Source organism: Abrus precatorius, unplaced genomic scaffold (assembly GCF_003935025.1).
Source record: "Abrus precatorius isolate BTA unplaced genomic scaffold, Abrus_2018 Scaffold7, whole genome shotgun sequence".
Lineage (NCBI taxonomy): Eukaryota > Viridiplantae > Streptophyta > Magnoliopsida > Fabales > Fabaceae > Abrus > Abrus precatorius.
In genome coordinates this window covers 23,053,152-23,125,240 of record NW_020874417.1, presented here as the reverse complement: position 1 = coordinate 23,125,240, position 72,089 = coordinate 23,053,152, and the positions used below count along the sequence as shown (strand labels likewise).

The 72,089-nt window shown below is 33.5% G+C and overlaps 3 protein-coding genes, 1 non-coding gene and 2 pseudogenes across 7 annotated transcripts; 5 read left to right on the top strand and 1 right to left on the bottom strand.

Moving 5' to 3' along the window:
* Positions 1–18,753: 18,753 nt before the first annotated feature.
* Positions 18,754–19,787, bottom strand: LOC113870856 (annotated as a pseudogene).
* A 1,870-nt stretch (positions 19,788–21,657) lies between these two features.
* Positions 21,658–21,730, top strand: TRNAV-CAC. The gene has a single exon. It is a non-coding gene; the product is annotated as a tRNA-Val (tRNA).
* Positions 21,731–26,216: 4,486 nt separating this feature from the next.
* LOC113871642 lies at positions 26,217–29,335 on the top strand (annotated as a pseudogene).
* Positions 29,336–34,212: 4,877 nt separating this feature from the next.
* Positions 34,213–36,029, top strand: LOC113872921 (F-box protein At1g55000). Of its 2 annotated transcripts, XM_027510811.1 has the most exons (3): positions 34,217–34,687; positions 35,196–35,569; positions 35,600–35,891. In XM_027510811.1, coding segments are annotated over exons 1-3 (810 nt in total). In that variant the 5' UTR covers positions 34,217–34,252; the 3' UTR covers positions 35,601–35,891. The 2 variants fall into 2 exon arrangements, with proteins under 2 accessions (XP_027366611.1, XP_027366612.1); XM_027510810.1 differs by having other exon boundaries at positions 34,213–34,687; positions 35,196–36,029.
* Positions 36,030–40,522: 4,493 nt separating this feature from the next.
* On the top strand, positions 40,523–49,485 carry LOC113873685 (probable linoleate 9S-lipoxygenase 5). Of its 3 annotated transcripts, none has more exons than XM_027511935.1 (9): positions 40,523–40,875; positions 45,169–45,458; positions 46,011–46,251; positions 46,707–47,045; positions 47,161–47,246; positions 47,416–47,523; positions 47,653–47,957; positions 48,043–48,306; positions 48,505–49,485. In XM_027511935.1, the coding sequence occupies exons 1-9, from the start codon at positions 40,683–40,685 to the stop codon at positions 49,256–49,258; spliced, it is 2,580 nt and encodes an 859-aa protein (XP_027367736.1). In that variant the 5' UTR covers positions 40,523–40,682; the 3' UTR covers positions 49,259–49,485. The 3 variants fall into 3 exon arrangements, with proteins under 3 accessions (XP_027367736.1, XP_027367738.1, XP_027367735.1); XM_027511937.1 differs by having other exon boundaries at positions 40,597–40,875; positions 47,701–47,957; positions 48,505–49,455; XM_027511934.1 differs by having other exon boundaries at positions 40,675–40,875; positions 47,158–47,246; positions 48,505–49,455.
* A 1,801-nt stretch (positions 49,486–51,286) lies between these two features.
* LOC113873686 (pentatricopeptide repeat-containing protein At2g35030, mitochondrial) lies at positions 51,287–62,267 on the top strand. The gene is made up of 3 exons (XM_027511938.1): positions 51,287–54,549; positions 55,550–55,718; positions 62,102–62,267. Exon 1 carries the CDS (start codon positions 51,508–51,510, stop codon positions 53,356–53,358), a length of 1,851 nt encoding a protein of 616 aa, XP_027367739.1. The 5' UTR covers positions 51,287–51,507; the 3' UTR covers positions 53,359–54,549; positions 55,550–55,718; positions 62,102–62,267.
* Positions 62,268–72,089: the final 9,822 nt, after the last annotated feature.

Genomic DNA, 72,089 nt, shown 5'->3' with positions numbered 1-72,089 from the left:
GAAGACTTGTTGGTTAAGGTTGACAAATTTATTTTTCTTGCAGATTTTGTCATTTTAGATATGGAAGTGGATGCAAACATACCATTAATCCTGAGCAGACCATTTCTTACAACTAAAAGAGCTCTTATTGATGTGCAAAAGGGAAAGCTCATGCTTAGAGTGCAGGATGAAAAGGTGATATGTAATGTTTTTGAAGCACTCAAGTATCCAGGTGATGATAACATGTGTATGAGAGTTGATGTATTGGATTCTCTTGTTACTTCTTATCATTTTGATAAATCTGATGAAATTTCTATGTTGAGAGAAACCATAGTTGAGGGTAGTTTTCAATCTATTATGAATAAAAAAGAACATCTCATGGAGTATATACAGCAATTGGAAGCTCTACCAGTTTTGGCCCCTATAGAAAAACCAATCAAAGAAGAGTTGAAAGAGGAAGTGGAAGAACATATTCAAAAGTTGGAACTCAAACAGCTACCTTCCCACCTGAGATATGCATTTCTGGACCAAAATCATGAAAATTGGTCATTATTAGCAATGAACTTAGGGAGGAAGAGGAGGAAAAGTTATTGAGGATTTTGAAAGCACACAAGTCAGCAACAGGATGGAGTATATCAGATTTGAAAGGCATAAACCCAGCTTTTTACAAACAAAATTTTATTTGAGGAGAATTTTAAACCTATTGTGTAGCCTCAAAGAAGACTGAACCCTTCCATGAAAGAGGAAATAAGAAAAAAGGTTGTGAAATTGTTGTATTCTAGAATTATATATCCCATTTCAGACAGCAGTTGGGTTAGTCCTGTACAAGTGGTACCTAAAAAAAGGGAATGACTGTGATACCAAATGAGAAGAATGAATTAATCTCTGCTGTCACACTTCAGAAGAGAAGTTTATTTGACTAGCAAGTGTACTAGTATTGATGTAGCAAGTTATAAAAATGATAGAACTGTGTTAGAGTCCCAAGTATCAATCTCAGGGAATAAAAGTATTCAATTACAACTTCACAAGGCCACAATTAGTTGAGCTTAACGAATTTCAAAGAGTGTTTGGAATCAAAATTGACAAATATTGAAATCAGAAGAAAAACAGAAGAATGAACAAGCAAATGTGAGAAAACAAAGGTTGAAACCATAACTAGGGAGTTGCTTCACCAAAACTTCAATGTTGAATTAATAAAGTTCTGAACTTACAAGTAATTAGAAAGAATGACAATTAGTTTCACGTTGTATTATTCAGAGGTTAATTCCTTAACTCAGTGAACCTAACATTCAATTAAATCACTCTAATTCCTTATATCTGGTTCAATTCAATGTTGCTTTAAGTGTGAGAAACCAGAGGATTACAAGATCAAGTTCTCTTATCCCTAAGAAAGCTATAATCTTGGTGATTGGTTCATATCTGAAGAACAAATTCAATTTTCATTGACAAGAGTTCCTCTGAAATTAGTTAATCAAATTTCCATTCAATTACTACGTAAGGTGCATAATCAACCACTCAATCCATTCCAAAACTTGAAATCCAGATCCAGAATCAATTCAACATGTTCGTTTTGGATCTACAATCCCTAACTATAAAGAAATTACACAGCCATTGTAGCAGAGAAAGAAAATGAAAGAGAAGAAGATGAAGAACACAGAAGTTCCATCTTCAGTCAATCCCCAACCTGATTCCTCTAGGTTGGAGCTCGAAGTTCGTCCCCAATCTCTCTCTGACTCTCTCCACACCCAAGAACTAAGTGGAAATGAAAAATGAACAAACGATCCTAAAATATGAGCGTTTCTACAATTTATAAATTTTTCCTCCTCTACGCGTTATCACTTTCATTCACAAGAGTAGCCACGCAGAGGCTTCTATGGTGTTTTGGAAGACTGGAACGATCAATTTCATTCATAAGAGTGGCAATGCTGGAGGTCGAGTTGTGAGCGTGTTCACTTTCATGAGTAAAAGTGGCCACGCGCATGTTGCCTTGGTACCTTCTCTCTGGAACATCCACTCTCTCCAGCAAGAGTAACCACGCGCTACTCACTATGTGTGAAGCTCTTCTGGAACACTCACTTTCGCCAGCGAGAATGGTTACTGATCAATTGGATTTTTATAATATTATTTCCTCTAATTCCTAGCTCATTAATCCTCTTCTGTGCCTAATTGGTTGAATTGGATCATTTTATGATGTTTGAATTTTATTTGGGCTTTATTTAATTTTTCCAGCATTTGGCAAATTCTGATACTATTTTGGTTTATGGACCATATCTTGAGTTGTAGAACTCTTTTCATTGTCATTCTTAATTTGTAGGAAAGCTAAGAGAAAGGTACAAAATTCCTATGAAGAGTCAGAAACCAATTATGATGATAAGAAGCTGAAAATGGGCCTGGAAAAAGTCAGAACGCTGCAGTCGTGGATCATGACCAAGGTGCAGTATTTGGGCCATATCTCAGTCCACAGACATCTGATTAAGCCCATTCCAGTGGCATTTTGAAGCTGACATCCAAGGCTACAATTTTCCTTCAGGCTACAAACCAAAAAGAGGCCATTTTCATAGCCGAAAAAATGGAACAAAGTGACGAATGGAATTTTGAATTTTGAATTTTGAATTTAATTTTTTGGCTCTTCTCTTCTCTTCTCTTCTCTGTCTCAGCCCCTCTCACCTTTACGACTTGTTGTTTTCCTCCATTAATGGAGCCTTAGATTTCCATCTAATTCAAGAATTAAAAGGGATTTGACACTCTTGAGGATTGGTTTCGCAATTTATTCAACAACAAATTCAGTTTCATCTCTTCCTTCCTTCTCCTCTTGCTAATTATGATTTTGAATTGAAGTTCTTCGTTTGGATTGATAGTTGTGCAGTTGTTTGATTACATATTATTCGGTTGATGTATATAATTAATTCTTGAAGGAGTGTAAATTAGATTTTCAGGTTTGAGATCTACGATTAATGGCATTGGTGAATTAAATTAACACAAATCGATTAGGTTCTAGAGGTTTCTGAACTTTGAGCGAATTGTGTGTTAATCGAATGCATGAGGGTTCTCATGTGAATGCTTAATTTTAATTGAGGTTTCATTCGAATTTAATATTAATCACTAATTTGTTGGTTGATGCATCTCCTTGGAATTCGGTGATAGAGTAGTCGTAGTTCTTCTAAATTCTTGGATTAGAGTTTTTAATTCTTGTTAACTTTTGATTCTAATTAGTGTTATTCTATAAATCAAACCTCCTCTAAATTTATAATCATATAACGTTATCATCATTGGGAGACGACTCGGATTGCACCTCTTATTATATAATTTTTATGCAATTCAATTTTTATTAATTTGTCCGAGCGTGACACTCGTGATCAATTACACACAACTTTGCAAAATTTGAAATCCTCTGGAACGCTCACTTTCGCCAGCGAAAGTGATAACGCACAACGTGTTCTTCTGAGAAACTCTCTGGAACACTCACTTTCACTGTCAATAGTGATCACGCCCAGACTTTACTTCTCATTTAAACTCTGGATCACTCACTTTCACCAAAAATAGTGATCACGCCCAGCTCAAAACTCCATAAACTTTGTTCTTTAAGTCCAGACTTGCTACTTTTCTTCTATCTTTCCATTGATCTACCATCTTCATGAACTTTGCTCAGAATTTTCTACAAAAATATGCTTGAATTATTAATTTCTACTCAGAAAATTCACAAATGCTAAAATAACTATGTTATTTGAGGAAATCCTTCAATCATTCTATTTTTATGAGTTTTTCTGCTTTTTCTAACATATTTCCCTTATCAAATGGATTAAAACTATAGTAAAATACTAGTAAAAATATGCATTCATCACCTACAAGAACAATTAGAGGCTGGAGGATGTGTATAGATTATAAGAGCTTGAATGAAGTGACCAGAAAAGATCATTTTCCACTACCTTTTGCAAATTAAATGTTAGAAAGGTTAGCTGGTCATGCATTTTATTGCTTTCTAGATGAATATTCTACTTATAACCAAATTGTTGTGAATACAATTGACCAAGAAAAAACTGCATTCACTTGTTCATTTGGGATATTTGCATATAGAAGGATGCCCTTTGGGCTTTGCAATGCTCCAACCATATTTCAAAGGTGTATGCTTGCTATTTTTTTGATTTAGTTGAGAAAGTCATTGAAGTATTCATGAATGATTTTTCTGTATTGGGAGATTCATTTGATGATTGTTTATCTAATTTGTCTATTATTTTGCAGAGGTGTCAAGACACTAATTTGATGTTGAATTGAGAAAAATGTCACTTTATGATTCAAGAAGGCATAGTGCTTGGCCATAAGATTTCTATAAAAGGGATGGAGGTTGATTAAGCTAAAATAGATGTGATTAGTAAACTACCTCCACCAGTGAATATAAAAGGAATTAGAAGTTTCTAAGGCCATGCAGGGTTCTATAGGAGGTTCATTAAGGATTTTTCTAAAATTGTTAAACCTTTTAGTGACTTGCTTGTGAAAGATGCAGAATTTATATTTGATGAATCATGTTTGCATGTTTTTTCTACTTTAAAAGAAAAATTGATTTATGCTCCCATACTTGTGAAGCCTGCTTGGACTTTACCCTTTGAGTTAATGTGTGATGCAAGAGACAACACAGTATATGCTGTATTAGGACAAAAAGATATTTAAGGTTGCATATGATTTACTATGCTAGTAGGGTTTTGAATTCTGCACAAATTAACTACACAATTACTGAAAAAGAACTACTAGCTATAGTCTTTGCTTTTGATAAGTTCAAATCTTATTTAGTAGGTTCTAAGGTTGTAGTATATACTGACCATGCTGCCTTAAAATACTTGCTTTCTAAATAGGATGCTAAACCAAGACTGTTAAGAAGGATTCTTCTGCTCCAAGAATTTGAATTGGAAATCAAGGACAAGAAAGGGAAGGATAATGGTGTTGCAGACCATCTGTCCAGAATACCTTTAGAAACCTTAAAGTCAGATTGCCTTAACATTAATAAGGAGTTTACTGAAGAAAAATTACTAGCTATGGAGGAATTACCTTGATGATAGCAAACTTTAAAGCCACTCAGCATATTCCAAAGAGAATGAGTTGGCAGCAAAGAAAGAAACTCCTTTATGATAGCAAGTTCTACTTTTGAGAAGATCCTCATCTGTTCAAAATTAGAGTAGATGATCTATTGAAAAGATGTATTCTACAAAAAGAGCAAGCTGATATCTTGTGGGATTGTCATAATTCAGATTATGGAGGTCATCATGGAAGTTCTAGGATTGTTGCTAAGGTCTTACAAGCATGTTTCTTTTGGCCTACATTGTTCAAAGATGCAAAGACTTATGTAGAGAGCTGTAACAAATGTCAAAGAGTAGGCAACATCTCTAAAAGACATGAAATACCTATGAACAACATTCTAGAGGTGGAACTATTTGATGTCTAGGGAATAGACTTTATGGGACCTTTTCCAACCACTTTTGCTTATGAATGCATATTAGTGGAAGTGAACTATGTGTTTAAGTGGGTGAAAGTTATACCAACCAGAACAAATGAAGCTAAAGTGGTGATTTTATTTATAAAGAAGAACATATTTGCAAGATTTAGAGTACTAAGAATTCTTGTAAGTGATGAAGGATCCCACTTCTGCAGCAAATATCTTGAACCTGTTCAAGAAAAGTATGGAGTTAAACACAGAATAGCAAATCCTTACCATCCTCAAACCAGTGGACAGGTTAAAATTTTCAACAGAGAAATTAAGAAAATTCTAGAGAAAGTGGTTAACAGCTCAAGGAAGGACTGGTCAAGGAAACTGGATGACATATTGTGGGCATATAGGACTGCATTCAAAACACCAATTGATATGTCACCATATCAACTAGTGTTTGGAAAGGCATGTCATATTCTTGTGGAACTTGAGCACAAGGCATATTGGGCCACTAAATGGTTAAATTTTGATTTGGCCAATGCTGGTGAAAAAAGGATACTCCAATTACATGAGATCGAGGAATTTAGACAAGCTGCATATGAGAATGCAAAACTGTATAAAGAAAGGACTAAAAGAATTCATGATAGATTCATTATGCAGAGAGAGTTCAAACCAGAACAGTTGGTTCTGCTATTCATCTCAAGACTAAAGCTATTTTCTGGAAAGCTCAAGTCAAGATGGTTAAGACCTTTCATGGTAAAAGAAGTTTCTTCCTTTGGTGCAGTGTTAATTAAAGACCAGAAGGAGGGGAGAGAATTTAAAGTCAATGGCCAAAGGTTAAAAATCTATCATGGAAGAGAAGTCAATAGAAATAATTCTTGCATTAACTTGGTTTCTCAGCAGTGAGGAACATTTAACGTTAAGCTAGTGACGTTAAAAAAGTGCTTTGTGAGAGGCAACTCACATTTCTGAACCTTTTTCATTACTCTTGATTGGAATGAAATTCTGAAATTGATTCCATATCACTTTGAAATTTTATCTCTTTTAATTCTGTATTTTGATGTAAATATATTTGAATAATCTAAGTTTTGTGTTGTAGGTGTTATGTTGAGGGGATTAGGACTGAATAAGTGAGCTATGTGAGCTTTAAAGAGTTTTGATTCATGACTACTAGGTTTCAGTAAAGGAGTCGCGCAAAGATCAGAAGAGAAGTTGTTGTCTGGAGCAATCACTCTTTTAAAAAAAAGTGATCACGTAGAGGCTCAAGAATGAAGATCCTCTTTGGAACGATCACTTTTCTTTAAAAAAGTGATCACGCAAAAGTCTAAGGGAACTTCTCTCTGCAATAACCACTTTCCTTGAATAGAGTGGTCACGCGCAGGTAAAATTAAGGTAAGAGCATGTGTCTTACTCCTTTGGTTAGAAAAAGTAGTCACGCGCATGAGTAATAGAACATTAGAGTTTGCGCGTTATTATTTTTCTTAAAAATAGTAGTCACGCAAAGAGGATGAGTTTGTGCATTATCACTTTTCTCAGAAATAGTGATAATGCGCATTTCATTTAAAACCAAAAAGGGGTATTGCTCTCTGGAATGTTCACTTTGCTTAAAAATAGTAAACACACTCATCACATTACCCCTGAAAACGCTCACTTTTCATTTTAAAAGTAGTCATGTGCATCCGCGTGGCTATATAATTAGAAAAAAGTGACCACGCCTACACGTTTACAACCCTAAACTCAAATTTCTCTCATAATTCTTGATTCTTACTCTCTGCGCATTGATCAAGCAATCCTCTATCTCTGGAAAGTGTGAATTTATCCTCTTTACACTTCTACTCTAGGTAATTTCTTTTCCATTGCTTCAATCTGTGATTAGAGTTCTTCATGGGTAGATTTTTGGAAAAATTTGAATATGGAACTTGAAGAAAATTTTTTTGAGATTGATTAATTCGAATATGCAATTAAAGGATAATGTGATTAGATTCTTACTTAATTTGACAATTTCATTTGAAGATTCGTAGCTACATTGTGAATACATGCATAAACAATTCTTTTGCAATAAGTGAGTTTGAATGAGGAATTTAATTGCAATTTCTGACTATAATTCATCTACATTATAATGATATTCTATGCTGAAACTAAAAGCTGAGCATTTCTCAACTTATTTTTGAGTTTGTTGTGCATGATAAGAGGATGCCATGTATTTGATGAAATTACAAGTTAAATTATTTGTTGCCATGATTAATAGTATCATGCATCTGTATTGTGCATCTTCAAAGTATGGTATTAATTCTATCTTAAGGAAATTATTTTAATTGAATACCATAAAAATTTAGTTTGCAGTAGCCTTTCATAATAAGTTTGATACATTTACCCTTTGCTTCTCTGCAAATGTTATATATATGTGTTTTACTTGCTTGTACATATTTTACTTTGGTATTATAACTGAAAGTTTCTGAAAAGTACTTAAGAAATGGCAAGAACTTCTACCAACACTCCAATTGGAGCCACTTCAAGAGGAACTCCAAGGACTAAGAGGGGCAGATTAGCAGGAGCAGCCTCTTTATCAAGACCAGCAACTTAGCATGATCCCAGATTTAGGATTATAGCTCATGAAAATTATTTCAGAGTTAATATCTTAAGGAGGAAAGTGGTCCAAGACAGAGCTTTTGAGATTACTAAAGATAATTATCCAGAGTTTAAAGAAAAAATTTAGAAAAGAGGTTAGGAATATTTTAGCTCATTGGCTGGAATAGGATGAAGGGAAATTACTCAGGAGTTATATGCAAATGCCATGCATTTTAAGGGAGAGCAGCTACCCAAGTTTCATACCATGGTTAGGGGTGTGATGATTGATTTTTCTGCTGCCAATATCAATAGGGTCCTTAACATCAATGTCCAAAAACAACCTGGACAGTAAGATTTCAATACCTTCAAAGCTCTTCAGGACAAGGATTAGTATGAGATTTAACATAGAATTGGCAGACCAGGGACCACATGGGCGCTGAACATAGGAGAAAAACCAAAACGCATCGATAAAAAGAATCTCCTACCATTTGCCAAAGTTTGGAGTGCTTTCATTCTCAGCTCCTTCATACCAGTAAAACATAGTTCCATATTAGCAGTAAAGAGAGCTGAACTCTTATTTGTTATAGTGAATGAGATATATATATTAATGTAGGAGAAGTAATTAATGGATGCATCTTAGTTATTCTGAAACAAAAAAGGGACTCTTTAGCTTTTCCTTCATTAATAATCCTGTTATGCGAGGATGCAGGAGTAGATTTTGGTGATTATTAAGAAAGGATCAGAGCAACCCCTTCAATCTCAATAGCAGTAGTCAAAGAAATTTATACTACTACATCTTGTACATCAGTAGCTTCAATACCATCACAATTCAAGCAGATCCAATGAAAATGAAGGCAAAATGAACTGGATGGAAGTTTAAAAGTTAGAATAATGCTGTTGGAATGTGTTTTGATGAATATTGGACAAAAGTTGGGAATGACCAAGGATGAACTATATCATACACTAGAAGTGGAAGAAAATGCTCAATGCCTTAGATCAACAATATTTAAAGATCTTCCTCTCTATAAAACCAACTTCCCACAACCAGCAGAGGCAGAAGAAGAAGGTGAAGATGAGGATGAGGATGAATCAGAGGAGGAAATTTTAGAAGATGAGGATGAAGAAGAGTAGTTTAGGAATTTAAATTTTTGTTATGTAGTTCATCTTTTGTAAATAAGTTGTACTTAGGCTCAAGACTTTTGCAATTTGCAGTTGTTAATTACATTTTGGGTTAATTTCTGGTTGTAAGCAATTATGCTTTAAATATTTACTAGTTCCGAGTTTAATTGAGTTTTACTTGATAATTGATAAATAATTTTGATATTTTGTTCAGACTATGCTCTCAAAACTTCTAAACAGGAGCGCATGGAATTCTGACATATGCAAAGTTGCCATGAAAGGAAGGTTGAATTCTGTATCTCTAATTTCATGAGTTCAGCTTTATTTCTACATAAAATTTTTAGAAAACACAAAAATATTAGATTAGATCCTAATTTCTTTTGAATTAATTTTGAATTCTATTTTATTGAATTCTAATTTTTGAATTACATAAGTTGTTTTTCCCATTCTTCACATGATTACCATACTTGTATTTTAGAAAATAAGAAAGTCTTGTCATTTTATTCATGCAAATTTTTGAATTAAATTATGAATTGAATTGATTAATATTACCACTTTACTTCTTGTGTAAGACTTGAACCTTTTACATTTGTTAATGTGTGATTGATCTCAATTCTCATACACTCTCTAAAACTTGCTTTGTTTTTTAGTCAAATATGCAGTTTTACAGTAATCACACAAAGGATGGAGGCCATTGTTCAGTTGTACCTAGTTAGCCAAATAAACCTCCTTTCTTTCTTGTATACCTTAGTTTAACCCCTTTGAGCTATTAGCCTTTCTTTTGATTAACTTCAATACAAGTCTTCCTCTAAAAACCATGTTACTTATCCAAATGAAAAGAGACAAATTGAGTTCAGTCAAGGATGAGTTTTAAAACTAAGTATGAGGTGGTATCAAGTTTCTAATACATTACTTGAGAACAAGCAATGTTCTAAATTTGGGGTGGAGAGAATAATAAAGCTATCCAAAGAAAATAAATAAGAAAGCAAAGTTATGATGAAAAGGGAGTAAAAATAAGGAAGTAAAAATGCTGCAGAAAAGAAAAGTTAATGAAAAAGAATGAAAAGAAAGTAGTGAATGGAAGCAAAAAAAAGGAAAGAAAAGTTATGAATTATTCTGCATAATTGAATTTGTAATTTGAAATAATGGTGTTTGATACATAATGAAAACAAATGATGCAACCCTACTCTAAGTCTTGAGCTCATCTGCTTAATTTGCATCTTTTCTGCTTGGAACTAACCACATTGCTTCCTTAATTCATTGAACACCTACCTATCCTTTAGCCTCATCATTACTTGGAAAAGTCCTCTTAATCTGTGATTAACTGTACATATGCAAAGGAGATTGAGAATATAGGCAAGCCTATGGTAGAGTGTGATGAATTTGATGATTTTGAGAGTAAGCACAAGACTAAACACTGATTGAGTAAGAGAGAAACACTTTCTGAGAGCTATGATGATATTTCTTAATTCTGTTGTGCATATAGCTTTGCTGATTTGCTTGACTGAAATGTATAAGATTTTGCAGCAAAAAGATAACTTAAGTGTGAATGTCATGATGATTAATTGGGTGAATGACTTATTGACAAAATAATCAGAATGTATTGAAGTGGAATTAATTATGAAAAATTGAAAAATTGAATTGTAAATGTTGGATTTCAATTGATGGATGGATGAATTCAAGCCCTTGATATGTTTTAATTTGCTTGAGGACAAGCAAAATTCAAGTTTGGGGTGGTGATAAATCCATATTTTACTAGTATTTTACCTCTGTTTTTAATACATTTGATATAGAAAATATGATGGAAAAAACTGAAAAACTCATAAAAATGATAGAATGTTCAAATTCTTTCTAAATAGTTTAGTTGTTTAGATTTTGTGAATTTTTTGTGTAAAAATTACTGATTAGAACATATTTTGTAGGAAACTCTAAGCTGAGATCATAAGGTTGGAAGATCAACAGAAAGGTAGAAGAAAAGTAGCAATTTTGCGTGATCACTATATTTAAAGAAAGTGATCATTCCAGAGCCTAAGTTCAGAGGCTAACATGTGCGTTAAAACTTTTTCTAACAATAGTAACCACATCCATGAAGAAAGGCTCTGCATTATCACTATTTCAAATAATAGTAATTGTTCCAAAGTTGGGGTAAGAGGAACAAGTCGCGTGTGATCACTATTTTTAAGTAAAGTGAACATGTGCAAGTCTGGACAGAAACAATAAGCTGCACGTGATCACTATTTCTGAGTAGTGTGATTATGTGCATGATCCAAAGGCAAAACAAGCTGCACGTTATCACTATTTCAAATAATAGTGATTGTTCCAAAGAGCTTTCCAACAAAACAGGCTGCGTGTTGATAGTCATATTTTAGTACACCTTTCTCTACATGTTTTTGGTTTAATTGATTCTCATTAGTGTACTATTTTGATGTATTAGTTTAGATTTGTGTTGGTAAGTCATGTAGGATTTAAATGTAAATCTTTCTTAATTCCCGCCATAATTTCTTATTTTGACACAGTTTCTTGTGAGGACCATATCTGGAGTTACACTACTCGAAATTCAACAAAATTTATGTCCCTGGAAAGATAAGAGAGAGATCTACAACTTCTCTGTTGGGAGAAAAGCCCAGTTTAAGCATCTTTAGGCCAAAAAAGGCGTCACAATGTTGCGGCCCTGCAATGACATTTTCAAAATTTGATTGTATTGTTGACATTACTTAGTTAGGTGTTTAGGAACCTCATTAGGGAGTTGGGCCATAATTAAGCCCAATTATTTTGTCTTTAAATAGAGGTTATGACTTCATGTAAAAGATTATTTTCCCTCATTTTTTTCAGAATTCAAAAAGTCTCCATACTAAATTCTCTCTTCTCCTCTCCTTTATTTTCGTATTTTCATCTTCTCATCTTCTTCTCTCTTCTTCTTCCTTTTCCAGTCATGTGGTTGGCCAAGCAAACATGATTATGAAGCAAGGCTAATTCATCAATCGGTTCAAGGTTTCAAGAACTACATTGCATTCGAGTTTCAGATTAGGTTCTATCGAATTTCTTCCTTTTTCTCTCTTTTCTGATTAGGTTAATTACGTTTTTCATGATATTGAATTTTTGTTTGTATCCTAAACAGAGAATGAGTTACTTTCAGATTTGAAATAATTGAATTCACCTAATTCAATCAATCAATTATTCTGAATTTTGTTAGAGTATTGGATTTGCGATTGCGGTTCTTGTTTTGATGGAATTCATAATCTAAATTTAGATTTCAAAGTATTAATGTCAAATTGAATTAGTGTTGATTGAAATTTCTTTGGAATTGTATTCGTGTGAACAATGAGAATTGCATTGTAGGGATTGAGATCTTGAATTGGTTGAAGTTCATATTTTGTTGGAATTGTTCTTTATTCTTCTTCTGTTGTTTACAATTAAATTCAAAACAAATCCTCCCCCAAGCTAACTGTAAACTGTAACGTTCCTAATTTTATAATATTAATTATTAATAATTACATAAATTTAAATGTAATTTCATGTGTGTATTTTTTTGGATATATGTCGTGAATATGTATGTGTATATATATATATATATATATATATGTGTGTGTGTGTGTGTGTGTGTGTGTGTGTGTCTGTGTGTGTGTGTGTGTGTGTGTGCCTGCGCGTGTGTATGCGTGACTCGTTGGGCTGAAATGGGCTAAGTGCCTAAGTACAGGGCGAGATACTGGGTTGTTCTCGCTGCAACGAGAGGATTCTTGCTGTAGCGAGAGGGTCCTGGGAGGAAGGACCAGAACTGTCGCCTTCTCGGTATAGCGACAAAGCGACAATTTGGGGTGCATTTCTGGGTGCAGTCTCACTGTAGCGAGATTCTGCAAAAAGCAGAGTGTAGTTTTCTCTGATTTTTTAGCAGTAGTGAGAGGGCGTGTCGCTGCAGCGAGGTCTTGCTGTTGCGAGAGTGTCGCGACCAGAAAAAGATTTAAAGGGGGTTGGGGTTCGAGGAGAGTAATTTCTCCCTCTCACTTCAAAATCCCTTCGATTCTCTCACTCCCAAACCCTATTCCATCAATTAATTGCCTCCAAAGTTGTTCAGGAGCGAGATTAGAGCTTGGATTTGTGTGCGGAACGCTTGGAGGTGAGTTTTAAACGGTTAGAGTTTTTGTTTTCCTTCCCTTTCTCTGTTGTTGGTAATTTTTGGGGTTCTCATGGAATTCTTCCATGTGTTTAGGCCGAAAGCCGTGTGGGGAGCATTTTCGTAGTTGAGTTAGCGTGTGGGTCTTCAATCCAAGGTAAGGGGGAACTCTATCCTATTCTTTTGTGCATGAATTATTGATATTCTTCTGAATATTGTGTTGTGACTGAGTTAGTGGGTAGGAAATTGCTGAGAAATGTAATGTGGGCCATGTGCCGTGATATGTGAACAATATGTGTGTTGATACGAAATAGAGGGATTTGGATTATATGTAAATGTTGTGTGATAGAATGAGTGTGGGCACTTGTGCCATATATTTGAATGAATATTATGAAAATGTGGGCCTAAGGGCCGTGTAATATGAATGATAATTGTAGGCTGTGTGCCGTGTGCAAGTATGACTACTGCAGGCGTGAATGAAATATGTGTGAATGGGCGTGTTAGCGCCTTTGTAATGTGCTGTGAATGGTTCAGCGATACATTGGGGATGTGAGAGATGAGGACGGTAGAAATACCTTGGGGAAGAGGGAGTGGTGGTAACATCGACTGCGGAACAGGTGCACCACGGGCCACACACTCTCTTCCTGACTAGACCTCTTACCATTATCTTTCCTGAGCGACCCGTCACTGCCCACGTGGTATCCGTGAGGCGGGGTAACCGACGGCCATTCATGGTGTAAATCTGTGATCACAGTGCTATAGTGAGTGCAGCTGTTGTGCATATGCACGAGTTTGTGTATTGTGCTTGTGAATATGAAATGCTGCCTGTGATTGTATTTGCTAAATGTATTGGTAATGTGCTGGAGGTGAGACTCTATGTTGACTATGCGCTTTTGGGTAGTGTACAGTACTCACCCTTACATTCATTTTTCAGGTAACAAGGACGATCAACACCGGACTCAGTGAAGGAACGGATGGACTGCTATATGACATAGAATTTATTTTAAAAATGTTGTAATTGAACTAGTCCTATAGCAGTTATTTGATATTAATTTGTAATCCTTCACTTATTTTGAAATCTTTTATAAAAAATTTGGTTATTCGATTTGTCAAATTATTATTTAAGTGGAATTAAATTTAAGGTGTTACATAAACTGTATGATGGAACTGAAAGAAGAATGCATTTTATGTCCTTGCAAGATGACCCAGGTTTGCTCCTTGTATTGCAAAATTGTTGAGAAAATCTAAATAAATATTTATATATATATATATATATATAAAGAATCAAAATGAATATTTTAAAAAAAATAGAAAGGATCCCATTGAAGCGGCTAATGCCATACATATTGTCTGTATATCTGGTTGTACATATTGCATAGTATCATAAATAGCCATTCCGGGTATTATCCACCCACCCGAAGAATTTATAAACAGATACACATCTCTGTTATATTTTTCTATACCGAGAGAAATAGTAGAATGCCAGTAAGTTGATTCGATAGTTCACTATCGACCTCTTGGCCTAAAAAAGGTAATCTTTCTCAATAAAGTCGATTGATTAGGATTTAATCTTATACCTTAAAAGTCGTACATGCACCTTTTGATGCTTACAGTTCACTAAAAATCATATAAACAAAAAGGAATCAATGTGTCTATTTCAACCCTCTTTCTGTTTTCATAATGGACTCTTTCGAATTTTTAACAAAAAAAAATGTACTAAATTTATTGAACTAACTTCTCATTGATGTATTGCTTTCATCGAGATCGAACCCAAATCACAATGTAATTTTCTTGTTTCTGAATGGACTTCCTCAATTCTTTTAGGTTTCTTTTCTACTCTAAGTAAGGATAAGGATCTGCTCGATTTTTATTTGCACATATAGGACAAATATTAAAATATCATGTCTTTTTGTTACAACTTATCTCTTCTCTGAATTTATTATTTCATTTTTTCTGTAAAATATATGATATGATAGAAGTAGTAATTGTGGATATATTACCAATTGGTTTGTTACTAAACAAAGTCTAAATACTTCATTTTATTGGTCCAAGCAAGCCAACCATAAATTATTTTGAATTTTGAATAGTAATCTGGATACCCCCTCCAAAAAATAAAAAAAATCGATCGAATTGCACTTCATTACACTTCACACTCCAAATTTTTTATGATTCAATCATTCTTTTTTGGTGGTGAAAGAGAGGATATCTCAATCGGGGGGAGAATGGGGAAATCCCGTATGACCAAATATATCTGACAAGTCGCACTATTTATCAATCCAAGATGCATTTCCTTCTCCAGGACTTCGAAAGGTTACTTTTGGAACACCAAGGGGCATAAAATAGAGAAAAAAAAGAAAATAAAATAATATATTTAACTTTAGTGTTGAAACGTAAGAATGAGTTTATTGTGTTAAAAAAATTTTGCTTTTATTATATTGTATTTTTTATAAATCATAAAAAAGGGAAGAGTAAAGATAAAGATAGAGTAAAGTTGTTAAGAATGGGTCCTTGGATGATAAACGAATATGTTTACATTTACATATTTAAATACTCATAGAGAAAATTGTCAACCTGCCTTCCCACCATTGCGTATTCTTACTTATCGGGTATAGAATAGATCTGCTTCTTCTTGTTCCTACAAATATGATTGTTCCACTATTACTAAACACTATTACTAAAAAACTAGAACAAAGATTAATTCTTTCTCCGAGATAATCTACTAAAAGGTAAAAGGTGAGAATCCATACTATAGTTTTTTCCAATGCAATAAAGTTACATAGTGTCTATTTTTTGTTGATATAAGGGGTATTTTCATGGGTTTACCTTGGTATCATGTTCATACTATTGTATTAAATGATCCAAGCTATTTGCTTTCTGTTCACATAATGCATACAGCTCTGGTTGCTGGTTGGGCTGGTTCGATGGCTCTATATGAATTAGCAGTTTTTGATCCCTCTGACCCTGTTCTTGACCCAATGTGGAGACAGGGTATGTTTGTTATACCCTTCATGACTCGTTTAGGAATAACCAATTCGTGGGGCGGTTGGAATATCACCGAGGGGACTATAACAAATCCGAGTATACATTAAGATTAAATATGTATAGTATATAGATTTATACATTACAATTCTAAAATATTGCATTATCTAAAAAATTAGATTATCAAAGTCAATTTGATTAAGTAATTAGGAATTACTTATTTCTAAATAAATGTCTAATTCTACATTATATAGAATAATTATTTATAGCATATAGAATAATTATTTCTAGCCATTAAATTGGTTTTAGTTATAGTAATTCTAAATAAATAAATGGATTGCTTGTTTAAAAAAAACTAAGATGAAAAAAAAAGTCGACCATTCGAGTATTCCAAATTACATGAAAAAATTATGGAAGTAGGAGCATCCAAAATAGATATATATGTGGTATATATCTATGTATATTGAATTGTGAATACAGAGATAATAGAATCATTTCTGATTCAACTAAATAGGGGTATCCAATATAGATGAAAGAAAATCAATCAAATAGGAAGAAACATTTTTCAATATTAGAATTAGTATCTAATGAATTGAACAGTTCCGACATAATTCTTATAATATAAATGAATCTCATAATATAAATGAAAAAAACATTCGAATGAGATTCGAATCTCAAAGAAAAGAGAGGGGATATGACGAAATTGGTAGACACTACGAACTTAATAGGATTGAGTCTTGGTATGGAAACTTACCAAGTGAGAACTTTAAAATTCAAAGAAACCCTGAAATTCACAATGGGCAATCCTGAGCCAAATTCTATTTTTCGAAGACAAAGAAAAGCTCAGAAAGAGAGAATAAGAAAAATGGTAGGTGCAGAGACTCAATGGAAGCTATTCGAACAAATGGAGTTGACAATTTTTTCCTCTTTGTTAGGAAAGGAATCCCTCCATTAAAATTCCAGGAATGGATGAAAGATAATATATATACATATAAGTGCTGAAACACTATTTCAATTGATTAATGAAAACTCTAAATCTTCATTTGTGAATATTTCTATTACAAATGAAAGATGTGAATCAAATTAATTCCAAGTTGAAGAAAAAATGGAATATTAATTGATCAAATCATTCACTCCATCATAGTGTCATAGATCCTTTGAAAAACTTATTAATCAAACGAGAATAAAGATAGAGTCTCATTCTACATGTCAATACCGACAACAATGAAATTTATAGTAAGAGGAAAATCCATCGACTTTAAAAATTGTGAGGGTTCAAGTCCCTCTATCCCCAAAGGGCCTGTTTAACTCTCTAATTATTTATCCTATATCCCCTTTTTTTATTCATTATTTATGTGTTTTATTCAGTTTATTCTTTGACAAATGGATCTAAGTGTAATTTTTTTCTTATCACAATCATAAGTTACAAGTCATGGAATATGTAGAGTATCTTTGGAATATGGAATTGAATATATATATATATATATATATATATATATATATATATATATGATACACATAGAATTTTTTTTTATGATAAACGTATAAATGAATATTTTATTTTTTGGCAAGGAATCATCATATGAATGATTAATAATACAAAACCATTACTACTACTGATACTGAAATTTATTTACAAAGTCTTTTTTTTTGATTTAGTTGACATAGACTCTAGTAATCTCATAAAATAAAAATGAAGCTGATGCATCAAGAATGGTCGGTATAGCTCAACTGGTAGAGCAGAGGACTGAAAATCCTCGTGTCACCAGTTCAAATCTGGTTCCTGGCACATACTCATACAAATATATGCTCTAGATCATCATATATCTATTTATTTTATCTATCTATGTGTTTGGAGATATACTCTTTTCTAGATGATTCAAGAATACATGTATGCTTTGGGTATATTCTCTGTATATAGTATATTCTCTGTATATATATATATATATAGTGTAAAAAAAATTAGTATGTAAAAAAATAAAAGAAATTTTTCGATTTTGTTTCCTTTTTTTCTGCGCTCTAAAAAAAATTTATTATTTCAATAATATTTGAATGGTTAAATTAGTTGGTTGAAAAACCAAAAATTCTAGTCTAGGGAAGTTCGGAGGGAGGGAGGGAGTGGTAATAGTCACAATTCATCTAAGATGCATTACAAATAGAATCGGGCTCACTTCTTTATATTTTCTTTGAAATTTGTATTTTCTTTATCTCCTTTGATCTTACTTTTTCTTTTTCATGGCCATATAATTGAAGTTGATGTGCACGTTACATAGTTCACGATGTAGAACTTTTTAAGTTCATCCTATTGGTTTCGCTCATCCAAAATCGAAATAAGTATCGGTTCCATTTTCGAATCTCAAAGAACCCTTACCCAAATTTTTTTTTTATCCCTACATTATATTGTCTTTTTTATGAATTTTGTGATTTATCACATCCACAATAATATATGAATGAGACCTCAATTATTATTTCTGGTTTAATTTCAATTACTTTGTCTGATCCATAAAAAGAATGTACAGATATTCAATTCAAGGAATATCGGGGGTTGTAGAAGTGCGGATTGGTTTTTTATTTTTCTTATTTAGTGAGCATCTTGTATTTCATAAAAATTTGGGGCGATATAATCTTTACGTAAAGGCCATCCTAGCCAACTTTCGGGCATTAAAATACATTTCAAACACGGATGATTATCATAAGAGATTCCCAACATATCATAAGATTCCTTTTCTTGAAAATCCACACTTTTCTAAACCCAGAAAATCGAAGAAATTCTAGGATTTTTTTCTTGAAACAAATACTTTTATGCATATCTCTTCGGGTTGATTTATACCATATTCTATTCTCGTAAGATGATACACACTAGCTAATAGTCCCCCTGGTACTACATCATAGGCACATTGGGAATGTAGAAAATTGTAACCATATACATATAAAATGACAGCAATGGAATGCCAATCTTCAGGCTTTATTTGTAAAGTCTCTATTCCTTGGTAATTGAAACCCAAAGATCTATGAATTAGTCCATGTTTGACTAGCCAAGCAAACAAACGACCTTGCATTTTTTTACTTATCCTGTATTTTTTGTATCAGTTTGGTATTAGTTTTTCCCATTTACATTACGATACAATTTATAAAAATGGAATTGCTATTTAATTTATTATTGTATTGTATTTTAAACAAAATGATCCTGTCTAATTCACTACTTCGTGGGAGGATACTGAACTTTTTTTTTTTTAATGTGTCAGAGGGTATCTCCAAAGTAGATGCCGATTGATAGAATAATCCTTGACCGTAATTGCTAGTATAAGTACTGCATCCACCATGAAACTTGTGATTGGTAGTAAAACACCTATTCTCTCGTTGAGAACTCATTTTATCTTCATAGATTTCTCGACATATTTTCTTACGAAGTTTTGTTATAGCATCTATAATGGCTTTTGGTTTAGGTGGACAGCCTGGCAAATACACATCTACAAGAATTAGCTTATCCACACCCCGAACAGTACTATAAGAATCAGTACTGAACATCCCCCCCGTAATTGTGCAGGCTCCCATAGCAATAACATATTTTGGTTCGAGCATTTGCTCGTATAATCGAACTAAAGAGGGAGCCATTTTCATAGTTACTGTGCCCGCTGTTAAAATTAAGTCTGCCTGTCTAGGACTCGATCATGGTACTAGTCCATAACAATCAAAGTCGAATCGTGATCCTATTAATGAAGCAAATTCAATGAAACAACAACTGGTAACATAAAGAAGCGGCCATAAACTGGATAGTCTTGACCAATTTGAAAGATCATTTAATGTAGTTGAAATAACTGAATTTTTTGTTGTTCGATCAAGTAAGGGAAACTCAATGGAAATCATAACTGTCTCAATATTTTTTTTATTGTCTAAATAGTCAAGAATTAAGACCATTCTAATGCCCCCTTTCGCCATGCATAAACTGAACCAACAATTAGGATAAGCACGAATATGAAAGCTTCTATAAATACGGATACTCCTAATACATCGAAACTCATTGCCCATGGATAAAGAAAAATTGTTTCAACATCAAAAAGAAAAAAAAAACGAGAGCAAACACATAATAACGGATTCGAAATTGTAACCAGGAATCGCCTATTGGTTCTATTTCTGATTCATAACTAGAAAGTTTCTCTGGTCTTTTGCTAATCGGGGCTAAAATTCCAAAAATTAGAAATGCTAAAATAGGAGTAAAGCTTGATATTATTAGAAATTCCCAAAAAATATCATATTCGTAAAGCAGAAACATAAATGACTCCTATGAATGTGGAAAATATACTGGGTTAGTATTAATTATTAGTCGATTTGAATGAAAATTGGAGAATGATTATTCTATTAATGATTATTATAGTAATGAATATCTATAGAATAATAAATATGAAATATATTCTAAATAGAAATGCTTTTTCTAAAATAAATAAAAAAAAATGAAATTATTTCCAAAAAAAATGAGACTAGTATTCGAATATACTAATATTAGTATTATTTTATCAAATATTAATATATTCTTAATAGAAATTTAAGAATTCTTTCTATTATATTACTAATACTACTAGTAATATTTAGTAATAGTATTAGTAATGAGAGATATTGGATACTAAATATTATTAGTATCCGTAGAAATATTAGGGCTATACAGACTCGAACCGTAGACCTTCTCGATAAAACAGATCAAACTGATTATTATCGAAATAATTTGAATTGTTTTAAAAACCTAACGTGCATTTTTTTCTTGCATTGGGCTTTTTCATTAACTGATAGAAATAACAGTTAGTCCACTATCTTTTTTCTTGACAGAAAGAATAAAGATATGATTCCTTGTGCTCTGATTTTTTATTTGGATTACAATCTAAGAGCACTACCAAAGTGTTTCAAAGAAGGGTTATCGTGACATAGGTCTGCTTCTAGCCTAGATCAACTTAAGTTAAATGGATTCTTTATCTACCCTCTAAAATGAAAATATCAAATACGAAATGAAACTTCATACACCTTAAAGTTCATAAGATAGGAACAAAGGATAATTTTTTTTTAGGTTCCTATACCCATTATGCTTAGCATTGAAGAGGAGTGAGTATTGACCTTATCAATATCTCAAATCAATAATAGATTCTATTTTACGTCTAAATCCTTTGTCAGGATTTTGTTCTCTTGTTCCTTAAAATAGAGTAAGACATGGATTTATTAATAATAAGATAAACTCTTTTGATTACAAGACGGACTCCTCTGAAAAAAAAAAACATTGGCACACGTGTAAAAGAGGTGTTCTACCTAACTGAGCTATAGCCCTTGTACTTTTAATACATATTTTATCATATTATGTAGATAATTTCTTGTCAAGATGAATATTACATGATCCAATCCCTTTGATATTGCGTTGGTATTGCTTATAAGTAATATTCGATTTATAATCTATTGATCTGATCGATAGAGACTATTTTTTTTCTATTTGGGGTGATAAATAACCTACTTAACTCAGTGGTTAGAGTATTGCTTTCACACGGCGGGAGTCATTGGTTCAAATCCAATAGTAGGTAAGGTATAGTTAGAACTTATTAGATACCAGAGTCAATGGTATCTAATAAGTTGTTCTGTTCACCTTTTTTCTATCTTTTCTTATTGTTTTATTGAATTTTTATTTATTTCTTTTTTTAGAATTATTCGGACGTACCAACTTGTTACGAAATCATATTGATAGCCTTTACTCATGTTCTAGCTCATCTGAGAGCTAGATTTGCCTCAATTGTTTGTCTCTTGCCTTCAGCCTTATTCAAAATAGCTTCTGCTATTTCAAGAGTTTGTTGTGCTTCTTGTGGATCAATGTCACTACCCTTCTCCGCATCATTTACTAAGACAGTGATCTCATTATTGCCTATTCTAGCAAAACCGCCCATGAGAGCCATCGTTAACCATTGGTCGTTAAGGCGTATTCTTAAAATACCTATATCTACAGCTGTGGCAATAGGCACATGATTTGGTAATACTCCAATTTGTTCGTCATTCATAGATAAAATTATTTACTTCACTTCTGAATCCCAAACAATTCGATTGGGGGTCAGTACACAAAGATTTAAAGTCATTTCTTCAATTTGCTCTCCATTTCTAAATTCACAGCCTTCGCAGTAGCTTCATCGATATTACCCACTAAATAAAAGGCTTGTTCAGGAAGACCATCTAATTCTCCAGAAAGAATCAATTTAAACCCTCTAATTGTTTTTGCTAAACCAACATATTTCCCCGGCAAACTGATAAATACTTCTGCTACAAAAAAGGGCTGTGATAAGAAACATTCAATTTTTTGTGCTCTTGCTACAGTTAAATGATCCTCCTTGGATAATTCATCCAACCCAAGGATAGCTACAATGTCCTGAAGTTCTTTGTAACCTTGTAAAGTTTATTTAACTCTTTGTGCAGTTTCATAATGTTCTTCATTAACGATCTGAGGTTGGAGCATAGTTGACGTTGAATCTAAAGGATCCACTGCTAGATAGATACCTTTGGCCGTTAATCCTCTTGATAGTACAATAGTAGCATCTAAATGTGCAAATGTCGTGGCAGGAGCAGGATCGGTCAAATCGTCTGTAGGTACATAAACTGCTTGAATAGAAGTTATGGACCCTTCTTTGGTAGAAGTAATTCTTTCTTGTAAAGAACCCATTTCAGTACTAAGGGTGGGTTGATAACCCACAGCAGAGGGCATTCGACCCAATAAGGCAGATACTTCAGATCCTGCTTGGACGAAGCGGAAGATATTGTCAATAAATAGAAGTATGTCTTGCTTATTGACATCTCGAAAATATTCTGCCATAGTTAGGGCAGTTAAACCAACTCTCATACGAGCTTCAGGCGGTTCGTTCATTTGACCGTATACTAGAGCTACTTTTGATTCTACAATATTTTGTTCATTAATTACTCTGGATTCTTTCATTTCCATGTAAAGATCATTTTCCTCACGAGTACGCTCACCTACTCTACCAAATACGGATACATCTCCATGAGCTTTGGCAATGTTATTGATCAATTCCATAATGAGTACCGTTTTACCTACACCAGCTCCACCGAAAAGTCCTATTTTTCCTCCACGGCGATAAGGGGCTAAAAGATCTACTACTTTTATTCCTGTTTCAAAAATGGATAATTTTGTATCTAATTGTATAAAGGCAGGCGCAGATCTATGAATAGGAGATATTGTGCGAGTATCTACAGGACACAAATTATCAATAGGCTCCCCAAGTACGTTAAAAATTTGTCCTAGAGTTGCTTCACCGACTGGAACACTTAGAGGAGCTCCCGTGTTAATCACTTCCATTCCTCTCATTAGACCATCTGTAGCACTCATAGCTACAGCTCTAACTCAATTATTTCCTAATAATTATTGTACTTCAGAAGTCACGTTAATTTGTTGACCAACAATATCTCGACCCTTAACTACTAGAGTGTTGTAAATATTAGGCATCTTCCCTGGGGGAAAATCTACATCTAATATTGGACCAATTATTTGGGCGATACGTCCCAGATTTTTTTTTCAAGCGCATAAACTTCAGGACTAGAAGTAGTAGAATTTATTCTCATATGAAAATATATCCTTTTTTTTTTTTGAATAATTTTGAAATCAAAAATAAATGTTCAATAACAAAGCAAGTTGATCGGTTAATTCAATAATAAATAAGAAATGGGAGTTAGTACTCTATTTTCTTGGTACCATCCAACCAATCCAATTTAATTGTTTACTTATTCAATTTCAATGATTGAATTTTCTAGTTTACCCAAGTCATTTTGAAAATTTCAATTGGATCAAATCTTTTGAAAGTCTTTCATTTGTCTATAATGATAGACAATACCATCTATATTCTCTATCGAATTCGAACCTGAACTCTCTTTACTATTCATTTTTTCTATCTCATTAGCTTTCCTTCCTATGTCATCAGCAGACGATTTATACCTAGCATATTTTTTTACCTATTTATTTCCCCCTTTTCGAGGGGAAAGTCTGTCTATTTTTACATCTAGGATTTACATATACAACATATATCACTGTCAAGGTCAAGAGTGAATTTTATATTATTTAGATTAGGTATTTCGATTCAAAAATAAAAACAAATAATAAAAAAAGGGATAAGAGATTCAAAATTTGAAGAAAAAAAAAGGGATTGGGTTGCGCTATAGATATGAAAAAGTATACAATAATGATGTATTTGACAAATCAAATATCATAGTTTAATAACGAACTTTTTGAATTAATTGATAATATTTGTTGATTATTTGTGAAAGATTCTTGTGAAGTGAGATATTTTATTAACTCCTAAGTCATGTCGAGTAGACCTTGTTGTTTCGAGAATTCTTAATTCATGAGTTGTAGGGAAGGATTTATGTCACCACAAACAGAGACTAAAGCAAGTGTTGGGTTCAAAGCTGGTGTTAAAGATTATAAATTGACTTATTATACTCCTGACTATGAAACCAAAGATACTGATATCTTGGCAGCATTCCAAGTAACTCCTCAACGCGGAGTTCTGCCTGAAGAAACAGGTGCCGCGGTAGCTACTGAATCTTCTACAGGTACATGGATAACTGTGTGGACCGTGGGCTTACCAGTCTTGATCGTTACAAAGGATGATGCTACCACATCAAACCCGTTGTTGGAGAAGAAAATCAATATATTGCTTATGTAGCTTATCCCTTAGACCTTTTTGAAGAAGGTTTTGTTACTAACATGTTTAATTCCATTGTAGGTAATGTATTTGGGTTCAAGGCCCTGCGCGCTCCAAGTTTGGAGGATTTGCGAATCCCTACTTCTTATATTAAAACTTTCCAAAGTCTGCCTCATGGCATCCAAGTTGAGAGAGATAAATTGAACAAGTATGGTCTTCCCCTATTGGGATGTACTATTAAACCTAAATTGGGATTATCCGCTAAGAATTACGATAGAGCGGTTATGAATGTCTCTGCGGGGGGCTTGATTTTACCAAAGATGATGAAAATGTGAATTTCCAACCATTTATGTGTTGGAGAGACCGTTTCTTATTTTATGCCGAAGCAATTTATAAAGCACAGGCTGAAACGGATAAAATCAAAGGGCATTACTTAAATGCTACTGCAGGTACATACGAAGAAATGATAAAAAGAGCTGTATTTGCCAGAGAATTGGGCGTTCCTATCGTAATGCATGATTACTTAACAGGGGGATTCACTGCAAATACTAGCTTAGCTCATTATTGTCGGGATAATGGTCTACTTCTTCATATCCACTGTGCAATGCATGTAGTTATCGATAGACAAAAGAATCATGGTATGCACTTTCGTGAACTAGCTAAAGTGTTACATTTGTCTGGTGGAGATCATATTCACGTTGGTACCGTAGTAGGTAAACTTGAAGGGGAAAGGGAGATCACTTTAGGTTTTGATGATTTACTACGTGATGATTTTATTGAAAAAGATCGAAGTCAAGGTATTTATTTCACTCAGGATTGGGTTTCTCTACTTGGTGTTCTGCCTGTTGCTTCAGGAGGTATTCACGTTTGGCATATGCCTGCTCTGACTAAAATCTTTGGAGATGATTCTGTACTCCAATTTGGCGGAGGAACTCTAGGACACCCTTGGGGAAATGCACCAGGTGCCGTAGCTAATTAAGTAGCTCTTGAAGCATGTGTACAAGCTTAGAATGAGGGACGTGATCTTGCTCATGCAAGTAATGAAATTATCCGTGAGGCTAGCAAATGGAGTCCTGAATTAGCTGCTGCTTGTGAAGTATGGAAAGAGATCAAATTTGAATTCCCAACAATGGATACTTTGTAATCCAGTAATTATTGTTTGTTCTATTAATAATTAATTGCAATTAAACTCAGCCCAATCTTTTCCTAAAAGGATTGAGCTGAATACAATAAAAAGATACTTTTTGTATATATTAAAAATACTTATTATTTTTCTATAGAATACTTATTATATATATATATATATATATATATATATACATTACAAAGGGTAGAAACGAGCGATATTTTAGTGGGTAAATTAACGCGTCAAATGGTGAAAGAATCCTCGTATTCCCCGGAAGATAGATTATTACGAGCTATACTTGGCATTCAGGTATCCACCTCAAAGGAAACTTGTCTAAAACTACCTAAAGGGTAGAAACGAGCGATATTTTAGTGGGTAAATTAACGCCTCAAATGGTGAAAGAATCCTCGTATTCCCCGGAAGATAGATTATTACGAGCTATACTTGGCATTCAGGTATCCACCTCAAAGGAAACTTGTCTAAAACTACCTATAGGCGGTAGGGGTCGAGTTATTGATGTGAGATGGATCCAAAAAAAAAGAGGTTCCAATTATAATCCAGAAATGATTGATATATATATATATTACAGAAACGTGAAATTAAAGTAGGCGATAAAGTGGCCAGGAGACATGGAAATAAGGGTATCGTTTCAAAGATTTTGTCTAGACAGGATATGCCTTATTTGCAAGATAGAAGATCAGTTGATATGGTCTTCAATCCATTAGGGGTACCTTCACGAATGAATGTAGGATAGATATTTGAATCCTCACTCGGGTTAGCGGGAAGTATGCTAGATAGACATTATCGAATAGCATCTTTTGATGAAAGATATGAATAAGAGACTTCGAGAAAACTAGTGTTTTCTGAATTATATGAAGCCAGTAAACAAACATCGAATCCATGGATATTTGAACCCGAGTATCCGGGAAAAAGCAAAATATTTGATGGAAGAACAGAGAATTCTTTTAAAAAGCTTGTTCTAATGGGAAAGCCTTATATTTTGAAATTAATTCATCAAGTTGATGATAAAATACATGAACATTCTAGTGGACATTATGCACTTGTTACGCAACAACCCCTTAGAGGAAGGGCCAAACGGGGAGGACAATGGGTAGGCGAAATGGAAGTTTGGGCCCTGGAGGGTTTTGGTGTTGCTCATATGTTACAAGAGATGCTTATTTATAAATTGGATCATATTAAAGCTCGCCAAGAAGTACTCGGTACTACGATCATTAGAGGAACAATACCTAAACCTATGGATGCTCCAGAATCTTTTCGATTGCTCGTTCAAGAACTACGATCTTTGGTTATGGAACTGAATCATTTCCTTGTACTTGAGAAGAACTTCTGGATTTATAGGAAGGAAGCTTAATTGAACTGAATCAGAATTTTTATTCTATGATTGATCAGTATAAACATCAACAACTCCAAATTGAATTAGTTTCTCCTCAACAAATAAGTGCTTGGGCAAAAGAAAAATCCTACCTAATTGAGAGATAGTTAGGGAGGTAAAAAAAAACCTATACTTTTCATTACAAAATCAATAAGCCTGAAAAAGATGGATTATTTTGTGAAAGAATTTTTGGGCCTATAAAATGTGGGATTTGTGCTTGTGGAAATTATCGAGTAATCAAAGATAAAAAGGACGATCCCAAATTTTGTGAACAATGCGGAGTAGAATTTATTGATTCTTGGATACGTAGATATCAAATAGGCTATATAAAACTGGCATGCCTAGTAACTCATGTGTGGTATTTGAAACGGCTTCCTAGTTATATTGTGAATCTTTTAGATAAACCTCTTAAAGTATTAGATGGTCTAGTATACTGCGATGTGTGATTTGATCAAAATTCCTATTGTACAGATTCCGAATGAGAAACTGTCATTCCATTTAATTGAATTAGGATGCCCTAAATCTGACATGTCTCTTGAAATAAGTAATATGAAGCTCAAAATTATGGATGTAATGAATACTCCCAAATAAAAGGGAATTGGTCTATGGTCGATTCAGTAACAAATAAATATGAATTTATAGTTGCACGTATCTCGTGAAAGAAAAAGAAATACTACTTTTGTGGAATTAACTATTCCATCTTTTTTAGAAAGAACTAAAATTATGTTCTAATAAGCAAATATATCATGGTGGCAAAAGCCTATCTATCGCATATAGGCTTAAGGACATCATAGCATAACCGTCAAGGTGACGTCTGGACCTAAAAGATCAAATGGAATGATACATAGACAAGGAAATCCCTTATGAATTCCAGGATACTCCCTTTAATGAATGATTCTATTTTAGGGAATTCCCCATTCGAAGGGGGATAGACTACTCAAGAATTTTACATTTCATTTATTTTCTGTCGTAATTGAGAATTGGATAAATAATTTAGAAAATATAAAAAAATAAAAAGAATGCATCAATGAAATGTTGATTAGTCTTTATTGAGAACTTGAGTAAAGAGTAAACCTTTTATTTTAGATTAAGGGTTTTATAGAATTTGAAAGTGGAAACCCTTTGCTTTATCGTTATTTGGTATAACTACTTGAGCCGGATGAGAGGAAACCTTCACGTCTAATTTTGAAAGAGGGAGATCCTATTGGATTGGTTCCTATCCAAATTTTTCGTTTGCTAGGCCCGTAGTTAAAAAACCCACTTTCTTACGATTACGAGGTCCATTCGAATATGAAATACAATCTTGGAAACACAGCATCCCTATTTTTTTTCTACCCAAGGTTTCAATATATTTCGAATTCGAGAAATTTCAAGTGAAGCGAGTGCTATCTGAGAACAATTAGTCGATCTGGATTTGAGAATTCTTATTGATTCTTCGTTGATAGAATGGAAAGAATTAAGAGAAGAGGGATCAATGGACAATGAAAATGAATGGGAAGATCAAAAAGTTGGAAGAAGAAAGAATTTTTTGGTTCGACACATAGAATTAGCTAAACATTTTATCCGAACAAATATAGAACTAGAATGGATGGTTTTATGTCTCTTACCAGTTCTTCCTCCCGAATTGAGACCCATTATTCAAATAGATGGGGGTAAGCTAATGAGCTCGGATATTAATGAACTCTATAGAGGAGTTATCTATCGGAATAATACTCTTATCGATCTATTAACAACAAGTAGATCTACACCAGGAGAATTAGTAATGTGTCAGGAAAAATCGGTACAAGAAGCCGTGGATACACTTCTTGATAATGGAATCTGCAGACAACCAATGAAGGACGGTCATAATAAGGTTTACAAATCATTTTCTGATATAATTGAGGGCAAAGAGGGAAGATTTGATACCATTGCGACGTGGTTATCACGCGTGACTCCTATTGTGTATAAAAGTGAACACGCGCATGTTACTTGAGACAATCCATCCCTGCGTTGCTACTATTATAAACAAAAGTGATTGTTCCAATCATGAAAGTTGCCATAAATGCTTTTGCGTGATTACTTTATTTTATAAAAGTAACCACGCCAGAAAGGAAAAAAATTCTATAAATATAAATTAGCTTAGAATTTTTGTATCTTTTGTTCATTTTTCAGTTTCATTTCATTTTCTTGTCTTGTGAGCATCTGAAAGAGAGATTAGGGACGAACACTAAGCTTCACATCTTGAGGAATCAGATTGAAGATTGGATTGAAGATGATTATTTGCTCATCTCCTTCTTCTCTTTCTTTCTCTTTTCACTTTGTAATGACTGTCTAAACTCTTTATAGTTAGGGATTTATGGATTTGAAATGGAAGTTTTGATTTGATTTTGGATCTGAACTTTGAGTATTTGATTGGATTGAGTAGTTAATTCTGTTAATAAAATAGTTGTTGGATAGAAATTCAATTTACTAAACACAGAGAAGTTTTTATCAATAGAAGTTGAATTTGTTTTTCAAATATGAATTAACTACCAAGATTATTGATTTAATAGGGATAAGTCATCTTAATTTTGCAATCTTATGGTTTCTAACTCTTAATGCCACATTTAATTGAATCAGATCTAAGGAATTAGGATGGTTGAATTGAATGTTAGGGTCATTGAGTTAAGGAATTAACCTTTGACTAATAATTTGTGAAACTGATTGTCAATCAATTCAAATGCTTGGATGTTCAGAACTTGATTGAGTTAATACTGAAGTTTTGGTGAAGTAAACCCCTAACTATGTTTCTTACATCTGTTTTAATCCAAAAATTCGTAACTCTAATTCTGTTACATTTTTTGAATTCTGTACTTATTGATTTGCTTCTAAATGTCACAAACTCCAATTAAATTGCATTAGACTCAATTAGTTGTTGAATTGTGAAATGATACTTGAGGAAACTATTCCTTGAGGACGATACCTAAGACTCAAACTTGATTCTAAGATTTTATAACTTGCTACAATTATACTAGTACACTTGCTAGTTAATTTTACTTTTAGTGCAACTGTTGACAAAGTGACACCTGGGCGAGAGGACAACTAGGATGATCCTATCTGCTCTCACTTGAGCGAGATTGATCTCATTTGAGTGATAACACTTCAGAATGCCTAATTTTGCATGACAACTTCTCGCTTGAGCGAGACACACTGCACCCAAAACTCTCAATCTCTCTTTTAGATGAGACTATATAGGTTCTCGGTCATACTCCCTAGCTTATCTCGTATACAACTCGCTTAACAACCAATCTCTAACCCACTCTGTACATCACACTCAACAACATTATAACATAGCACGACAATCACACTGCTCCTTATCCAGCAATCACACAACTTTTACATTCACATTCCAATATATGAATAATTCATACCTTTCAATCATACACAACACTATTCAAATATTATAATAGATACACATAAATATACAAATCTGACAATTCTTCCCCTGAAAATAAATTTTTGTCCTCGAAAATTTCAGTCTTGAGAGAAAAGATGAGGGTACTGCTCTCTTATTCGATCCTCCAACTCCCATGTTGCACCACTGATTACTGGATCCCAAACAACTTTCACTAGTCGAATTGACTTACCTCTAAGTTCCTTCACTTTAGTGTCTTCGATACGTGCAGCTGGAAGCTCAATCGAAAAGTCATCTCAAATTTGTACAGCATCTGGTTTAATTACACGAGTTGGATCTAGAATGTACTTCCATAACTGAGACACATGAAAGACATTATGCAGTCCTGCTAACTGAGGCGATAGTTGTTCGGAGAGCAAGTGTACCCATCGAGAAGTAATAAAGGGTTTTCAACTAAGTTCTCAAAATATCGTCCCACAAGAATTGTTTATCAATTACTAAGAGTTTTCCTAATTTATTTAAAACCAAGAATTTATAAAATCAAATGTAAAAACTACGACCAAGAAACACAAGGCACGTTTTGGTTAAACTTATTGGAGAGGAACCTAGGGCATATGAGTGTTCTCATTCAATCCTTTATGATATTCTTCTATTTAGATCTAAATCTGATTTCCTAGTGATTACTAATCATTCATACTAATACTATTAATACTCAATAGTCATGCAGTATTAATATTCTTTTCCCTAAGTTAATATCTCCAATGATCATGCAGGTTATTAATTTAGAAAAAGTCTAAGGAGCCTATGAATTTGTTAATTTAATAACGATTAGAAGATGAAGATTGGTTTGGTCTACCTAATCTTTCCTCTCGTTTTATCCTATAGATCTATTAATTACCCGAGGTACGATCGTCTGACGATGTAATTAATTGGGATGAAGAATTAGAAACGATAAGACAAATTCTAATCACAAAATGGAAATCATATTTGGATTCAAATATCACAATCCCATAAAATCATAAACGATAATTCCCATAGCTCTAGCTATGGATTTAGCTACTCATGTAGAAAGAAAGAACTAAAACAATCAATAACATATCCATAATGAAGCAGTAAAACAAACTAGAATAAGAATTGAATCTTCAGTCTTCAAGTATGGTCACTTGAAGCTCTAAGTTTCGCCATGTGTGTGCCAACGATCCTACGAGAAGGGTGGAAGTGATCCAAAATCTCAAAGAAAAGGTTTTGTGTCAATCTCAACTCTGCAAAAAAGGTGCTTCTCTATTTATAGAATTTTAACTCCTTCAAACTTGGGAAGTGTGGCAAATGCAAACAAGCACGGCCGTGCCTTATGGTTTAGCACGGCCGTGCATATTATCGAAGCACCCCCGTGCTCCCCTGGGCGTGCTTGTTGCTGTGAGGCTTTAAAGCCCATTCATTTGGGCTCAAAATGTACCCAAAATCTATTCGTGGTTTCTTTATCTTCAAACTGCACAATTAACAACTAAATTAGTGTAAAACCTAATTCAAATAAATGTCAAATATGAATAAATGGACTAGAAAAGAGGGCCTAATTACATACTTATCAATAGTGCCAATTCATAAGCTACGAGTCCTCTGCGATGCAAGATCTGATACGGCCTTATAAATTTAGGTGTTAGTTTCTTTGCCTTCAAAGCTCTTCCTACACTTGTAGTTCTTGATACTTTCAAGAATACGTGATCACCTACCTCAAACTCCAAATGTCTCTGACGCAGATCAACATAAGATGTCTGACGGCTGTGAGTCGCCTTTAATCTTTTTTGGTATAAGCTCAACTTGTTCCATAGTTTTCTGAAGCATTTCTGGCCCAACCATTAAATGAACTCCATCTTGAAACCAACAAACTAGAGTTCGACATCTTCTTCCATACAAAGCTTCAAAAGGTGTCATGCCGATGCTTGAATGATAGCTATTATTATAGGTAAATTCCACAAGAGGAAGCATGTCCTCCGAATCACCCTTTTGATCAATAACACAAGCTCGCAGTAAATCTTCTAAAGTCTGAATTGTTTGCTCTGACTGACCATCAGTTTGAGGGTGATAGGCTGAGCTCAGTCTTAGCTGGGTACTCAAAGCTTCTTGAAAACTCTGCCAAAATTGAGAAGTGAAGCAAGGGTCCCTATCAGAAATGATGCTAGAAGGTAGTCCATGCAACTTAACAATCTCTCCGATGTACAACTTAGCAAGTCTTTCCATGATATAGGTCATATTAACTAGCAAAAAGTGAGCACACTTAGTCAATCAATCAACTATGACCTGTACAGCATCATGATTTCTAACAGTCTTCGATAAATGGGACACAAAGTTCATAGTTACACTATCCCATTTTTATTCAGGGATCTTCATAGTTTGCAATTCTCCAGGCAGACAATGACGTTCTACTTTTGCATTTTGACAAGTCAAACAAGCCTTGACAAATATGGCTATTTCACCACTCATGCCCGACCACCAAAACATCTGTTTCAAACCTTAATACATTTTCGTCACTCTAGGGTGGAGATTTAAGCTGCCCTAATGTCCTTCCTCTAAAATTTTCTTGATGTCCTTCCTCTAAAATTTTCCTTCTCAACTCAGCTCCTCTAAGGATACGAACTCGATCTTGGTATCGCAGAATATCATCAACACCTCGATCGAAGCCAACTGCACGATCTGTGCCCAAGAGAAATATGATTCGACATAATCTAGGATCCCACAACTGTTTATTCTTAATCTCTTGTAAGAATTCATTGGTCACCACAATCCTGGCACAACTGATCTTTCCATGTGATATATCCATATGTAAGTTTATGTTTCGAAATTGCTCTCCCAAAAGAGACTTACTAACTCTTAAAGAGAAAGTTTGAATTACACTTCTGCTTAAAGTATCTGTCACTATATTAGCGTTGCCCGGATAGTATTATAGTTGAAACTCATAATCTTTAAAAAATTTTATCCAACACCTCTGCCTCATATTCAACTCCCCCCTTTAATCGAACAAGTATTTAAGGCTTTTGTGATCACGTGAAAATTTTATATTTATATAATTTTTATTTTTAAACATCGTGTTAAAATTAATTTTTCTTATTTTGTTGCTATATATATATTAAAGAAAGACGTCTTTTTAAATTAGCGTATAATATTCTTAATTAAATTTTTTTTAAGATAAAAATATAAAATAAAGAAAAAATTATAAAAATATGTAAATTATTTTAAATTAAAATTTTTAAAATTATCTCAAGAACTAGTTGATAAGTTATTCAATTTACCTCATAAGCAACATGATATATTTTAATTTTTTAAGTATTTAAAATTCTTAAAGAATTATATTTATATTCTATATTCTGTACATATAAATTTTGTAAATATTAAAAAGTTATAAAATAATTTAACAAAATAAAAAAAAAATTGAAAATATCTATATTAAATCACTGAGGACAATAAAATCAGATGTGGCCTTCTACCAGAGCCACACGGTATCCAATCGTGACAACTCCGATGGGCTGTTGTTGCGACGAAGACGATGGTGACATCCTTACGCACCTCGTGAATTCGAATTTCTCATCCCCTTCGTCTCCCGAAACCCTTTCCTCTTTTTCTTCTTCTTCTTCTTCTTGCACCGTTGTAATCTCACCCATGAATTCTCATTTCCCGGCACTGTCCTCCACCGACATTCTTCGAATCATCTTCCAGAAGCTTCCGATTCCCGATCTCGCTCGTGCGAGTTGCGTGTGCCGACTCTGGAACTCGGTGGCCTCCCAAAGGGACATGGTAACCACAGCTTTTCTTGCTCCTTGGAAATTGAAGGACGTCGTTGGCAACCCACTCTCTAGAAGCTTCTGGAGAGACAATTCACTCGCCAAATTCGCCATTTCTCATCGCGTTATGCGCGGCGACAGCGTTGCTAGTCTTGCCGTCAAGTATTCCATTCAGGTCCGTCTGCCACGTCTTAGGGTTTATATTTCTCATGCATTTAACTCAAAATGCCTTTCCTAATTAGTTTCCATTTAGTGAAATGCAATCAGTTATAGTTGAGTATAGTGTATTTTCAAGAATTTGGTTCCTCTAAGTTAAAGAGTGCACCAAAATTGCAGAATTATAACTGTTAATTAGAAAATTCATCTAAGATAAATAATGTTAACAAAATATACTTTTGACAAATGTTGGTTAAGGAATCAAAATTAGAAAGTGTTATTAATGCACTCTTATTGTGATTTCAAATACTGGTAAGACCCTATTGATTTTTCAATCAACGATTATAATTCCATATTTTCTTCTATAGAGTGGACCTTTCATTTAAAGGAGCCAAATCCTGTTTCAGTTTTTTGCTGCAAGCTAAATATTTTTCTTCTCTTGTTTATATTTTTTTACAAGTTGACAGCATGGTGACGAATTTGATTAATTGCACTGACTTTTTTATGATGTTTATATGTTTTGATAGGTAATGGACATAAAACGGCTGAACAACATGATGAGTGACCACGGTATATATTCAAGGGAAAGGTTATTAATCCCTATTAGTAATTCTGATATCCTTGTTGACAGAACATGCTTTATTGAGCTGGATGTTTATGCTAAACGAGAAGTAGCAGTGTTGTATCCCAACGATGTACCGGACAGGAGGACGACCTATGTATCAAACAGAATTTCCTCTGAAGAAAGCAACAAAAAGGTGCGTGATTCCTTGAAGAGAAGCATGCAGGTTGATAATGAAACTGCTCAATACTACTGGTCTGTTGGAAATGGTGATCCACGAGCTGCTTTTGCCGAATTTTCCGCCGACCTTCAGTGGGATAGGCAAGCAGGGCATTCCTAGTCTTTCTGAAGGTTCTACCCCAGTATGGAATAATTAAGAGGTTGGTTGGCAGGAAAATGGATAGCAAATGATAAGAGATTGGTTTCCAGGCAAATGGATAATAAATAGTTGAGGCTGTGTGGCTGGAAAGTGCTTTGCTTCCATTGGTCTCCTCTTAAAAAATCTATTCAGATTCCTCTGAAATACTGCTTGTTGTTAATAGACTATCATATTTGCTCTTCTCCATTGCAGATGAGCCTAAAGTCATATACTGCTGTGTGATAGATTTCAGCCACTAATGTGGTGAAGTGTGTCCAGAATCTGGGTTAATTGTAATTTGTTATAAATATTTATGAAAGAAGTTGATGCATTTATTTCTATCTGGTCATCTATGCTTAAATTTAATACAGAAACTTTGCAACTTCTTAGCATCCTCATATTTGCCGCTACGGATCAGAATTTATGCCAAGAATAGGTTGGTCAAACAAAACAATGGATAAGATGATGATGCATTATCTTGTCTTTGGATGTTTTTTTTTTTTTACCTCCGGTATTATGTTATGAGAAGTAATAGTGCGTAGGAAGAGATTGGGTATAATTTGAGCTTTTCAGAAGCTTAATTAAGATTATCCAATGACTTAATAGATAAGAGTGTGTGAGGAATCAGAATCTATCTATGAAACGAATGTTTGATATTCTATTCCCATTTTTGTCTTTATGGAATAGTTTGCACCTTTATAAATTTCTGCCTTTTGTATAAGTATTGTGCTGTCAGTTGCGAGAACCTTTGAATTGAGAATGTTGAATCGGTGTTACTGTTAACTCAAATTCTCCAACAGCAAAAAGATGATTTGATTGGTTTCATGTCAGTCACATGCCATCCTAGTACTATTGGTTACCACGGAATGTCCAGTTTGCAATTCGGTGTGAAACTCAAAAGCTTCAATCTTCCTCGATCGGCTAGGAAAATTCTTGGAGCATCTCAAAATATTCGGACCATTTAAGTTGCATTTTTAAGAGGAGTTTACTTTAGTTTCAAAGAGAAATTGCTGATCGGAATTCCGTAAATGGAATGGAGGGTGATTCCGTTTTCAAACAGTGAAAATAAATTTGGAGCATCTCGGTATTTATTTCTCGGTTGGCTCAACATAACCAAATTTTCAAAAATTAAATCAACGCTCGCAAGATTTTCAAATCGATTTTGATAGCTTTGATTTATAAATTTTGTTAATTTCAGTCAAAAGTTTAAACACATAAAAGTATTAAGTTTTTATAAGAAAAATATATACTTATTATATATTATAGTATAAAAAAAGTGTAATAAATATTTTTAATAACATTTTAATGTTATTAATTACTTAAACTCAGCCCTGAGTTGATGTTAGCATTTTTCTTAATTTATTTCCGAATCTAAGAATATATTTTCATGCACAGTAATAGAAAACTAATCATGTCCTACATCGGTCCAACCTAATTTTTAACGTATCAGGATTTGGGTAACAAGTTGGAATGCTTAATCAAATAAGCACGAAATCTTAAGCAAGAGAGTTTGAGTGGTACGTGAGCCACAAGGGAAATGGTGTAAACTTGAGTTGAAACTAGGTGGATAGATACTTTCAAAGAGTAGGTTAAACAACGTTATGCCTGACTTTTGAGACTGTATAAATATATACTTTTTCAAAACATTTCATGTTAAAAATCACTTTTTGTTTACTCATACCTATAAAAATTTAAAAAGGTAATTACAATTTTAACTTTTTTCATAGATTATTCAAAATAATTAGTAGTTTCCTTTTTATAATTTTTCAATATTTAAACAAACATGCACAAAATTAGAAGTGATTTTTTTTTCAAAATAAAATTTATTTCTTCATAAATTGAAAACAAATGGGCTCCTATTCTCATTCATAGCATCCATTCTATATACTTAAATTTTAAAATATTTCTCAACCTTTCATTTTATATATAATATTTTGTTAATCTCAAACTTTAAAGTTGAGTCTAAACATTCAAAAATAATAATTTCAAATAAAATAATATATTTATTTAAAGATATAAATATGCAATAATTTTAATAAAAATTATTATTATTATTATTATTATTATTATTATTATTTGCTTTAATTCAATCCTAAAATGTGAAGTTAATATTTTTCTTATATTTAAGTAAATTATTTATTTACTTGTTTAATATGAATATTGAAACAAAGGGAAAAGGGAGCTCTATGTTTTTAACATACAATTTATGTTAAAAACATAGAAAAATGCATGTAAATGGATGAGGCCATCCTTAGGTGGGTTGGTTCAAGCACTACGATCGTTAGAAATGAGAGTTTAGTAAACCGGTTTGTAAGATGAACATTCAATACGGGATATGTCAGGTAGATATAAATTAAGTGCTCCATAATTAATGCTAAATAGAGTTTTTAGATTAACTGACTCAAAAGCAACAAGAATCAATTAATTGAAAAGTCCTTTACAATTAGAAAGACAAATCTCTTTGGTGCTAATGAGGCTCAAGAAGCAACAATTACCAATTAATGGAAAGTCCTTTACAATTAGAAGGTTTATCTTTTTGGTGCTAATGCGTTGATATAAGTAGGAAAGCGACAAGAATCAATTAATTGAAAACCCTTAATAAATTACTAGGGTCAATATTTTTGGTGCTAATGTGTTCTTATAACAAAATATCTTGAACAAGTAACCATTATGTGCAGAGACAAAAAGGAAATGTAGCAGGAAGCAAACTGTAAAGCGCATAATTTAAACCCCCACCTAGGTATATAATTAAAATTTGAAAATATTATCTTGATCTTTAGGATCAATTCTTTTAACTAACAATAGTAATATTTTATGAAAACATATTTATTATACTTTTATATTTTAATAAATAAATAGTTTTTGGAATAAAAAAATAAAAAATTACTAAGGTAATGCTTAAAAAAATTTCTAAATTTATAACTAATAGAACCATTAAAATTGTAACCTTCCAAACACAAAGGACATTACTCTAATTCGTACAGCGTTTAGAAAATTTGAGAATTTAATTCCAGTATTAATTCCCCTAGGCAAAGAACATTGATAAAGAGTGTGGAACATTACAAAGTGCGAAGATCACTACTACATAATATAAAAAGCATCACATGAGAATATTGTAAAGAGCCAAGCCTGGGAAATCGTAAAGTGCCAACATCAATACGGGCATTAGAGAGAGGTACCAAAAACTAAAGATTAAAAGGGTAAAAACAAAAGATTAAAGAGTTCCGAAAAAAGTAGCATATGAGAATATTGTAAAGCAGAGCCAAGCCTGGGACATCGCAAAGTGCCAACATCAATGCGCGAAATAGACACACAGGAACCCAAAACAATATAGTTTCAAACAAATGTAGAACAAAACTATGTGGTTTCCTGTTGGGCTCATATTTCATTTTCTCTTTAAAAATCTGTGTGTTAAAGAAAATATTTTTAATCTATAAATATATATTGAGAAAAATATGTTGAAAATTTTAAAAATACATATAAATGAAACTTGTTAAATTCAAAAGCAGTTCACATATTTTTTCTTAAATTTTAGTTAAAAAATATATTTAAAAAGTGTCTTACAAGTATTACAATTTGTTAAAAGAAAATCTTATCTAAGCCTAAAGCGTGAATTTTATCTGCAATGTTATACAATTTTAAACTCTCTATTTAAGAAAAGGATCTTTTATTACCAAATATTATAATGATGTCAGTCAATAATTGAATTAGTTTCTAATATTAATTTGAAAAAAAACTGAAGAATCACTTTAAAAAAATAGAGTTGAAAACTTTAAAATAAATAGTTGCTTATATTGCGATAATAGTTATAAAAGTACATAAAGTATTGTTCAATTAGCTTTGATAAGAAAACAGTTCAAGTATTTAGCATTGCAATTCCATAAGCAAATTCAAAGGAAACCCGCGGTATAAAGCTTGAAAAATAGTTTTATATTTAAAAACATAGAAAATATCCATCGGAATATTAGTAGCTAATATTTAGTAAATCAGAAATGTGCAAATCATCTTAGTATTAAGAAATTGCAAAAGAAGGTTTAAGGTAGAAATTTCCACCTATGATTCCACGAGCGCACACATTAACTCCGAAGAAATTTTGGTGATCCACGCGTAGAAAAAGGGACAGAAAAAGATAAGGAATGGAAGAAATTCACGTTTGCTGAGCAAGTAAGTTTCGTATTAAGTAAATATTTATTTTTGTTTTTCAAATGGTAAGTGTTGATTAATTTAGGTTTTAATATTTAATATTTTAAAAATAAACTATTTTCATATCTTATAACTTTATTGTCATTTTACATTAAAAATTAAAATAAATATTATTATAAAATTAAAAATTATAACAATGCATAACGTTATTAAACTTATTAAAAAATAAATTTTAAAAAATATTATTTATCAATACGTAAAATACTTTTTAAAAATTTATATATTTTTCTTTTTTATTATAAAACTAAAAATTAAATTTTTTTTCGTTGATGTTTTCAGTTTCTTTTCTACATGTGACTAATTTTTATTTTTATTTTTTTGCTTACAGTGACTAAATTATTTTAGACTAAAATAAAATTAAAGATTCAAATATATTTTTTATAAAATCAAATACTAAAATATTGATGTTGTTAATTTAAAAAAACTAAAATAAATATTTGCTTAATTTTTATAATTAATACTACACTTAAGTCACTTTTTTGACAAAAAAATTTGTGCGTTTTGTATTTTCAACATAAGAAGGATTGTCGTTTAGATTAATTAGTGATTTGCCTATTTTAAATGAATAAACGGCGGATCATTATTTATGCGCAAAACAAATATGCTACGCATAAAATTATAAGAAACCATTTATTTGTAGATATTAATATAAAAGAACTGTCAATTTATTTAATTAGGCAACTCAAAGGCTAACAGAGTAAAATTTGTCTGAACAGTGTTACGGTAGGATTGTTCCAACAGAGAATGTCGGTTAACTTTTTCCTGTTTTGTCTATAAAAGGCACAGAACATTGGGTCGCTTCTTCACAACACTTCCCATCCCAAACACTTAACGGCGTTGTATGTTACTCTGCTGAACCTGAGGGGTAAATTCTAACTCGTTCACTTCAAAATGTTTAAGAACATCGTTAACGCTCTCACCGGAGAGAACAAGAACAGTCAACGAGTTAACGGCACGGTGGTGTTGATGAAGAAGAATGTGTTGGACTTTAACGATTTCAGTGCCTCCTTTCTCGATCGTCTTCACGAGTTTTTGGGTAAAAGAGTTTCTCTCCAACTCGTAAGTGCTGTCAACGTTGACTCTGGTCAGTTCTCTTCCCTACCCTTTCTTTCTTTCCTTATCCTCTGTGTCTGTGCGTGTTTGACGGTTCCATTTCTCTGCTATGTCTAGTGTTTTTGTTTTCGGGAGCTTTGCATTATATTATGCTTCCTTCGTGTACAAGAAAAATAAAAACAAGAGTAACTTGAGTACTTAATTTTGGTGATTTTTTTTCCTTCAAAACTTTCTTAACTCTTTCATGTTTAAAATATCTTCTGTTTGTTCTCCAAATCCTTTAATCAAAAGCTTCACGGGAATCAGCAGCGATGGGAGGAGTGTTACTAATTGTTGTTTTTAAAACACATCTTTCATTGTTAATTCAAATTTGGTAAGAATTACTAGTTTTATTGAACAAACTAAAACCATAAACTGTTGTGTTACATGTAATTCTTGTTCTGATATTTCATTTCGAATTTTATGAGTTAGCTTATGTTTGGATACGCGGTGTTGTGAACGTAAATTTGCGTCTATCTTTAACACTTGGAAGAGTTGTGTTAGCTAACGCACAATCAAACACACTATCAATCTTTTGCGAGGTGACACTGAGATTTTGAGTGCTGGTTGTGTGGTTTATAGTTAGAATAATGAATGGAATGTTTGCTTTATTAAATTTTCTTCTCTTTCTTTGAATTTCAATAACATTAGCCCCCTCGTGGACGCTGAGTGCCGGATTCACTAACTCTCATAATCAACGATATTCAACGGTTTAGATTTCTTTAAAAAAATTATTTAATTTTAAAATAAATGTCTTCCATCTAATTTTATAAATAGGTGTGGTTTGTGTTTATTAAACCAAGAAGAGGTCTTTGCTCCACCTCTACTTATTTCATCCACTCTAAGAAAGTGTGAACGAATATAAACAAAATAAAGATGTAATAAATTAAAAAAATATAGATAATGAATAATGTAAAAAATGAAAAATACAAAGATAGATTTATATTCAACTTGTAAGACAAGTTCTGGGACTCCAAGATTTTCAGGTTATTATGTTTGCCAATACTTCGGCTCATTACATCTTGATTTCGTTTGTTTTGTAATTATAATTTCGCAGCGTGCTTAATTTATGTGTTTAATTTTTTTAAAATATTTTAATTTAACTTTATAACTATGAATAATATATTTAAAATAACAAAATTTTAATAAAATTAAATAATTTTAAAGTAATACGTGTATCATATAGTATAAAAAAATTAAATTAAATTAAATATTAAAACTTAATATCTATTAATACTGTAGATTTATATTAAGAACATAACTTTTACAAGAAAACTCTAAATTAAAAAAATAATTAAGATAGTTTTTATAAATATAAAAATAAATGTTTACAAAATATACAGAAATTTATATAAAATAATAAAAAAAACTAAGTAATAATTTTAATTTTTAAAATTTAAAATAAAATTGTTCAAAAAGTGATAAAAAATTATTATGGTAAAAAAAGTATAATTTATTTAATATTTTTAATCAATTTAAAATTTAAAATGTATATATAACAAAGTATAAAGAAAAATAACTTCACTAACACTTTAGTTTTCTTATTTAAAAAAATTAAATATATATTTTAATATAAAAGTTATGGTTAAGAATAATTTAAGCGACCATCGCGATTATATTAAATGAGTTGACGTTTCTATTTGATTTCGCGTTAAAAAAAAAAATCACAATTTTAAATGATTCCTTGTACCTGTCAACTTGTTCTGTTCTTCAGCCAGTGGCTATATAAAACAATTTATCAGATGCTAAATGGTATGATAAATACAAACCACAGAAATGATAGTCATCTGTTCACAGTTCACACTAATAGATTTAGCTAATACCAGTGTAACGCGCGAAAACAAACATGGAAATGATTGCGTAATTATAATTGCTTATCTTGGAGTAAAAAAAGTTTTAAATAATAAATTTCAAAATTAAATTAAAATTAAAATTTTAAAATAATTATTTCACAGACATGTCATATATGTAGTCTATGCTGTCAATATTACGAACTTGAAATATATGCGCTTACATTTATTTTGTGGCCCTACAAAGAGAAGATAGAGAAATGATGAAAAAGAAAATTACAGTTAATTTGTGTTATTCGACTTATGTGAAAGAGTTTATGATCAAATTCTACAAATAATTTATAATTTTTATTAAATTATTTCAATAAATTTATAGCATAAATATAAAATATAAATTCATAGAGATTATAATAAAAATAATATTTATATTAATTTTGTAAAAATATTTTATAATTATTTATGTTAAAATAGAAAATTTCTAAATAATGTGATATATATATATATATATATATATATATATATAAATAAAAGGTTAAAAGAGATGGGAAAAAAATAGCTAAGAAACAGACACCTTTTTTTGACGTGAAGAAAGCAGTTACGCATTATGATGTTGACCGAAGAAAATTGGGCCCAGCTGGGCCTTCATGGCTCAACCGCCGACTCTGCTCCAGGTCAGGTCCTCGTACAGAGGTCTAGCTTTGCTTTAATGCCGTGTTTGAATATTAAAAATAAAATAAAAAAAAACTGGTAATCTCATTCTAAATTTAAGGATCTATAAATAATTTTTTTTATAAAAATATTATATTAAAATTATAAAAATATAATAAATATTTATTTTTTAATAAAATTTTATTATTATTAACTATTTATCTTTAACTTTAAGAATTGAGTTTAACAAAATTTATAAAATCAAATAAGAATAACACAGAAGTTAAAATTAAAGTGAACTTTGGAGTAAAATAAATGGAGTTTGGCTTTGTAAATTTGTGAAAAAAATAATGTACTTCAGATATTAAAAGATCATGTTAGTCAGGCTTGATAACCGCAAAGACAGGAGGAGATACAAAATGTGGATTCCACTGAAATTCAATTTTTGTCACTGATTTCGATTAAATCAAACAAAAGAAGCCACTTAAAATTTCTAGTTCTATTAAAGAATTTTTCTAATATTTTGCATAAAATCAAAAGTTTATAAAATAAAATTTCATAAAAAATTGTAACATTTAATATTATTAATATATTAAATAACATTGAATTATGTAGTTTTTAATAAAAAATTATTATATAATTTTTATATCATGCAATGTCAGACATTTTTTTTAAAAAAGATGGTGCCGGTCCAAGACTTGGAAGAAAGCCACGGGAAGATTACTGTTACGGGGTTTCTGTCTTATCTTACAGGCTTAATTATATTTTTATTTTTATATTTTTAATTTATGTGTGGTTTTTAATTTAAATTTTTATATTCATTTTATATAATTTTACATTGTTTAAATTAAACTTTGCTCATAATCTGAACTCTTGGTGTGTTGGTAACATTTCGTTTTCATTCTTTAAGTTCTACAGCATAAAATCTCGATGGTCAGCAGTCACCATAATTATATATATTAAAAAAAAGTGTGAAGACCCAGTGCTCTGAAAAATGACTCCCCACGCCACGCCCAACTACCAATGTATATTTTGAATATATTATTCAATTAATTTATTTTTAACAGCAAGCAACCTGATTGAAAATTATCTATGAAGGAGCCATTGTTATAAGAATTACCTTGTAAGGAAGGAGGTGTAGCTTTTACAGTAGAAGTGGTGATTAAGACCGAAATTGGGTAGAGTAGTAGTATGATTCCGAGAAGAGAGAGAGAGAAAGTGGAACGAGGGCTTTAATTCAGTTGGTAGTGTAGGAGTTAAATTTGGTGACCGAGAGGAGCAAAGAGTTGAGTAATGTTAGTGAGGAGGGAATGTATCATTGGAGATAGTAACAGTGGGAGTCATGGAATATTACTTCACAAAATTATGTGAAAGGACATTATTTAGCATCATCTTATATGTTATTTAGCTATAAAAATTAATATTTTTGTGGCAGAAACTTTTAATTGTACTAAAGTGTTTGTTTACACATTTGAGGATACTAAATTCACTTAAAGATAATTTACTTGAGGTTCATAATCTCACAGATTAGTATAATGATTTATTCATAAATTATATTATTTATCTTCACTACTTAAAAACAATACTAGCAACTCAGTTTTTTTTTTACATTTTTAGTTATTAATTAAAATTTATTAAAAATTATAAAAAAATGTGTCTCACTCGTAATTGGGTGACTCTTTGTCCTATTTAATTATTCTCATTTATATATTTTTTTTAATAAATTTTAATAATAAAAAGAGTATGTCAAAAAAAACTTTTTTAGAAGTGTTATTCCTCCTAAAAAAAAAAAACAACAACTTCAGCTATGGTTTCTGAATCTGAATGACATTTGTTAATATCTGCAGGGAATCGCTTGAAGGGGAAACTGGGGAAGCCTGCTTATTTAGAAGACTGGATTACAACAATCACACCTTTGACAGCAGGAGAATCAGCATTCAGGGTTACATTTGATTGGGATGAAGAGATAGGAACACCAGGAGCCTTTTTAATAAGGAACAATCATCACAGTGAGTTCTACCTCAGAAGCCTGACACTTGAAGATGTTCCAGGGCAAGGTGTCATTCGCTTTGTCTGCAACTCTTGGGTATACCCTGCAGATAAATATGAAAAAGATCGCATTTTCTTCTCAAACAAGGTATAACTTCAAGAACAATACCTTGCATGTACTCTAAATAATGTCACATTTTTTATCCATTTTTTTTAACTATTGCAATATTGCACATAATAAAAATTATGTACAATAATTTTTTAATAAAAATTTTAAAATTTTTAATGCATTAATATTATTAAATTTTATGATTTCTGATAAGAACTTCCTATTATTTAATATTTTTATCATGTGCAATGTCATATAAGATAGAAAAAAGATAAAATTTAAGTGGAGTAAGATAAGTGGTATTGTTTTTCAATCAAAATTGGAGCTTCATTTAAGTAATATGCCTACTTTTAATGTCTGGGTGCTGATCTTTAAAGTTGACCTTTATTATGCATCTTATTCAAGCGACATTATAATTTTGATTGGATACTAGCACCAACTGTGCTGTATCTAAGTTTTGGCCTTTAAAAAAGTAATTTTATTAGTTACTTCTGCAAATTTATCTGTAATTATTGTAGTTAATTCCGAGACTTGATGGAAAGGAGATTTTGCTGTGTATGCTACTTGTTACATATTTTGTACTAATTGCAGACATACCTTCCAAGCGAAACACCAGTGCCACTACTTAAGTACAGAGAAGAAGAACTGGAGAATTTAAGAGGTGATGGAAGTGGCCAGCTCCAAGAGTGGGACAGGGTCTATGATTATGCTTACTACAATGATTTGGGAAATCCAGATAAAGGTCCACGACATGCTCGTCCTGTTCTAGGAGGGTCTAAGGAATACCCCTACCCTCGTAGGGGAAGAACTGGTAGACCACCGGCAAAATCTGGTAAGGCTTTTTAGTTTGTTCTTTTTCTATTCATTCAAGGCTGTTTCGAATATTTTGGAAATTAAGTTTCAGTTCTTTCTCTATCAATGCGGCAAGCACATTTTATGAAGAATTAAAATAATACGAAATTGTAGTTGATATGTTAGTGGAACTAGAAAGTTTGGCTTTTTAGAATCACTTGAAGTCAGGGTTGGGTAGATGACACAAATTGCATATTAATATAGCTTATGTTTCCATTGCCAAGTTATATTATATGTGCTCTTAATGATTGATCCTATATGGTATTTTAGTAACTTAGCAAGTCAAGATAGAATAGTATGCTTGAATCATGTGTTACAATGCAATTAACTCAATTATTGTGAAAGATATCTTATTCGCTTGTAAGCTTAAAGTGCTTCTTTTATTGAGTTTTAAATGTTTTGCATGGGGTTAATTTATTTTGTTTATCTTGGCAGATCCTAATTATGAGAGTAGGCTGAATCTTGTCATGAGCTTAGACATCTATGTTCCAAGGGATGAAAGATTTGGTCACTTGAAATTGGCAGATTTTCTTGCCTATGCACTCAAATCCATAGTTCAAGTTCTCAAACCTGAGCTGGAATCTCTATTTGATAGCACTCCCAATGAGTTTGACAGCTTTGAAGATGTACTTAAACTCTATGAAGATGGGTTTGAGGTGCCTGAGGGTATACTTAAAGATGTTAGGGATCACATCCCTGCAGAGATGCTAAAGGAAATTTTCCGAACTGATGGGGAAAGGTTCCTTAAATTTCCCCTGCCTCAAGTGATTGCAGGTATTGCAGATGTGGACAATATATGATATTATTTTTCATGCAAGAACATAGGATAACACATTTTATAAATCATTAGTAGTTAATAGTGACATAAATGATATGAAATTTGAAGCAGAGGATAAATCTGCATGGAGAACAGATGAAGAATTTGCTAGGGAGATGCTGGCTGGTATAAACCCTGTCATAATTCGTAGTCTCCAAGTAAGCCCTCAAGTGTTTATAATTAATTTGATAATGATTGGATCAAAGTAAAGAATAGGATCCTTGTCATGATTTTTAAATTATCATTTCCTAAACTTCTTAGGATCAATATCCCAATGAAGAATTGTCTATGATTTTTACCCCTCACAATAATCATAAATAACTGCAGGAGTTCCCACCAGTTAGCAAGCTTGATCCTAAAGTCTACGGTGATCAAACCAGTAAAATAGCCAAAGAACACATTGAAATCAACCTGGATGGACTCACTGTAGATGAGGTAATTTTCAAGATTGATTGGATCCCATGTTTTTAGTTTTAACGATAAAATCTTGTGAAAGCTTCATTGTAAAAGACAGTTTTTTACTTGTACCCGATGTTGAGATACATATCTGCAATTGGTTGATAGGCAATTAAAGAAAGGAAGTTGTTCATATTAGATCACCATGATGCACAGATGCCATACTTGAGGAGGATAAACTCTACTTCAACAAAGACGTATGCCACCAGGACAGTTCTGTTCTTGCAAAATAATGGGACCTTAAAGCCACTAGCAATTGAGCTGAGTTTGCCACATCCTGAGGGAGATCAACATGGTGCCATTAGTAAAGTTTACATCCCAGTGGAGCAAGGTGTTGAAAATTCCATATGGCAGCTAGCCAAAGCTTATGTGGGGGTAGTTGACTCGGGCTATCATCAACTTATCAGTCACTGGTAAGATAACTGTCAGAGAAACCAAACGCAATTGTAGTTTATCTATTCTTGAAACTTAACTTTTTGATATCTTACTTGTGCATAGGTTGCATACTCATGCAGTCATGGAGCCATTCATTATAGCTACAAATAGGCAGCTTAGTGTGCTTCACCCTATTCACAAGCTATTACACCCTCACTTTCGTGACACGATGAATATAAATGCACTTGCACGACAGATCCTCATCAATGCAGGTGGTGCTCTAGAGTCAACAGTTTCTCCATCCAAGTATTCTATGGAGTTTTCATCAATGCTATATAAGGACTGGGTTTTCCCTGAGCAAGCACTGCCTGAAGATCTTGTCAAGAGGTAAACCATTCAAGCAAAAGACTGGTGTTAACTATCCATCATTTTTATTTTGTATGATTAAATTCAACAGATCATGTAATATTGTTGACTTGTCCAAATTAAATAATTAAAACCAGAGTAACTTAGAGGATATCATAATAAAATAGAAGTGAGTGGAAATTTGCTATTAATCATTGGCTGCATCTTTGATTCTTTCAGAGGAATGGCTGTTAGGGACTCATCTTCCCCATATGGCCTTCGACTATTGATTGAGGATTACCCTTTTGCTGTTGATGGCCTGGAGATTTGGTTTGCTATCAAGACATGGGTTCAGGACTACTGCTCCTTTTACTACAAGGAGGATGACTCAGTAAAGAAAGATGCAGAACTCCAATCATGGTGGAAGGAAGTAAGGGAGGTGGGTCATGGTGACAAGAAAGATGAACCTTGGTGGCCAAGGATGCAGACACGTGAAGAGCTGATTGAGGCTTGCACTATTATTATATGGATTGCCTCGGCTCTTCATGCTGCAATCAACTTTGGACAATATGCATATGGAGGCTACCCACCAAGTCGTCCATCTATAAGCCGACGATTCATGCCAGAAGTAGGAACTCCAGAATACAATGAACTTGTGGCAAATCCTGAGAAGGCTTTTCTCAAAACAATTACTGCACAGTTTCAGGCTGTTCTTGGCATTTCACTTGTAGAAATCTTGTCCAGACATTCTACTGATGAAGTGTACCTTGGGCAGAGAGACACTTCAGATTGGACATCTGATGTAGAGCCATTGCAAGCCTTTGACAAGTTTGGTAATAAACTTGCTGATATTGAGGAAAGGATCTTGAGAATGAACAGTGATGAGAGACTCAGAAACAGGTTTGGTCCAGTTAAGATGCCATATACCTTGCTTTATCGTACAAGTGACGGGGGACTAACTGGCATGGGAATTCCTAATAGTGTTTCAATTTAAAGGAGCTGCATGGACTTGTCTTTTTAGTTTAATAGTAATAATAATGCCCTTAGTGGCCTTGGCTGATTTGAATTCTGATTTTGTAATGAGCATCAGTCTTGTGACTCTTCCATTATAGTGTGCAATTTTCGTGCATTCAAAACAAAGGAAAGAAAAGACAATCCCATGGAGAAATGATATAGAAGAAATTGACTTGCACATGCTGTTTGTATGCATGATATTCATTGGATTTTCAGGGCACGAAGAGGAATTTTATAAAAAGAAAACGAAAAATTAAAAATTACTTTCGCTGTAAAGATAAACGATAGAATATATGTAATATAAATTTGGGTTAGGCTCAATGGGCTACCTGCATAATCCGCGTAAAAATGGTAGGATGGGTCATTGGTTCCAGACAAGTTGTTTCTTCTTGCTCACGACAATGCAGGCTAGCTTGTTGACCTATTTTTAAAAATAACATATAATTTAAATCTTAATTTTTATTAATATAAAAATATTATTTAGATGTATTTTTAGTGGCTTTTATAAGTTTTCATTTATTTTTCAATTTTTATGTTAATTTTCGGTGGGCTGATATGTTAACCCACTAGTCTATCAACCTACTTTTTATTTTTAGTCTTTGGTAATTTGATCCGTTAATCCTAATAGCTCATAGGCTAAAAAATTTTAGCTCTAAAATGAGGTAGATTGACCCATCTGTGATTAGCTTTTGGCAAGGTAGATTGGGTAAATTGACTAGCTTTGATACTCTTAAATACACTTTTGTTATCTCAAAAAATATGCAAAGACTCTATTTAAAAAATTTATCTTCAAAATAATATTTAATGGGAGTTTAAATTAAAGAAAAATAATATCGTTTTGATGAAAATTGTCTTCTATTTCATAAAGTTAAATAGACTAAACTAATGTGGACTATAATGCAATATGATTGTGTCAATCTGGAGATCTATTAATATGCATGAAAAAAATTATTAAATTAAGTTCTTTAACATTAATTATTTAGCTGTTAATTCGTTAAATTGATCTTAGTTATAAATTTTTTGTAGTCAAACATGTGTTTTCTTATTAAAAAGTGTGAAAATATTATAACCTTTAACCAAATAAAACAAATTGATATAAACTACGAGTAATAATGTTTTTTAGTTTTATTTTTTAAAAGAAGTATTCTATTTTATTAGAAATATTTTTAATTATTGTTTAAGATTATAATACATAATTTTTTGAAAAATAATTAATTTCTCATTTGTCTTTAATTTCTTAATTTGAAATTAAATTTTTTTCTTCATCATCTTTAATATATTTAATTTATTTTAAATTTTTAAAATTTTTTTTCTACTCTTGACGACTTTATAAATCTTTTTTTTATTATAGTTTGTCCCAAGATATAGAATCCTTTCCAAAAATTTTAGACTATGTGTTATTTATCGTCTTTTTTGTCTCATTTTTTTTATTTTGATATTTTAGTCAATTTTTAGCATTGTTGCATATATGCAAGTTTTAAAACACTTCCTCTTCTCTCTTATCTTTTTTTATGCACATCTTTATTCAGTTGTCATGATTCTTTATCTTTTACTCTAAAATTTAGTGTTTCACCTAAAATGTATAAATTAGTCTTTAATGTTAAAAATATATTTGATAACGATATATGAAAAAGATTAAGATATTAAAAAAAAACTCACAAAAAGATTTAAAAATAAATGTTAAATATTAAAACTAATTTATAAATAAAAATCAGTTTAAATAAAATGAGATATCAAATAATGAAATTATGATATTAAATATAGATATTGAAAAATCAAATCTTATATTTAAATAAATAATTTATAACTAAATTTTAACTTAAAAATCATTCACATTTTCGTTTAACTATTTTAAAAAATATTATTTTATAATTTAATAACTAATAACATTTAATTCACCTTGATGCGAATAATGAAAAAAAAAAAAAAAACTCTAATCTCTCAAAGATGACACCGAAGGACAATCTAACTGAACTACTTATGTTACGTACAGTAGGCACTTGAAGACAGAACTGAACTAAACAAACGAAAAGATAAGCATTGAGGGATCAATCTTACAACCATTGAAGCATGTCTTCGTTCTCGTACCTCGGCATTGCAGCATGTCCTCGTCTTTTCTCGATCTGTGTTCATCCTACATCAAATACGAAGTTCGAAACAGAAACCCTTATCCAAAATCATGTGCCCTTATGGATGATTATGATATGATTCCTACTTTGTGATTGAAAGATGAAGAAGCAGCTATATCATTTCTCGTTCGCTCTTTCTCACGTTCCCGAATCGCCAAGCAATCTCATTACAGTAAGGTCAACATCCACCACATCTCTCCATCTCCAAATGAAACGCTGCAATCTCTCCATCTCCAAGCTCTGTAAGGAAGGAAAAATCGACCACGCACGCAAGCTGTTCGACGAAATGCCTGAACGAGATACTGGCCTGTGGACTACAATGGTTAGTGGGTACATCAAGAGTGGCATGATCAGGGAAGCTAGGAAGCTGTTTGATAGATTTGATGCTAAGAAATGTGTGGTTCTTTGGACAGCTATGGTTAGTGGGTACATCAAGTTCAATCAAGTTAAGGAAGCTGAAAGATTGTTTCATGAGATGCCAGTGAGGAATGTTGTGTCTTGGAATACAATGATAGATGGGTATGCAAGGAATGGGCTGACCCAGCAGGCTTTGGACTTGTTCAGGAGAATGCCAGAGAGGAATGTGGTTTCATGGAATACCATCATCACGGCATTGGCACAGTGCGGGAGGATTGAGGAGGCACTGAGGCTTTTTGGTCGGATGATGGAAAGGGATGTAGTTTCTTGGACTACCATGGTTGCTGGTTTGGCAAAAAATGGGAGAGTTGATGATGCCCGAGCGCTGTTTGATAGGATGCCGGTTCGTAATGTGGTTTCATGGAATGCAATGATCACTGGTTATGCTCAAAACAGGAGGTTGGATGAGGCTCTGGAGTTGTTTGAGAGAATTCCTGAGAGGGACATGCCTTCGTGGAATGCTATGATCACGGGTTTCATTCAGAATGGGGAGTTAAATCGGGCAGAGAAGTTGTTTGGTGAAATGCCACAGAAGAATGTCATTACTTGGACTGCAATGATGACAGGCTATGTGCAGCACGGGCTGAGTGAGGAAGCATTGAAGGTATTAAATAGAATGCTGGCTAATGATGGCTTCAAACCCAACACTGGAACTTTTGTGACTGCATTAGGTGCTTGTAGTGACTTGGCTGGCCTTACTGAGGGACAACAGATTCATCAATTAATTAGTAAAACAATTTTTCAGAATAGCACGTATGTGGTATCAGCATTGATAAATATGTACTCGAAATGTGGGGAGTTGCATATAGCTAGGAAGATGTTTGATGATGGGTTGTTGAGTCAAAGGGATTTGATATCTTGGAATGGAATGATTGCGGCCTATGCACACCATGGTTACGGGAAGGAGGCAATTAATCTGTTTAATGAAATGCAAGAGTTAGGTTTCCAAGCTAATGATGTCACCTTTGTTGGACTTCTCACAGCTTGCAGTCATGCTGGTTTAGTTGAGGAGGGGCTTAAATACTTTGATGAGATTCTGAAAAGCAGATCTATACAACTGAGAGAAGATCACTATGCATGTTTGATTGATCTTTGTGGTCGTGCAGGAAGGCTGGAAGAAGCTTTCAATATAATTGAGGGGCTTGAAGAGACATCATTGACAGTTTGGGGAGCGCTCCTCGCTGGATGTAATGTGCATGGAAATGCTGATATTGGGAAGCTTGTAGCTAAGAAAATTTTGAAAATTGAACCAGAGAGTACTGGCACTTATTTATTACTTGCAAATATGTACGCTTCAGTAGGGAAATGGAAAGAAGCTGCGAATGTTAGGATGAAAATGAAGGACAAGGGCTTAAAAAAGCAGCCAGGTTGTAGTTGGATTAAAGTTGGCAACACAGTGCAAGTATTTGTAGCTTGTGATACACATTCTCAATCAGAGCTGCTAAGGCATATACTTATTGATCTACATACAAAAATGAAGAAGGCTGGGAACATGCCAGATGATGATTTATTAGTTGATATGGAATTTCAGTAGTATAAATCTGTGTGGGTCAAAGCTTGGATTATGCATTGAAGTTGAAATGTGGGAAAGTTGACTGGTACCGGTACATCACACTATTGCACTCTATTAAATTCCAGTTTGGTCTCCAAAACACAAGAATGAAGTGTGGCAAGGTAATGACAATCATATTCTCAAAAGAAAAGGTTTGATTTGAATGTTCCTTCCAGTTCTTGAGGCCTTCTTTAAACAACTCATAAATTTGGACTATGAAAAATTCAAATAAAATTGTTCAATCCCCAGCATTGACACCAACACTATCCATGCTACAATTTTAGAAAGGAGAACTATTTTTAACAAAACACTTGTAATTCTCCACGGAAAAGATAACCCGTATTAAGGAAGATCTTAATGAGTCGTTTGAGAAGATAAACATTAATTGAAGGCATTGGATGGTATACCGTATAAGGAAGTACATGTATTGCTTGAATATACCAGGAGTTTTACGGTCAGATATATCATTTGATTTTAAAAAATTGAGTCTTATTTTCTCCCCCTTTAATTCCATAACATTTCTTACATCTTGCCATAATTCTCCAACAAAGCTTCTTTCTTCATGGTTAGAGCCATCAGGATGCATTTCTTTTACTTGGTTTGCAGCTACGTATGTATCATATTGTGCATCATTCTTCTGCATATCAAGAGGTACAGGGTATCCATTATGAAGCATCCATCTAACTGGCAGCTCTTTATAACTGACACCTGAACTTTCACTAGGAACTGCAATGCCCTCCAAAATGTCAATGAAGTAATCTGGAGGATTAATGCGCTTTGGGATAGTTATCCCAAGGCCTGCAAAGTATTCTTCAACTTTCTGGACTGATCCATGATATACAGTAACACCACCTTTTGCCAGGAGTATCAAGCCATCAAACATCTTTAACAAAGCATAACTGCAGCAAAAAGTTAAATCATACCATTATCAAGTCCAAGTTTAAGTATGGAATATGAGATCAGACATTATACTGACTTCTCATTCATATTTTCCAGTTTTCTATGCGGAGAAACAGGGGTATGTGATGGAAATTGACTCAGAATATCATAAAAAGCACAGAAATAGAGGTATTTATCTCCACTTCTGGCCCAATATATAGGTGACTTCAGGACTAGGAAGTGTATTCACATATAGAACTCTCAGAAAGTGAAAAGAAAACAAAAGGACACCAGGTATTCAACATTCTAATCCTCTCTCCTCAATTCCCTGAGTGTTTCTTAGTCCTTACCCTCTCTCTTTTCCCTCTATTTATATTCTCTCTAACTGAATCCCGTAGAATTTCCTCTCCATACTTCCACTTTCCTTGATTTTCTTTCCTAGAAAAACTTAATAAACATTGTTGAGATCTTGCATAAACCCTCAAACTTTTCCAAAATCCTCACCAGACTTAGCAAAATATTCTGGTAATAAGTCCTGAATTTCCCCATTTCATATGCCATATCTTTTATCTTAACCCAAAACCCAAATTCTAATCACTTGAAATATTAGTTCCTTTGATTTTCTGGGCTACCTGGCTCTAAACTTTTTGAATCAGCATGATGATTAGATCAGTTTAATGAAATTTATTCCATCAGGAAACAAGTTAAGAATAAAATACCTTATATTGTAAATGTTATCAGCAACTATCTGCTGAAAAATCATTCCCTACTTTTTCATTAGAAAAATATGAAATCAACTAAAAAAGATATAACCATAGATGAGTTAAGCAATATCCCCATGATGCAGACATGGAATTAGAAGTCACCTGGGTTGGTGAACCACCATGCAAATGTTCACTCCTTCAAGAGCCTCACGTCTTAGTGCTCTAAGGAGTTGAGATGATGCACTATCCAACCTCTTTTAGGGAAACATTTTTTCCCCCAGAAAGAAGGGTAAAACCATTTTGTTGAAACTAAATTAAAAATCTGTTCTCATTATTGGCCATGGCATCCCTTCTCATATTGCAATATTTTTGTCTCTTTTTATTTAGCAAATATTGTGACATTACAGATGATGTGATTCATGCTTACATTTGGATTTGCATTTCTCTTTATTTTTAGTGAGACTGATTGATCTTTGGGGAAGTTGAGTTCTTCTGTTTCTGGTTACATTTGCTAATTTTTTCCTCCTGAGATGTTATATTGGCTATGTACGTACTTCTGATCTGTAATTTTTTGGAGTGGAATTTGACAGGAAGGAACTGATAGTGAAAGGAAGAGCAATGATGCCTAAGGATCTCAAAAACTTGTGAAACGAAAGCGTGAAAAGGTTCAGTTTTGTGTCTCTAAAGATCCTGTTCAGTCTCATTCTATTCTTTCCAGTGATGGATGCCTCTCTCTATTGAAGAGGAGACGCGTTGATGGTAAAGTACTCCTTGTGGTCCCACTCCCTCTCTGTTTTTTCATTGTCCATAGAACCATGCTTGTGGTTTGCTTTCTCTAAGTTGTTTTTATCCCCCTGGATGGCAGAAACTGGCAAAGCTCACCCCTATTACAGCAGAATTCCCATAAGGATTCTTACGAAAGATTTATTTTAGGTGTTTGGACTGTATTCTTGTGTTGGTAGAATGCCAACTGTTAGATATACAATTCATTCATCCGAAAGACTTAATAACTCAAGCTTTTATGAAAGTTGATCAATGACATGGTATCATAGCCTTTTATAGCCAAGTGTTCAATGCTTGCTGCCCCCATTTTAGTGCATGGTAAAATGAGTCTGTGATTGTTCATGTTAGAATATATGAAATATCTTATCATATCTTAGAATCTATTAAATATCCTTTATGTTCAGTTTCTATATTTTTCATTATCTCTTAAGACTGGTTACGATATTTCCTTATGTTATCATGATTTGTTTTCCTAATTAGTTAGAAGTATGAATAGTATTATTATAAGGATTTGTGCTCTAAGTTTTATGAACATTGAAATACATCAATAGTTCAATACTTTGTAATACATCTAAGTTAATATCAATTTTATGTTTCATTCTCTTTTATCTTTTTACTCTCTCTATGCCTAAAATCCCATATTATCAATAGTTCACACGTCACGCCTATATGCCTTTCGTGTGATGAGTGTGGTAGATATAAAATTGTGCCTGGACTTTCACCTAAAGCTTAAGCTTGTGGATTTGTTTGTTTAACTAATTTTTATTATGCACCATGGTAATTCATTTGTACAAGTTACTATGTTTAAATATTTAGGATCTATTTACAAAATAATAGAAAAATCAATGAAGTTGTTACATATAAAATATAAGTTGAGTGATTAAAATAGTAAAAGACATTGAAAATTATATTACTTATTGTTATTGCAAAGTATCTATCAAACTTAAAGAGGAGATTTATCTAAGTTACAGTATGACCAACTATCTTATATGGTAATGAATGTTAGACTTTAGAGGGCTACATGAGAAAAAAGTGAAAGTTGATGAAATGAAAATATTTAGATGGACATGTGGCCACATGAGAAAAGAATTAAGAAATTAAATCATATGCAATGACAAAATTGGTTAAGGTGATTTGGACATATGCAAACAAAGTCACTAAGGGTACTGTTGAAAAGAGTTAATTGTTTGGTCTTTAATCCCATGAAAAGGGTAGAGGTAAACCAAAAAGAACTTTGCAGAAAGTCATTAAAAAGAATCTTATGATAAATAATATTTTTGAAAATTTGATTTTTTAACGAGTCCAGCGGTGTCTTATGTTCCATGTAGTCAATTGCACCTAGTGAGATAAGATTTTTCTTTTTGTTATTTATGATAATTCATAAATGGCATTATTACTTTCACATGGTTATGATTCAGTTTAGTCAAGTGCTGTAGTCGAGAGAATTTGACTTGCAGGAAATTAACATTATGCATTTTTACTTTCGTATATGTAAAAATTCTTTTGTGTTCAAATTTTGAAACTAAATAGTAGCAGTGATAAAATTAGACCAAAGTATCTGTCTCTTGTAACGCTCCGAATTTTGGTAATATTAATTATTATTATTATTATATATATGTATATATATTCATATGTGTGTTGATTTATTTGATAATGATGTTTATGTGTATTAATGTGTGTATTTTATGTATATGCATAACTGGATAGGGCTGAGATTGGCTAAGTACTTAAGTGCAGGGCCTGATACTGGACTGTTCTCACTATAGCGAGAGAATTCTCGCTGTAGTGAGAGGGCCCTAGGAGGAAGGACCATAACTATCTCCTTCTCGCTGTAGCGAGAGGGTCTCGCTATAGTGAGATTCTGCAGAAATCAGGATGCAATTTCGTCTGAAATTTTCACTGTAACGACAAAGGGCGTCGTTACAGCAAGGCATCTCTCGCTGCAGCGAGAGTATCGCAATCTGAGGGGTTTTAAAGGGGGTTTAGGGATTTGAGATTCATTTCTCAAATTCCCTCTCAAATCTCTTCAATCCTCTTGACCCAAAACCCTATTCCACCGATTAATTGCCTCTAAAGCTGTTCGGGAGCTTGATTGAAGGTTGAATTCGTGTGGATGGAAGCATGAGGATGTGTGAATTACCGGTAGTTAAATAAGGTGACGGTCGAGAACAAGTATCCCCTTCCAAGGATTAACGATTTGATGGATCAGCTGAGGGGAGCAGTAGTGTTTTCGAAGATTGATTTGAGATCGGGATACCATCAAATCCAAGTGAAGGATGCAGATGTGCCTAAGACGGCATTCAGGACGTGGTATAGTCACTATGAGTATTTGGTGATGCCGTTTGGGGTGACCAATGCACCTGCGGTGTTCATGGACTACATGAATAGGATCTTTCACGAGTTTTTGGATAAGTTTGTGGTGGTGTTCATTGACGACATCCTAATTTATTCAAAGACTCAGGAGCAGCATGCCGAGCACTTGAGGATTGTTCTACAAATTCTAAGGGAGAGGCAGCTATATGCAAAATTCTCCAAATGTGAGTTCTAGTTGTCAGAGATCCAATTTTTGGGACATATAGTATCGAAGGAAGGGATCATGGTAGACCTTGCAAAAGTGGAAGTAGTAGCTGAGTGGCCGAGGCCGACGAATGTGACAGAGGTGCGCAGTTTCCTCGGATTGGCAGGCTATTATAGGAAATTCATTGAGGAATTTTCTAAAATAGCGTTTCCCTTAACGAAGTTGACCCACAAGGGAAAAGAGTTCAAGTGGACCAAGGGGTGTGAAGCTAGTTTCTTGAAGCTGAAGATAAGGTTGACTTTGGCGCCGGTGTTGCCTCTACCTGACCCAGAGTGGAAGTTTGATTGTATTGTGATGCGTCCGGGCAAGGACTTGGTTGTGTTTTGATGCAAGACGGGCGAGTAGTCGCCTATGTCTCAAGACAGTTACACCCACATGAAGTCAACTATCCAACTCACGATTTGGAGTTAGCCGCGGTAGTTTTTGCTCTTAAGTTAAGAAGGCACTACCTGTATGGGGCGAGGTTCGAGGTGTTCAGTGATCATAAGAGCTTGAAATATCTATTTGAGCAAAAGGAGCTGAATATGCGGCAAAGGAGATGGATGGAATTCCTCAAGGACTACGATTTCACATTGTCTTACCACCCTGGCAAGGCAAATGTGGTAGCCGATGCTTTGAGCCGGAAATCATTGCATGTGGCAGCGATGATGGTGAAAGAGATGGAGTTGATTGAGAAATTTCGGAACATGAATTTTGCCATGGAGGTGCGGCCGAGGAGTTTATATCTTGGAGCGATGACGATTCACGATGACTTTCTGGTGTACGTCCGAGATGCTCAGCAGGGAGATGCTTTCTTGCAAGACATGATGAAACAGAAGGATGAAGGAAAGGACTTGGATTTCCACCGTGATGAGAACGGGGTGATTAAGTTCCAAAACCGAGTGTGCATTCCTCAAGTGGATGAGCTGAGACAAATGGTGCTTCAGGAAGCGCATAAGAGCAGAATGAGTTTTCACCCTGGTGCAACAAAAATGTATCAGAATCTTCGGAAGAGTTTTTGGTGGAATGGAATGAAGAGGGACGTGGCTGAATATGTGGCTAGATGCCTAACTTGTCAGAAGGAGAAAGTAGAGCACCAGCGTCCACCTAAGTTGTTACAGTCGTTGGAGATCCCTGAGTGGAAATGAGATAGTATCTCCATGGACTTTGTTTCTGGGTTGCTTAAGACCAGGAACAACCATGACGCCATCTGGGTGATAGTGGATCGATTAACTAAGGCTGCACACTTTCTTTTAATCAACATAAAGTATAAGTTGGAAAGACTTGTGGAGTTATATATGCGAGAGATAGTCAGGCTGCATGGAGTGCCGACTAGTGTAGTGTCATATAGAGATCCGAGGTTTACCTCGAAGTTTTGAGAGAGCCTGCAACGGGCATTGAGGACTAAGTTGAGACTGAGCTCAGCTTATCACCCACACACTGACGGTCAGACCAAGTGAACCATCCAATCCCTAGAGGACTTGCTGAGAGCTTGTGTGCTCAAGCAGTAGGGAACTTGGGAAGAGTGCTTGTTGCTAGTGAAATTCACATACAATAACAGTTACCATGCTAACATGGGAATGACGCCGTTTGAGGCCTTGTATAGGCGGAGGTGCAGAACTCTGTTGTGTTGGTATGAAACCGGAGAGGCGACTATGTGTGCATCGGACATGATCCAAAGGCAGAATGAGCAGATCAAAATGATCAGAGATAAAATGAAGGCTGCACAAGACATGTAAAAGAGCTATTATGATAGAAGACAGAAGCCGTTGGAGTTTCAGATGGGTGACCACGTATTTCTGAAGATTTCACCTGTAACCGAAGTGGGTAGAGCTCTAAAATCTCAGAAGCTGTCTCCTAAGTTTATTGGGTCGTTTGAAGTGCTGAGTATAAGTGGTCCTGCTGCATATCGGATTGCGTTGCCTTCGAACCTCCGGTGTTCCATGTGTCACAGCTTAGGCAATATGTGTCGGATCCTTCCCATGTGATAGACCTTGACCCGATTCAATTAAGAAAAGACTTGTCGTATGATGTGTACCCGGTGAGGATTGCGGATCACCATGTTAAGCAGCTGAGAGGCAAGAACATCTCATTGGTGAAGGTAATATAGAGTTCAAGTGATGAAGGAGATGTCACATGGGAAACATAAAGTAGAATGAGAGAATTGTATCTAGATTTATACTTGTAACTAGAACGTGTTGGATTGAATTTCGGAGACAAAATTCCTTAAAGGTGGGGAGAGTTGTAATGCTCTAAATTTTGGTAATATTAATTATTATTATTATATATATTTATATATATTCATATGTGTGTCGATTTATTTGATAATGATGTTTATGTGTATTTAGTATATGGATGTGTGTATTTATGTGTATGCATGACTAGATAGGGCCGACATGGGCTAAGTGCCTAAGTGCAGGGCATGATACTGGGCTATTCTCGCTATAGCGAGAGGATTCTCGCTGTAGTGATGGGGCCCTGGGAGGAAGGACCAGAATTGTCACCTTCTCGTTGTAGCGAGAGACGTCTTGCTGTAGCGAGAGATGTTTTGCTGTAGCAACAGAACGACAGTTTGGGGTGCATTTCTGGGTGCAGTCTCGTTGTAGCAAGAGGGTCTTGTTGTAGCGAGATTCTGTAGAAATCAGAAGGCAATTTTATCTGAGATTTTCGTTGTGGCGACAGAGGGCGTCGCTGCAGCGAGGCATCTCTCGCTGCAGCGAGAGTTTCTTGCTGTAGCGAGAGTATTGCGATCTGAGGGGTTTTAAAAGAGGGTTCAGGGATTTGAGATTCATTTCTCAAATTCCCTCTCAAATCTCTTCAATCCTTTCGACCCAAAACTCTATTCCACCGATTAATTGCCTTCAAAGTCGTTCAGAAGCTTGATTGAAGGTTGAATTTGTGTGAGGGACGCTTGGAGGTGAGTTTTAATGGTTAGGGTTTCAGTTTTTCATCCTTTTTTCCTGTTTTTGTGGTTTCCTTGGGTTCTCATGGAGTTTTTCCATGTGTTTAGGACAAAATTTGTGAGGGGAAACACTTCTTGGTGGGTTTAGCCTGTGGGACTTCAATCCAAGGTAAGAGGGGAACTCTATCCTACTCTTTTTTGCATGAATTGTTGATATTCTGCTGAATATTGTGTTGTGACTGAGTTAGTGGGTAGAAAATTGCTGAGAAATGTAAATGTTGTGTGATAGAATAAGTATGGGCACTTGTGTCGTATATTTGAATGAATATTGTGAAAATGTGGGCCAAGGGCCGTGTAATAGGAACGATAATTGTAGGCTGCGTGCTGTGTGCTGTGAATTGAATATAGGCTGTGCCGTGTGCAAGCATAAATATTGCGTGCGTGAATGAAATGTATGTGAATGGAGCATGTAGCGTCGTTGTAATGTGATGTGGATGGTTCAGCGATACACTGAGGGTGTGGAAGATGATGACGGTAGAAATACCTTGGGGAGGAGAGAGTAGTGGTGACACCGACTGTGGAACGGTGCACCACGGGTCACACTCTCTCTTCCTTACTAGACCTCTGACCATTACCTTTGCTAAGTGACCTGTGACTGCCCACGTGGTATCCGTGAGACGAGGGTAACCAGCTATCATTCATGGTGTAAATCTGTGATCACAGTGTCACAGTGAGTGTGGCTGGTATGCATATACATGGGTTTATGAATTGTACTTGTAGATGTGAAATGTTTATAATTATGTTTGTTTAATGTGTTGAAAGTGTTTTAATGGTGAGACTTTACGTTAATTATGTGTTTTTGGATAGTGTAGAGTACTCATCCTTACATTCATTTTTCAGGTAATCAAGACGATCAGCACTGGACTCAGTGAAGAGACGGATGGACTGCTATAGGACATAGATTTTATTTTGAAATTGTTGTAATTGAATTAGTCTTGTAACAGTTATTTGATATTAATTTGTAACCCTCCACTTATTTTAAAATCTTTTATGAAAATTTAGTTATCCGATTTATGAAATTATTATTTAATTAAAATTAAAATTAAAGTTTTATATCCCTTCCAATGCATTTCAATTAGTATTAAATGTGCAGTAGAATACTTTTAGATTTCCAGTACTTTGAAGCCTCTAGTGACATATGAGTAGCATTATTGATTATTCTAAATTATTAGTCTTGCTCATATTTCCTGTAATATCATTTTCATAATATGCAAATTATTTTGCAATGAATTGCAATATTTATAGTTTTTCAATTAATTAAGTTCTAAAGGTGTGCAAAAAATTTAGATTTAATAATTTAATCTATAACCAAAATAAAATGGATTTAAAATTTTGGATTTTTAAGAAAAATTAGATATGCAACCCATTTTAGATAGATTTTGGATCTTCTTTAATAAAACTAGATTTAATATATTAAAAATTTATTTTTACCGTTAGCAGTATGTACGAATGAAAGTAATGCATTTTCTACAACACTATTCTTCCCTTCATTCACCACTATTTAGGTCCCTTCTTTAAAAATACAAATCCCTGATTTATGCTCTTTTATCTAATTCAATTTTGCTACTTGCTGTTTAATCTACCCCTTTCCCCATTTTTAAGATGTAATACTTATGTATATATACCTTAATAGATATAGAATCGTATATTAATAAAATAGAAAAGAATGAATATTATATTATCTAGTAAGCATTTATATACACAAAATATATTCTTTATTAAATATATTTGAAAATTATATTTTTAGTTATTTTATGAAAGATAAATTTTACAACATAATGATTTTTAATATATTAATTTGTAATAATACTATATAGTAATAATTTATATTATATAAAATAAAAATATATATCTATATAGTCATAAATTTTGCTATGCTAAATATATTAGTAAAATTAATTTTAAACTAAATCTAAAATTTAAAACTAATTTGAAGAAATCATTCTCAAGGCCATATGTGACCCACTAATGGTAGTATAAGATTTTTGACATTTGGTCATTATATGTATTCTTTGATAATTAACAAAAAAGAAATGCAATGATATTGCTACCATAGATTCAGGATTAAATATAATGTTGTCACTATAACTTTTTTGAGTGGTAAAATTATTAAGGTTCTTTTTTGTTTAAGTTAAAAAAAAATTATTCTATGATGAGACTATTTTTAGAAGTTTTTTCTCCCCCCTCCCCCAAAGTTAATATTGTATAAAAATAAAACTTGTTTTAACTAAAATCATAAAAATTGAATTTAAAATCAATTTTAAACTAAATTCAAATTTTAAAGTTAATTTTAAACTAATTTTTTAAAATATAAAAAAATTAATTTAAAATCTAATCCATAAAATTGGATTTAAAATATATTTGGATTAGGTTTTCGTAAATCCAATCCATGAACACCACCATAGGTATCCAGCCTCATGTTGTTGGGAAAAGTACACCTCGTGTCCTAGTTTACTATTCTTATAAGAGAGATGATACAGAAAATTATGCTTTATCTAAAAAAAAAAAATCCTAAAGTCTGTCGTTGATGCAAATGATGATGAAGTTGCTCATGTTGCAGCTTTGGCATTAACTGAGATTGCACAAAGAGGGGCTCTCCTCAGGTTCCTCAAACACCATATAGAAGAATAGAGCAAAAGTCCTCCTCTCCCATTCAAAGTTAGGAAAGAAAGGTATTTTACTGTTTACTACTTTTTCTGCCATTATCTTGTTGTGCTCTGGATGTGTGAATAAGCATCAACATTCAAATAGGATTTAATGGAAATCATTGTGAATGAATGCTTGCGTTTGATACATTGTTGTTCAAAAAGTGTAATTATTTTGCTATTTTGTCAACCAACACCAAATGTCAAAGACAACTCATGTCAAGGTTTGTGATGTTTTTGCAAATGAAGAGTTCTCAAAAAGCAATATAGAAAGTAGGGGAGTTGAAAATAGGGAATATGCAAGAGATAATAGTTCCTTGTTGGATATGGAAGGCATTGGCATTGTTGAAGTTCTTTAGAAGGGGGAAAATTTTACAGAAAGAAAGAGAGTGAAAAATGCTGGAAACTATCAATTTGATGATGGTGTAGAAGCATGTAGCGGCACTAAAGAAAGATTTAGTTTTAGTTCATTGAAGGAAAAGGATTATATTGAGGTTACTAATGACAAACTTGAAAAGTTTTCTAAAAGAAATCAGAGAAATAGATACAAGAAACTTTTCTTTGGAGGTAATTTTGTCACTGCAGGTATGGATACAAATTGTTTGCATTAACTTTTTTGTTTCTTTCCCTCCCTTTGCCATAGGCCGGTAAACATGGATTTTTGTAAGATATGTTTATCCTTTTCTTCCAAGATGTCTTTGGAGTCACGATATTTAATTAATTTATCCAACAGATGAAATTCTTGTCTTGAATGCTTTGCAAACTTTGGCAGATCTATCTCTAATGATGCCAACATCTACAATAGAATCTGGTAAGATACTTTTGTGACACCATGAATATAAATGCATTTGCATGTCAAATCTTTATTGTTGGGTAAGTAAGTGTACCTGTCAAGAAGTAATAAAAGGTTCTTAAATTAAATTCTCAAATTATTGTCCTATAAGGATTGTTTTTCAATTATTAAGTATTTTCTAATTCAATTATTTGAGTTTAAAGGATATAAGATTAATTTGAATAAGAATTTATAAAATCAATTATAAACTTAAGAATAAGGAATACAATATACGTCTTAGTTGAACTTATCTGAGAGGATCCTAGGGCATATGAGTTTTCTCATTCAATCCTTTATGTTATTTTTTTTCTTTTAATTTTAAGTTTGATTTCTTGTGATTACTAATTATTCATATAATTACTATTAATACCCAATGGTCATGCAATATTAATATTCTTTTATCTAAATTAACATCTCTAATGGTCATGCAAGACATCAATTAAATAAAGCATAATGAACCTATAAATTTGTTAATTCAATAACGATTGGAGGAAAAAGATTGGTTGGATTCACTTAATTATTTGTCTCGTTTTATCTATAGATTTATTAACTAATCGAAGTATGGTCGCTTAATGATATAATTAATTAGGATTATACAATTAAGTGCAATAGGATAAACACTAATCACAAACGCAAATCAAACATAATTTCAAACTTTAAAATCTCATAAATTCATGAACAATAGTTCTCATACTCAACCAATAAACTTAGTTACTCATACTAATGAAAAGAACTAAAAGAATCATAAATAAAATAGAGAAAAGCAAACTAGAATGAGATGAGTTCTTCAAGTACAGTCGCTCAAAGTTTCAAGTCATGTCAAGAATATGCCACAGATCCTGTGCAAGAGAGATAAGGTAAAAGGTTTATCGAAGAGCAAAAAGACAAGATGTCGAATAAAATGCATGAGGACTCTCTTTCATAGGATTTGAAAACCCTAAAAGCTCTTCATAATTAGGCTTCCTACAAATGAGCACGCCTGTGCAAGTCCATAGGCACGTCTGTGCATGGGCTCGAAGCACCCTCGTGCTTGTTAAAAGGGTCTGAGTCTGTTGACTGTTGCGAAGCTTTTTGCAACAAATTTGAGCCCAAAACACACTTTAATCATGTGGCCTTTTTATGCTAAACTACAAAATATACAAATAAATCAGTGTAAAATTCAAATAAAATAAAGGTCAAACATCAATATATAGGCTATAAAAGAGGACCTAATTACAGACTTATCACTCATCAATACAAGTGTTGCTCTAGAGTCAACATTTTTTCCATCCAAGTATTCTATGGAGTTTTCATCAATGCTATAAAAGGATTGGGTTTTCCCTGAGCAAGCACTGCCTAAAGATCTTGTCAAGAGGTAAATCATTCAAGCAAAAGACTAGTATTTACTATCCATCATTTTTATTTTGTATGATTAAATTCAACAAATCATGTAATATTATTGACTTGTCTAAATTAAATAATTAAAACTAGAAGAACTTAGAGGATATCATAATAAAATAGAAGTTGTCATGACCCTTTTTATAAGAAACCGAGAATATTGTTTCTACATCACATACTTATTTAAAATAAATAAATAATATAGATTATAAGTATAAAATTCACTTCTCATTCAAAATAAAACAAATTTTCTTACAACAAATATCCACTAGAACAACATAATATTACATTTAGTTTATAATATTCAAAATATTCAAAGTTATACTACGTAACTCCCTTTACATGAGGTCTTAAATTATAAGAAAAGAACTTTGATGCAAAATTACTCGACTCCAGCTTCTAACATTTCTCCACTGGCCCCTCAGCCTGTGAAGTAGATGCAACACCTGCTACATCTGCTCACGTACCACCGTATGATCATCGTAATACACACGCACACAACAACATAGAAAGAAATACAAAGGTGAGCTTACAAAAATAAACTAAAATCGTATATATATATATATATATATATATATATATAACAATACATTACTCATAACAACAACCACATGCATTACCAGCCCATTTAATGCACAACATGAAAACGGTTTCCAACTGGTTTCACAGCTTAAGTAATCCAGAAGGAATCGAGCCGATCCGGGAGCGACCCATTCTAGTATCTGGTTCCAGACAACACAGTACAGCAGCTCAGCATGAACTTACCGTTACACGTCTACCCACCTAAACATGTAACTCAGCTCTATAATGATGCAAAACATATATTTCAGCATGATGCACACTGCTAAAATTATTTTAACAGCTCAGCTAAGGCAAGTTTATAATAGATCAGCCAAAATCTCAGCATTTTAAATCAATTAACAGCGGTTACAACTTAGACAATAGCTTTTATTCAATAGATCTAACAAAATTATATCAAAACATCTTGAAATAGCATATCAAACCATTCAAAACGTAGTTCATAGGTTAAAGTAAGCTCTCCTTACCTTAGAACGATGATTCACACTTGATCTACCGAATATTACTTGTTTTATAACAAGATTCACCGAAGATTTGGCTTTAGAACGAAGTTTCTCCTAAGAACACCATAAACTTCTATGAGAAAGAGAAACGAACGGTAAATCTAGCTTCAAACTTAAAGAAACTTACTTCAAATCCTTAGAACGAACCCAAAATCACAGATTTGGAGAGAAATATAAGTTTGGGAGGGTTTAATATGAGAGAAAATGGTGGTATATGGCCTTGGAACCTTTGAGAACCTTGAATAGTAGTGAAGAAATGAAAATTTCATGTGGAACGCCCTTTTTATAGAAAATTTTTGAAATTTGCTGTTCACCGCTAGAAACACTGTTCACCACCTTATTGTTTACGTCAGAAACACTGTTAAGGATACTATTCATGTCAAAAACATTGTGCACGCGTACTGTACACGCACTGTACGCGTATGTGACATCAGCCATGACGTTAGGATGATGTCACTGATGACGTCAACGGTCACTGTACATACGCGATTTGTACTGTTCATAGACAGTTTTACTGTTCATTTGACACTATTCATATGGTACTGTTTACTTTTTTTTTTTAATAATAATTTCAAACTCCATCTAAATTTATTCCAATACCAAATAATCCTTCAATTAACATTTAACAAGTATAAAATATTATAGATTACTCAATAATAAATCACAAGCCTGACAGAAGTGAGAAGAAATTTGCTATTAATCATTAGTTGTGTCTTTGCTTCTTTCAAAGGAATGGTTGTTAGGGACTTATCTTCCCTATATGGCCTTTGACTATTGGTTGAGGATTACTTTTTTGCTGTTGATGGCTTGGAGATTTGGTTTGCTATCAAGACATGGGTTCAGCACTATTGCTCTGTTTACTACAAGGAGGATGACTCAATAAGAAAGATGTGAAACTCCAATCATGGTGGAAAAAAGTAAAAGAGGTGGGTCATGGTTGACAAGAAAGACAAACCTTAGTGGCCAAGGATGCAAACACGTGAAGAGCTAATTGAGACTTGCACTATTATTATATGGATTGCCTCAACTTTCCATGCTGCAATCAACTTTGGACAATATGCATATGGAGGCTACCCATCAAGTCGTTCATCTATAAGGAACTGCAAAATACAATGAACTTGGTGCAAATCTTGAGAAGGCTTTTCTCAAAATAGTTACTGAACAATTTTAGGCTATTCTTGGCATTTCACTTATAGAAATCTTGTCTAGACATTCTACTGATAAATTCTACCTTGGGCAGAGAGACACTTCAGATTGGACATCTAATGTAGAGCCATTGCAAGCTTTGAGAGGTTTGGTAATAAACTCGCTGATATTGAGGAAAGGATCTTGAGAATAGATAGTGATGATAGACTAAAAACCGGTTTGGTCCAATTTGGATTCCATATACCTTGCTTTATCGTACAAGTGACGATGGACTAACTGGCATGTGAATTCCTTATAGTCTCTAAATTTAAAGGAGCTGCATGGCTTGTCTTTTTAGTCTAATACTAATAATAATGCCCTTAGTGGCCTTGGCTGATTTGAATTTTGATTTTGTAATGAGTATTAGTCTTTTTACTCTTTCATTGTAGTATGCAATTTTCATGTAAATTATTGTGTCATTTGCTTTACCTCAGTGAACTTTTAAGTTTTGGCTAAGCCAAACTGCATTCAAAACAAAGGAAAGTAAAAACAATCCAATGAAGAAATTGACTTGCACATGCACGCGCACACCATTTTATGGCGCAGAGGCCTGCAACAGTAGTAGCTGATAGTAGCTCACATGCTCGACCTAAAAGAACTATAGCAAAACTAACTTGGATGAAAGACTGTCACGTTTCGTATTCATTTTTATTTGTTATTGAATTAAGAAAGATAGCTAGTGACTCAATGATCTTAGTGGGCAGGTGGATGATGATTCACTTTTAATGTAACAACCTACCTTTTATATAAAGGGGTGCGAATGGAAATGTAGAGCAAGGAATTATTTAGTTACAATTTTTTATTTTTTTTTCCTTGCTTGCTATTTTTTTGGAGAGCCTCCCTCTCTTAAACTAGGGAAACATTAAGAGGTCCTATTATTGGTGCTTTCATCTATTCCTATGCCTCCCAAACCAACCCAAATGTTGGAAAAAGCTCTAAATTCTATTCATGAGAAACTAGTATCACTACAATTTCATATCGATAATTCACATGATTCGTTGCGAACCATCATGGATGTGGGACATGAAGCTTTCTACTATCATTGTTGGTCTTTTAGATAAGGTTAGTATTCTCTTTGACCATCACCCACCACCTTCATTGCAACCACCCCCTCCTTTGCTTATAACCTCTTTATCCATACCCAAGCCTCCCATATTACTAATGCCCACCTTTGATGGTACCGATGTCCTCGATTGAATTTTCTAGGCAGAGTAGTACTTCCATTATTATACTATTGAACCTCTTCAGTGAACTCATTTGGTCGGGTTTTATATGACTGGTGATGCTCTCAACCGGTACAAGTGGATTTTTAGCAACCACTAGCTTTTTGACATAGGATGCTTTTGTCGTGCCTTTGAGGGTTTTGACCCTTCTTTTTACGAGAACTATAACACCTTAAATTAATTTTAATAAATAAATAATTTTACAAATTTTTAAAATAATATAATCTTCATTTTCAATCCAAGTTCATTAAACATTTCAAATAAAGAAAGGGGTTACAAATTACATCAAACAGTTGCTACAAGACTTATTCAATTATAACAGTTTTCAAAATATTATCCTAAGTCCTATAGTAGTTCTATCCACCCCTTTCACTGAGCTCCGTGCTGATCGTCTTAGTTACCTAAAAAATGAATGTAAGAGTGAGTACTCTGCACTACCTAAAAATACACAATAAACGTAGAGTCTCACCTTCAGAACATTTTCAATACATTAACCAAGCACAAACACAAGCAACATTTCACATCCATAAGTATAATTCATAAACCCAATGCATATGCACACCAGCCACATTCACTGCAGCACTATGATCACAGATTTACACCATGAATGGTCGCCGATTACCCCGCCTTACGGATACCACATGGGCAGTCACGGGTCGCTCAACAAAGATAATGGTCAAAGGTCTAGTCAGGAAGAGAGTGTGTAACCCATGATGCACCCGTTCCGCAGTCAGTGTCACCACCACTCTCTCTTTCCCAAGGTATTTCTACCGTCCTCATCTCTCACACCCCCAGTGTATCGTAGAACCATTCACAGCATATTACAACGACGCTAACACACCCATTCACACATATTCCATTCACGCATGCAATAATCATGCTTACACACGATACACAACCCACATTCATTTCATATTACACGGCACATAGCCAACATTCATCTATATTACACGGCCCTCGGACCCACATTTGTTCACACACCGCAATACATAGCAAAATTCCATCAACCACATATTCTCTCATCCATACACATAATATTCATATATCACGGCACATGACCCACATCATATTTTACAGCAATTTCCTATCCTCTAGTCAGCCACATCACAATATTCAACTAAATAACAGTAAATCGCATATAAAGAGTAAGGTAGAGTCCCCTTTACCTTGGATTGACGTTCCACACGCTAAATCCACCAAGAAGTACTCCCCCTCACGAATTTCGTCCTAAACACATGGAGAAACTCCATGAGAACCCAGGGAAACCACGAAAATAAAGAAAGGGGATGTAAAACCGAAACCCTAACTATTAAAACTCACCTCCAAGCATTTCTCACACGGATTCAACCTTCAATCAAGCTTCCGAATGGCTTTGGAGGCAATTTAATCGGTGGAAAGAGCTTTGGGCATGAGAGGATCGAAGGGAGAGGGAGAAATAACTCCCCCCGAACCCTAACCCCCTTTAAATCCTTTTCTGGTCGCGACACTCTCGCTACAGTAAGACTGCACCCAGAAATGCAACCCAAACTATCACTTTGGCTAAACGTCTCTCGTTACAACGAGAAGACGACAATTTTGATCCTTCCTCATAGGGCCCTTTCGCTACAGCGAGAACAGCCCAGTATCTCGCCTTATACTTAGGCACTTTGCCCATTTCAGCCCAACCAGTCATGCATACACACACACATATATATATATATATACACACATATATTCACAACATATATCTAAAAAAATACACACATGAATATACATTTATATTTATATAATTATCAATAATTAATATTACAAAATTCGGGGCGTTACAAGAACCATCAAGCTACCTTCTTTAAGCTTCATCAAATGGGATCTGTTGTTGACTACCAAACTTCTTGTGAGTAGATTTCAAATTGCATCATTAGGTTATCCTCTGAAACTCTGCTCAACTATTTTATTTTGGGGTTACGACATGAAATTCAAAGAGAATTGGCTATTGTGCAACCTCACTCTCTTTCTTAAGTCTTGGGGTTGGCTAAACTTATTGAAGCTAAAATCTCTAACACCGGTCCCTTGCCCGCTCCTCATCACACCCCTTTTTTCCAACACTTCTTCACTGTCGTGCATTACTACCTATCCCCCCTGCTCACCCACTTCTTCCTATACGCCGATAAGGGGAGTGTTTGTACATTATTAAATCAAGTTCTTTAGCATTAATTGTTTAACTATTAATTAGTTCAAATTCATCTTAGTCATAAACTTTTGATATTAAAACGTGCGTTTTCTTATTAAAAAGTGTAAAAAGTTTATAACCTTTAACCAAATAAAATAAGTCAGTATAAACTACAAGTAATAATGTTTTTTATTTTTATTTTTTTAAGGAGAAGTATTTCATTTTATTAGAAATAACTTTTAATTATTGTTTAAGATTATAATACATAGTTTTTTAAAAAATAATTAGTCTCCACATTTGTGTTAAAATTATTTGTAATTTCTTAATATGATTAT

What these genes read in the sequence shown, in the direction of transcription:
- LOC113873686 (XM_027511938.1), top strand. Translation starts at nt 51,508, where the DNA reads ATGAAGAAGCAGCTATATCATTTCTCGTTCGCTCTTTCTCACGTTCCC.
- LOC113872921 (XM_027510810.1), top strand. Translation starts at nt 34,253, where the DNA reads ATGGGCTGTTGTTGCGACGAAGACGATGGTGACATCCTTACGCACCTC. An exon ending in CCGTCAAGTATTCCATTCAG is followed by an intron (nt 34,688 to 35,195) that starts GTCCGTCTGCCA and finishes ATGTTTTGATAG; the next exon opens with GTAATGGACATAAAACGGCT.
- LOC113873685 (XM_027511934.1), top strand. Translation starts at nt 40,683, where the DNA reads ATGTTTAAGAACATCGTTAACGCTCTCACCGGAGAGAACAAGAACAGT. An exon ending in CCTGCCTCAAGTGATTGCAG is followed by an intron (nt 47,046 to 47,157) that starts GTATTGCAGATG and finishes TGAAATTTGAAG; the next exon opens with CAGAGGATAAATCTGCATGG. An exon ending in CCTGAAGATCTTGTCAAGAG is followed by an intron (nt 48,307 to 48,504) that starts GTAAACCATTCA and finishes TGATTCTTTCAG; the next exon opens with AGGAATGGCTGTTAGGGACT.